The 72,089-nt window shown below is 35.0% G+C and overlaps 5 protein-coding genes across 5 annotated transcripts in view; all 5 read left to right on the top strand.

Annotated features, from left to right (window-relative positions):
• Positions 1-2,191, top strand: part of LOC145600554 (uncharacterized) — a 2,227-nt gene extending 36 nt beyond the window's left edge. The window contains exons 1-4 of the mRNA XM_081656438.1: positions 1-32; positions 605-929; positions 1,010-1,190; positions 1,281-2,191. The exon at positions 1-32 is cut by the window's left edge and continues 36 nt beyond it. Coding sequence (XP_081512564.1) covers positions 1-32; positions 605-929; positions 1,010-1,190; positions 1,281-2,191 — 1,449 coding nt within the window. The remainder of the gene's footprint in view (positions 33-604; positions 930-1,009; positions 1,191-1,280) is intronic.
• A 2,988-nt stretch (positions 2,192-5,179) lies between these two features.
• LOC145600553 (uncharacterized) lies at positions 5,180-5,629 on the top strand. The gene has a single exon (XM_081656437.1). It carries the CDS (start codon positions 5,180-5,182, stop codon positions 5,627-5,629), a length of 450 nt encoding a protein of 149 aa, XP_081512563.1.
• Positions 5,630-5,691: 62 nt separating this feature from the next.
• LOC145600552 (uncharacterized) lies at positions 5,692-6,156 on the top strand. The gene has a single exon (XM_081656436.1). The coding sequence runs from the start codon at positions 5,692-5,694 to the stop codon at positions 6,154-6,156; it is 465 nt and encodes a 154-aa protein (XP_081512562.1).
• Positions 6,157-44,234: 38,078 nt separating this feature from the next.
• LOC145601257 (putative membrane protein At3g27390) lies at positions 44,235-53,471 on the top strand. Its single transcript, XM_081657230.1, has 10 exons — positions 44,235-44,473; positions 48,093-48,201; positions 48,290-48,482; positions 48,636-48,772; positions 49,126-49,414; positions 51,473-51,579; positions 51,715-51,853; positions 51,941-52,139; positions 52,244-52,484; positions 53,088-53,471. The coding sequence occupies exons 1-10, from the start codon at positions 44,380-44,382 to the stop codon at positions 53,344-53,346; spliced, it is 1,767 nt and encodes a 588-aa protein (XP_081513356.1). The 5' UTR covers positions 44,235-44,379; the 3' UTR covers positions 53,347-53,471.
• Positions 53,472-61,843: 8,372 nt separating this feature from the next.
• On the top strand, positions 61,844-71,789 carry LOC145601159 (E3 ubiquitin-protein ligase RGLG2-like). Its single transcript, XM_081657110.1, has 12 exons — positions 61,844-61,978; positions 62,634-62,930; positions 66,507-66,591; positions 66,688-66,828; positions 66,932-67,045; positions 67,173-67,270; positions 69,957-70,036; positions 70,143-70,248; positions 70,355-70,482; positions 70,603-70,837; positions 71,275-71,331; positions 71,438-71,789. The coding sequence occupies exons 2-12, from the start codon at positions 62,655-62,657 to the stop codon at positions 71,516-71,518; spliced, it is 1,401 nt and encodes a 466-aa protein (XP_081513236.1). The 5' UTR covers positions 61,844-61,978; positions 62,634-62,654; the 3' UTR covers positions 71,519-71,789.
• The last annotated feature ends 300 nt before the right edge of the window (positions 71,790-72,089 follow it).

Genomic DNA, 72,089 nt, shown 5'->3' with positions numbered 1-72,089 from the left:
TTGGTGATAGTGGCATTCAAGGCAATCCTAATGTAATGCATAACAACAATGATCAAAGAAGAAATAGGGGAAGAGTCTATCATCGTTCTGCAATAAACTTTCATGAGCAAAGAGGAGTCCCGATCGTTCAACTATCACCTCCGAGAACGTGTGAGTTTTGTCAAGCTCGCCTTTTTCATAATGAAACATCCCAAATATGTTGTTTGTCTGGGAAGATTACCTTGCCAACCTTACCTGTTCCCGAAGATCTACGTTTTTTATACATTGATCAAACACCTATTGGAATACAATTTAAGAGTGACATTAGAAAAATTAATCACTTATTCGCTTTAACCTCCATGGGAGTGCACTTAGGTGAGAGCTTAGCTAATGCTCAACACGGAGTATACACATTTCGAGCTCAAGGGTCTATATATCACTAGATAGGCGGGCTGCTCCCAACTACATCAGAATCTCGACCACGATTCCTTCAGTTGTACATATATGACACTGAGCATGAGGTTGAAAATCGTCTTGCAGAGAATAACACAATACGACAAGATATTGTAGAAAAAATTAAAACCATCCTTGATCGGTGCAATCCTTTTGTTCATAATCTTTGAAGTTTGGCTCAACAAGGAAACATACAAGATTGTGCACTCCGTATTAATGAACAACCATCAGATCGACCACAATATTGTCTTCCTACTGCTTCTCAAGTTGCGGCTGTGATTGTCGGAGGAGAAGAGGTTGCGAACTTAAATCCAAGAGATATTTTAGTTCAATCAACCTATGGCCAATTAATGAATGTGTTGGATACTGCTGGATACTATGATCCCCTTCAATATCCATTACTTTTTCCATACGGTTCTTATGAATGGTCGATAAACAGTCTTGATAATAATGGAAGAACCATACCTTGTCGAGCATTCTACGCTTATATCATTCAAGTAAAGTACACTCCTCTCTCGGATTAACACGTAGATTTATATTATTTTCTCATATTTTAACAATAATTTATTGATTGTAGGTACGACAATATGTCTCCATCATCTTAATGGCAGGGCGCTTATTTCAACAATTCATTGTTGACATGTTTGTGAAAATTGAGGCAAATAAGCTAAGATGGATTCGAGATAATCAAGATACAATTAGAGCTGAATTTTATCAGGGACTTCAAGATTGTTTAGATGTCGGAGAACTCAATCCAGGTTCTTTTCTTAAATATGTTGTTTGCCTTTAATTTTAATTTTACTATTATTATGTACTATAATATAATTTACGGTACATTGTAATTATAGCAAATGCCGGGAAAACAACCGTTCTATCTTCTTCGTTTGTCGGGTGTCCAAGAGACATGAATCAAAGATTTCAAGATGCAATGGCATTAGTTACACATTATGGAAAACCAAACCTGTTTTTGACAATGACATGCAACCCATCGTGGGGAGAAATTGTAGATGAGTTATTGCCAGGTCAAACAGCACAAGATCGTCCCGACTTAATTACCAGAATATTCCATGCAAAATTTGAGGAATTCAAGATGGACGTTGTAGAAAAAGGAGCTCTAGGGAAGGTTATTGCCTATGTCTTTGTCATTGAGTTTCAAAAAAGAGGCTTACCACATGTTCACATGTTGCTCATTTTTGACGAAAAAGACAAACCAAAATCTCCGGAAGAGTATGACACATTTGTGAGAGTCGAGATACCTGATAGAGATGAAGAACCACGATTATACGATGCTGTTTTGAAGCATATGATCCATAATCCGTGTGGCGAAGGTCGTCGAAATTCTTCTTGCATGGAAAATGGGGTTTGTAAATGTAAATTTCCTAAACCCTTTGCAGAAAGCACATTCCAAGGCAAGAACTCATATCCTATTTATCGTCGTCGTGGTGATCGTTCGCCAGTGCCTTTACATGAGAATAGTGCAACCTTCGTTGATAATGGTTGGGTTGTTCCATATAATTCATGGTTGCTACTAAAATATGATTGTCATATCAATGTAGAGATCTGCAGTAGCATCAAGAGTGTCAAATATTTGTACAAGTATGTGCATAAGGGTGTAGATCGTGTTTCAATGGAAGTTCAAATAGGGGCTGAACACAATGAGATTCAACAATATGTGGATGCTAGGTGGGTATGTGCACCTGAAGCATTATGGAGGATATATCAGTTTCCCATTACTCGAATGTGTCCATCTGTTGATTGATTACAGCTACATTTGTAAGATAGGTAAATGGTTAGATTTAGTACAAATCAATCTATTGAAGACATCCTTCAAATGCCACAAAACTCTCGAACTAAGCTCACAGAGTTCTTCAAGATGAATTCCTTAGATCCAGAGGCAAGAACATACCTATATAGAGAATTTCCTCAACGTTATTGGTGGCTGACGGTTACAAAAACATGGAGAAAAAGGAAGAGTACTGTAGACACCCATTTGTGTCTCCCCAAAACCAAACCCAGTGATGAATACCTTTCACGCCGAACCATAATCGAATGAGGTGAAAGTGTGAAAAGTCAAGTGTTGCGGTTAGTTTTTATTGAAATCCTTCTTTCTGTTTTCGAAAACCAATTCTATTTTATAAAAATGTCCATTACAGTTTATTTTGGTCCATGATAAGGGTCCAATAATAGTGTAGTTGGATGGGGCTTTAAAAGACCTTTCCAACGATATATTATAAGCCCAATTCCGATGAATAATGAGGAAGTTATGGCCAAAATACTAAACTGGGCCCAAACCGGATTTTACCTACGACCCAATGATCATGAGGAGGGTCCAAAGGTTTAATCCTATTTCTAAACTAATTAGGATTTATTAGAATCTTCTATACGTATTTTAAAATATCTTAATTATCCTTTTTTGAAAAGATAAGATTATAGAATTTGATTTGAATATAAACTTTCCTTTTTTAAAACTTTCCTAACTATATTCGGATTTAAAGATGTTCAAAGACAGTCAGATATTATTTCGGTACCTAATATTTTTTATCCAAATTTTGTAAGGTTGGATAGATCTTGAAATTATCTTTCCAATGATATATTATAATATTAAATCCGAGCTATAACAAAAAAGATATGAAAGATATACGACACTCTATCCAAAACTGACACCGTCCTACTATTTCGGCCATATCTTTTTATCTACGAAAGATTTTAATCTGATTCTAATTTCATTGGAAAGTAGACTTCAAGAGCTTTCCAACGACATATTATATGACTTATTTGGACTTTTGGATCAAAAGATATGATAAAAACAAAATTCACAAAAACTGTTGTCTACGAGTTTTATTTCGATTTGAATTCGGATTTCTTTTCTTATTCTTCGACCTTCTCTTTTTTCTTATAAATAGAGGTCATATCTCTCCTTTTTCAATCATCAACTCTTATCAACGATCAATTCTCATCAACTTTCATCAATTACTATCAATTCTCTCTATCAATTTTCATCAATTACTATCAACTCTCATCAAGAATTACTTAATTCTTATTTTCTCTCTATCTTTCTAAACCAACCTTTTACAAAACACAATTCCGCATTCACAAGACTTAGAATCTCTTAGCCAAGTTCGAAGTTGCCTTCGCCCTAGACATGCAAGGTTTAATATTTTCTAAGGGTTTGGTCCCAAATCCAGTCTAAACTTTATAACTCTTTCTTTCAATTATTTAATTTAATCCTTTAATTATTCTTTATTATTTTCATTGAAGTATACTAACTTGTGTATTTTGTTATTAGAAAGAGGTACGAGGCTTCAAAATAAGTAGATTAGCTTACTCCTTATTTTATTAACAATGTAGAAAGCATGTTTATTATTGTTTTATAATTCCTAGTATCATGTTAGGATGTGTTTAATTCCTAGTATCATGTTAGGATGTTATTTTATTCTTTCTAGTATCATGTTTAGGGTGCCTTTAATCTTTTCTAATATCATGATATCATGTTAGTACCATGTTAGGTTTAAAGCTTCGATCTTTATTGTTTAGTGATCTGCTAGGAGTTGTTATTAATCTCATTAGTATCATGCCTAGGATCTTGCTATTATTATTAAGCTTTATTATGCCTTATCATGCTATTATCATCGTTATTATTATTTATTGTTTATTATTATGTTGCTTGATATTATTTTTATTGTTATTGCTTGATCACACCTTTTATGATTGTTAAAGGGAATTTGTACTTGAAATCACGCTTAATAAGATAATTATTAATTTTGTTTAGGCTAATGTGGTTTTAATACAAGTGATCGCCAATAATAGATTTACTTGTGCATTAATATTCAACCAACATAGATAAACAGGGTAGGTTTAATGTAATGTTTGTATGTTATTCGAAAAGCGCACATGAATACCAGCAGAACAAAGTAGAGGCCTATTTTATAGGGCGGGTCCTTTCTTTTGTAGATTGGATTCGTACCCTCATCCCCGGACCCTATTTGGTTCAAGACCTTATGGAGTTGATGGTCCTTTTGGATTGTCTTTTGGGTTTACAAGTTCCTAAAACTTGTTGGCAACTCTTTTGCTCTCTTTTCCTTCCCTTTGGAATGCTACCATGCTTAAGTGTATGATCACAGTGGGGTTCAAGTTTGGGATCATAATCCTTGAAATATTCCCTACAAGTACACAAAGAGTGATAGGTAGAATCTACACAGCCTCACCAATGGAAGGAGAAAGATTTTTCTTGCGTTTGTTGTTGGATCATGTTAAAGGCCTCGAATCATTTGAGCATCTACGTACTGTCTATGGGATTGTTTATTCTACTTTTAGAGAAGTAGCTGAAAAACTAGGTCTCATGGAGAATGATGCAAGCATTCGTGATTATTTGCGTGAAGCATCGAACTCTAAGATGCCATCATCATTGAGAAGATTGTTTGTCACGTTATTGGTTTATTGTTAACCAACTGGGGTTCGATATTTATGGGATGAATTTTATCATTACATGGCTGAAGACTACTTATATTCAACTTCAACAAATCTAGAGCTGGTACGTGATTCAGTTCTCTATGATATAGATCGCATGTTAAAACAATTAGGAAAGAGTGTCAATGACTTTGACTTACCTAAAATAAACATGCGATTGGATGGAAATGCACAAGTAGCTAGAGCCATACATGATGAATTATCATCATCAGTGCCCCCTGAAGACGTGCATTGTGCGGAGCATCTTAATGACGACTAACGGTCTTCATTTGATATCATAATGGAAGCTATTGATGCAGACAATGGTCGAATTTTCTTCATAGATGGTCCAGGTGGGACAGGTAAGACTTACCTATATCGAGCCATACTTGCAACAGTCAAGCTTAGAGGGAAATTTGGATTACCAGTAGCCAGCTCGGGTATTGCTGCCACACTATTGCATCGAGGAAAAACCGCTCATAAAACTCTTGGTATTCCGGTTACGCTGCATGCTTTGTCAACTTGGAAGTTTAGTAAACAAGATGTAGAGGCACAATTGGTCAAGTATGCAGCTGTCATTATATGGGATGAAGCAACAATGACTCATCAACATGCGTATGAAGCAATTGATCGTAGTTTAAGAGATCTAACAGGGGTTGATGTTCCATTTGGCGGCAAAGTCGTAGTGTTTGGTGGAGATTTTAGACAAATTTTACCCGTGTACCGAAAGGAACAAAGGCTCAAACTATAGATGCATGTTTGGTCAGGTCAACACTATGGAGACATGTTCAGCTACTCCATCTCACTCAAAATATGAGATCGATACAGGATCCTGAATTTGCAGCCTTTCTTTTAAGAGTTGGAGATGGATGTGAGCCTACAGTTGATGAAGACATGATAAAGTTACCATCTTCAATATGTGTAGGAAATGGTGATAATATTTCAGTTGATAATCTTATCCATCAAATATTCCCAAACCTCACTAAGCACGTAGGTGATGTGTCATACATGGTACAAAGAGCTATAATAACACCAACAAATGACAAAGTTGACATGCTTAATGAGAAGATACTTACAGAGTTTGTCGGAGAAGAAAAAACCTACTACTCATGTGACAGTGTTCCAGAAGATCGTCAAAATCTCTATCAACAGGAGTTCTTGAATTCATTATCCTTTGGTGGTTTGCCACCACATATTCTTAAGCTGAAAATTGGCTCTCCAATCATGCTTTTGAGAAATATTGATACAACAGTGGGTTGTGTAATGGGACAAGGTTAATATGTAGTCGGTTAAGGGATCATGTGATTGAGGCAGAAATTTTGACTGGAAGTCATAAAGGGACACGAGTGTCCATTCCACGTATTCCTTTACAAACGGCAGAAGATGTGAAGTTGCCATTTGAAATGATCCGGAAACAATTTCCTGTGAAATTGTGTTTTGCTTTGACCATAAACAAATCGCAGGGGCAAACCATTCCTCATGTTGGCATATATCTCCCCCAACATGTTTTCAGACATGGACAGTTAAATGTTGCACTATCGAGAGGGACCTCACAAGAAACAACCAGAGTTTTGGTTAGTAAAGGAGATGTTCGAGGTAGATGTGGTGTATTTACAAAAAATGTCCTCCTGCCTCATATGCCACAACCCTAATTATCAGGTACAATCGTAAATATTAAACATGCATACATAACTATTTAAGTAATATACATCTATGAAATGACTTCATTATCTTCTTATCAGGGAGCAAGCTAAGCATGATAAAAGTCAACAACTAAGCATCAAAAGTGTATGGAAGCTAAAACAACTCATGCTAAGGATATTTTTTATGTTTTTTATATTGTAATTTTATTACAGCATTATCTCCAAGTATATCTACAATATGTATGCGAAAATAATTTCAAGTCTTAATTTTCATAAAATATCATGTATGTATGTGGTATATTGTGCACGCATGGCGTGCATATTTTAGCTTGTTATATTTTAAAGAGTTTTACTTGGAGTAAAATAAGTGTTTTTATGAAAATGTGATTTTAATTGTAAAACGTAGAATTTACGACTTAATCACATTAAGGAGGGGATTCCCAGTGCAAAACGTATGGATTTTCTTAATCGGCGCGAGATGACAAATCTGTCGCCCGGCGTGCCTGTCGCCTGGTGACAGATGACAGTTTGATTCCGTGTTAGCTCGAAGTATTTCTATCGTTTTCGGACTATTTTTCTATAAATAGGGTCCTTGGACCTCCGTTTTCAATCATCAACAATCACTTAATTCTCTCTTTTCTCTCTCTTGAGCAATATAGCTTTCTTTCTCTCTTGCTTTCTAAACCAACCTTTTTACAAACACAATTCCGCAATCACAAGATCTAGACACACCTAGCCAAGTTCAAAGTTGCCTTTGCCCTAGACGTGAAAGGTCGATACCTTCTGAGGGTTTGGACTCAATTCCAGTCCAAACATTTTAACTCTTTCTTTCAATTATTTAATTTAATTCTTTGCTTTAATATTTTATTGAAGTTTACTAACATGTGTATTTTGTTATTAGAAAGAGACACGAGGCATCAAATTATGTAGTCTTATTGCTCTATTCTTGTAGAAAGCATGTTTATATTTATTTAATTCCTAGTATCATGTTAGGATGTTATTATTGTTTTCTAGTATCATGTTTAAGGTGCTTTTTACTCTTTCTAATAACATGTTAGTACCATGTTAGGTTCAAAGCTTTGATCTTTATTGTTTAGTGACATGCTAGGGTTTGTTATTAATCTTGTTAGTATCATGCCTAGGGTCTTGCTATTATTATTAAGCTTTATTAATATGATTATGATTATACATTATTATGATTATTATCATGATTATTATTATATTGCTTGATGTGTTATATTATTGTTATTGTTTGATCACGCCTTTTATGCAGGTTTAAAGGGAATTTGTACTTGAAATCACGCTTAATAAGATAATTGATGATTTGGTTTAGGCTAATATGATAATTAATAATTTGGTTTAGGCTAATATGATTTTAATTCAATTGATCGCCAATAATAGTTTTATTTGTGCATTAATATTCAACCAACATAGACTAAACAGGTTTAGGCTTAACTTAATGATTGCATGTTATTCAGAAAGCGAACATGAATACGAGAAGAATAAAATAGAGGCCTATTTTATAGGGCAAGTTATTTCTCTTTTAGATTGGATTCGTACCCTCATCCCCGAACATCCAGTCATGGTTCCAGACCTATTGGAGTTGACGATTTCATGGATTGTTAAGGGGTGTAACCTTCACCCTGTGAACAGTTTACAAGTTACTAAAACTTGTTGGCATCTCTTTTTCTCTTGTTTCCTTCCCTTTGGACACCACCATGCTTAAGTGTATGATCACAGTGGGGTTCAAGTTTGGGATGCTTGAAATTATTCCTTAAAAAACGGCATAAAATGAAAATGGCACAAAAGCTGTACAAACGGCATAAGATGAAAATGACACAAAAGCATTACAAACGGCATAAGATGAAATTGACACAAAAACAGTACAAGCGTCATAATGATTGCCAGATGCATATGAAACGAACGTCTGCAAAACATCATACTAAGACGGCAGGCGGACAAGAACGCCTCGTCTCTCAACCACTTGTGATTGGGTGTCCAGTTCTTGGGCACATATATCAGTTCCCTGGTTGAGAGGGGTTCAGTGGTTAGCTCAGAAAAGCCTGACTCTGTTATTTTTTAAAAATCCTCATTTGTAATCTAGGGGAGGACATATTTTTGGCTTAGTAGATCAGGCTTCCTATTGTACCGACTGTACTCATGGTTCTCTCTTTGCTTGGGGGCAGAAACCAAGTAGAACCTCTCTTTCCAAGTATCCCACTTAATTAGACGGTTTGTCTAAGGTCATTTCGTACTTGGGATATATGGTCATAGAATACCACGCTCTCCAACCGCCTGAGTTGAGACTGAGATAATGCATAAGAGCAAAAGCCTCCCAACCGGGGTGAATCCTAACCATTCACAGGTGGCGATGTAGCCCAGGATATTGACCCAGGAGTTTATTGTGTCACTGCCACACGCCTAGGCCATATTCTGAGGATAGCCTTTATTGCGTTATGGAGTGGGAAGAGGAGACCGACTAAGAATACCACCTCATAACAGCCGAAATAGCAGTCGACGTTTCTCTGCTCGTCCTCCCAGTCGATGGTGCACAACTCAAGCGGCACCCGGATCTTGTATCCTTCGCCAAAAGGACATTTGAGTTTGAAGTCCTCTAGCCCCTTCTCCATCACCTCTCTATCTTTGGTTGTAACATGGATCTCGGTTGGGTTATTTTTATCCTTCCACTTTTTGCACTCTTCCTCCTCGCTGTCCTCAAGCGGGGGGAAGATCGTAATCACTACTATCCTCAGAGCTAGACCTAGAGACGATGTTACCCCCGTCTCTCTCTTGAGAAACTTCATTTTCAGAACCAAAGGCAGAGGCGGCTTCTTCCCCGTCTGCATATTCAGGCTCCATCCCTTACAAACCTTCATTGGAGACAGTCTCTTCCCTGTCTCCCCCATCAGATTTAGTTAGGATCCCACTACTTAGGGTGCTAGGTATCCTAGAAGGGAAGTTATCTGCTTCATCAACCGGCATATCTACCCCCTCAACCGGCATATCTTCCCCCTCAACCAGCGATATTTCTTTAGACGGTACTTCTAATGTACCGTCTCTTCTTCGCCGTCTGGTGGCTGTTTGTTTGGTTATAACCATTGTGTCCTGCACAGACACAAAGGCGGTCAGTTTTGGGGATGTACAAAACTGCTCCATACACCTAGAGCCGGCACCTCCAGTCCTAGACTTAGTCGTACCAGGAGACCGGCTAACTACTAACCTAGGTTGTGCCGTGTGTGTTAATTGGTGGTGAATCCATTTATTGCAAGAAATATACACAAACGGGAAAAACAAGAAAGAGCTTCGAGGGGTAAAGACGGTACCTTAAGATTTGAATCCGAAATGCGTCAGGCGTTGACCGGCTGTATTAGCCGGGCACGAAATAAGCTGTTTGTGGTTAACATAAGCGGTTATCAAGCTTTCTCTTTAAAGAAATTTGACTTTCTCTCTCTAGATAATTTTTGGAAACGTCCAAAAAGAGGGGGGATAAAAGTCCTATTTATAGAGGGGTAAATTCAGGGGCAACTCTGTAATTTCCCAGAAGGTGAACAGTTAAAACTTATCACCCTATTGTTGAGTGACGTGTGTCACAGATGCCACGTGTCGTGCCACGTCACATCTGTCAGGGGAAAATGTTTTGGGTAAAAATTACCCATGCCGCGTGGCCGAACCAATGGGCGACACGTGTTAGCCTGGGATAAGTCCAAAGTGACCTATCCCCATTTGACACGTGGCGCTCCTAAAGATTGGGAGAAACGATGGCCTTCTGATGGATGACCTAAGCATGTCGTTAAGTGCTCAAATATCATCAACAAAATTTATAAACTCTACTACACCTAAACTTAGTATAGGGTAGGTCGAGGTCGATCCACGAGGCTAGAATGGTGTTCTAAATGCTAAAGTCTTACGCTAAGCTATTCCGAAAGGTTTGAAAAGGTTTGGTGTAGTCTAGGTTTAATCAGCTAAATAAGAATTAGAAATCAATATCAAAAGAACTAGGGATTTAGGATCCACATGCATTCATAATAGACACACTAATTGGATAGGAAGTTAATCAATCAAACATTGCAGAGGAAAATAGTAATTGCAAGAGAACTCAAAGAGCTATTTCCTAGAGGTCAAACTAGTGGTCTCTCTACGAATGACTAGCTAGGAACATTACAAATCAAGCTCAATTGATAAATGTAATCTCCAAATCAATGGTCCGTATCATTGAAGAATCATAATGCAATCTAGCATGAAAATCAAGGTTAGCTCGCTACTCCTCGACAAATCACACACATGCACAATTTCCATTGACCAATGTAATCACAATGTCAAAATCCTCTAATTAGATATGATTTATCATTCTTACATGCTTCACCACATCCCTAGCAATGAATCTACTCACAATACATTGTAGAATCTAAGATCAAAACTAAACTAATCACAAATTTCATCATCACATTGCAATAAAAGTTTCGACAATCAAATCAACAATTACACTAAAGATTCAACAATATATCAAAGATCAAACAATTGAAATTGCATTAAAGAGTAAGCTTACGAAACTTTGATCAATATCATAGGAAATGAAGATCAAATGTAGCAATCATCAAATTACCAACTTTCTCTCTCTAAAATTTAAGAACAAGAACTTCAAGCTTCAACTTTCTCTCTCTAAAAATCTATTCTAAAATTTGCCAAAAACATTGTATCACTAAAAATAGAAGAAAAATTTATAAGTAGTAAAACTAACAATAGAGATATTAGTTAGATGTCCAAAAGAACCCGTACAGCGCGCCCTCTCCTCAAAATGCGCGACCGCGAAGAAAAGGGTATGGAACAGAGGAGGCAAGCTGTGCGGCCGCGTAAGGGACGTGTGTGCCAGCACCTGGGAGCAGGGGACTTCCTCCTCGTGCGTTCTTCGATGCTTCCATGTGGTCCACTACTTGACGAACTTGATGAACACTGGAAGTGGCAGACTCCAAGGGCTCCCACGGTGGGTTCAACACCGTATTTTGGTGTCCACGCAACTCGAGTGCAAGGCCTTGGAAACTTGGAACTTGCACATCTTCATACTTGGGCTTCAAAGGGGAGACACCTTGCATCATGAGCATTGTAAACCCCGAGAAAAGGTCTTGGAGAACCTTGGACAATGTCTTTCTCCTAAAATCTAAAGAAAACAAACAAATAATGGAGAAAAAGGAGAAATAAACTAAGAAATGCAGGAAAATGAGAAAACAACTAAAGAAAACACAAACTAAAGAAATCTAATATATATAAATAAAGTAGGCATTTTACAAAAGCATTCGGAGCGCCACATGAGCAAAGGTAGATTTCGACCAATTAAAACTTAGATTTGTATTTTATTTTATAATTAAAAAATTCACTCACCATGTAAACAAAATTGGCAACTGAGATTAAAAAGTTTTGCCACGTAGATAAAAAATAAACCGTATGATTACATGGGAAAGATTTTTATCATGTAATTATCAATTTAAAGCATGACAATTTAAAGAAAAAAACTTATACGATAATTTATAATAAAAAATATAAACATATTATTATATGATTATGACATAAATAATATAAAATTTAATTGATAAAAATACAATTAAAGATAAATTTTGATAGAATTATGATAAGAAACAAAAATTATTCCTTAAACCTAATTAAATTAAAATTTGTAATACCTACCATTATAAATTAAAAAAAAATAATGATAATAATAATAATTATTATTATGATTTAAAAGAAAATACCATTATAAATTGAAAAAAATAAACATAATAATAATTATTATTATGATTTAAAAGAAAATCACAATTAAAACAAATATAATCCTTTTATATTATGTTTGATAATTGTCATCATTAATATGTAAAGTATGTAAACATAGTATGGTTTTTAGAATGTCACAATTAGAAAAACATAATCCTTATAGATAATATTTTTTTTTTTTAAAGAAAATGATATTAGATTAAAAAAGAATGATAAAGTTTACTATATTTTAAAAAAGATATGATTTAATATTATAAAGCTAGAGTTTTTAACTTAAATAAGCATTATGAATTTAATTCACATCACCACCAATTGACCACAAAAGATGTACTACCTCCGTTAAATGTTATGTGCAACTTTGGGGTATTATTTATGAGGAAATGTATAAGAAAAGGAAAAGCAAGATTAAAAAAATCAACAGAAATATACAAAAATATTAGATAAAAAACCGTGCATCGCACGTGCTTACATCTAGTAAAGGATAAAACTAAGAAAAAAGAGATAAAAGAGCTAGAAAAGCAAATGAAATTCATCCTAAAAGAGGCCAAATGAGTGTCATAAATGACTCTCATCACCTTCAGGGCCCAAAACCTGAGAAAGCCGCAATGCGGCGCTGCCCATCAAAATTAGGTCAAAGTGACCTAATAAAGGGCACATTTACCAATGACTCTATAAATAGGGATATTCCCCCATTTTGGAGGCACTTTCATTTATTACGACATACCTACATTCTCTCACATCAGAGAAAACGCCTAATCTCGGAATCCGAGAACATCTCACTTTTACTTTCCGCTCCTTTTCATACTCTCCAGACACGTTCTAACTTTATCGTCACAGGCAGAGCTCCGACCAACCGGAGTCTCCGTGTTTTGCAGGTATAGACTGCGCGGGACCAGACATGGAGTTGTAACCCTCCAGAGAGTCCAGAAAAACCCCAAAACAATAATATCTTTGCTTGTATGACGCACCGAATACTATTTTTTCTTATATTGTAATTTTTTATACCTCAACTAGAGGTGATCAACTTTTTTTTTTTTTTTTGAAGAAAACTAGGGGTGATCAACTACGGTGCAATCCACTAGCCCCATCCGAAAGTACGGCGGGTTTTGACAAGCTTTAAAACACATATTTTGTTGAATATCCAAACTCGGCCCAAAAAACCCAACAGCCCATTTAGACCCAATAAGCGCGCTACTTTTTGCTGGTTTGAACACGAGATATGGTGTTAAAACCCGACCCGTCCCAAACTTTTATCACCTCTAACCTCAACTACTCCACTTTAGACCTGACAAATGGGTCATTCGGGTCGGGTCACTTTCGGGTCAGGTCATTTCGGGTCAGCTAACATTCGGGTCTGGTATATGTCGGGTTGGGTCGATTGGGTCAATTTTGTAATACCCCGTATTTTCATACGTATTTTCCTAATTAATTAATAAGGAATAATTTTATTAAAAGGGTATTTTAGTAAATTTATTAATTGGAGCCTAAAAATTATATTTGAATTTTGGCGCCAAAAGTATTTTGAAATCTAATTATTATATTGGATAAGATTTATTATCCATTTATCTTATTTTAAAAACCGGATTATTTGTATATTTCGGATATTTTAATTAAAACAAAATTTTATTTTGTTAATTATATTAAATGGCCGAAAATTCCTATTTATTTAGCTAGGAAATTCGAATTTTCTATGTATAGAAAATTTGATTTTCTTAGTTATTTATTAGTGAATAATTGGTATTTATTTAATTAATCATTCTATATTATTTACATAATTATTTTTATTCCTTAAACCGAGCAAAAATCTTCTTAGATATTACTAAGGGAATCCGAAAATCAGAGCTATGGAAAGCTCAAGATTTTCGGCCCTCCTGTATTATTTTGGGGGAAATTATTTTGGTAAATTGTATTTTTATTTATCTTCCAAAAATCTATTATTTTCCTTAATTTAATTTTTCCATCTTCTTAATACTTGATCATCATATTCTCCTACCTTTTATTCCTCTTGATTATTCCCCAAGTAATTCCAATTGCCATATTATTTTTCATGACTATACACTTTCCATATTTTTATTATGCTCAATCACCTTAATATCAAAACCTTCCATATTTCTTTCATTCACTTCTCTAGGTAATTCCATAAACCCTACTTGCCATAATTCTTTCTACATTTTCCTACCATAATTCATGCTTATACTAGCCTATAAATACCCCTTCAATTCATGATCAAACACTCACACTAATTCTCATAATTCTCTCTTATTTCTCTCTCAAATTCTTTTCTTATTTCTTTTTCTTTGCTCCTCCTTGCGCACCAACTCCATCGTACACCACCACCTCTCCGGCGCCACCTGCCGCCGCCATCACCTTCAGCACCACCTACTGCAGCCAGCTGTAACACCCTAGAAGTTCCTTTCCTTTAAAAATACCTATTTTACTCTTTAAAATACGATTTAGGAATATCTAAGATATTACCGCCACCGTGAGAACGGCTAAGGCAATTATCAAAGACACACAGCGGAAGACTTAAATCAAAACCATTCAAAACGAGTCAACTTAAAAGTCAACCAAACGAAAGTAAAGTTAAAACCAAAGTCAAACGAAGTCAAATAAAATAAACCTACAACTTGGAACCATTGTAGGCCCTTATCAAAACCAATCAAAATACGAAAACCTTTGCGTTAGTCTCATAAGCATAACATAATATAATATTTGAAAGCACTAAACCACATCTCAACTAATAGAAACTAGCATGATTCTCTCTTCACTCATGCCCCGTCATGAATATGCTTCAACACCTGAAAATATTATCTCCACTTGTCCCCACTACTCTCCGTTAAAAATGGGTCATCATAGGGCCAAGATAAAGACATGACCAAACACACAAACACACACAATCAGCAAAGCTGAGTACATAAGCGTAAATAAACACACTAACATGCTTTTACCTATCAACACACACTTACCTCAATGCACCTATTTACAAGCACACACAACAATCAACAAGACACTTTAACTAGACACTAAATAATTCATTTAGCGTTGATTATGCATCGAACGGGTTTCCAACTATACCTCCTCCAAATAAATTGAGGTTAACTGACACGGGAGTTAACCATGCCAGCGACAAAACCACTCAAAGGTGGCGGAATTCCTGCGTATAATAATAAATAAAAAGGAATGTACAGCGTCCTGTACTCCATTAGAAGTTATGGTGATAAGTCACTATTTTATGTAATTCAACATTGCTTTAATTATTATTTGAGTATAATATTATACAATTTATATGGAATTTTTATGCATATTTATGAAAAGTATTAAAAGTAGTGAACTTAGTACTTAAGCCTAAATTTGTATTATTTTTGCAGGAAATGAAGTATCAAATTAATGAAGTAATGAAGCTAGTTATATGTCCATACTTCTTGTACTCTTCTCACATGCCACAAATATTAAGGAATAAGTGTTTAGTGGTTTTTAATCAACAAATTCCACAAACTTGTAAAAGCCCACAAGTCCAGGACAAGTAATGGGTTTATAATCCACTAATTCTTAAGTCTCAAGTGGAGACAAATGGAGGAAAAACAAAAAAACCCACTACTGTGAGAATGGTAGAAGCGGCGGCAATAGAACCAGGAGGAAACCCTCACAAAACTCACTGATATAAGAGGGCAGCCACGCAGCAGATTAAAGGAGGAGAGGGGAAGACGCAGCAACACACGCAGACGAGGAGACGCACACGGAGATCCAGCAACACGAGCTTTGAGCAACGTCCTGCTTTGTTCTACAACTTGAGTTTTCTCATCTCTCTTTAAGATTATGCAATTAACAATGTTATATATTATTGATTGTGTTTTCTTAATTTCCATGTCTAGCTAATTTCGTTTGTTCTAGGTTAGGGATGTAGTCTTTTACAATTTATCAATGAATTGAATTATATTCTTTGGGTTTGATTTATATGATGCAATTTGATAATCTTATTATTAATTCGTACTTTTAATCTGGCCAATTGATTGTATGTTTAAGGTATTAGATTATTAGCGGAAGTGAAATTTCAATACTAGTTCGTGGGATTATCAAACATCAAGTAGTATAATTTTAGGAATATTTATACACTTGGGGTGGTCTTTTTGAATTCCTATTCTTAATGAGTTTATTTCAATTGTTGTGATCACGGAAGTAGACATAATGTTGATTTAAATATGCGTTTTCTACCTTGGAAGAGGAGATTACATACTATTGGTAATTCGATCATTGTTATATTATATATGTTCAACCCTGCAATTAGTTTAATTACATTATAGAGAGTAATTGGCGAAACCCGAAACCTAGAACTACTTCTTATTATTGTCTATCGTTTTATTATTTTGCAAGCCTTAATCGTTTATAGTTTAGTAGTACTTTTCTCATATTTTCGTCGTCTAAATAATATTCTAGTTTCTTAATTTGGTACTTGAGTAGACCTCCTTGTGGATATGATACCTTGCTCACCCTATATTTACTGTAATTGACCCGTACACTTGCGGTAGATTTAGACCCGACCATATGGTTAAATATAAAACCCCATAACTCCCCCCATTGTTCATACTCAAGGTATATACGTTCCAAGTGTTTTGGTGCGTAATCTCTTTCACTTTACGTTATTTACAAGTTATTGGACTTGGTGATGACTCTCAAAGCATAATAAATCAATCAACAATAATTATTCAATCAACCAAACATACCAATTTAATTCTTGAATAATTAGTGACCACATATTATTTAATGTTGAACCCTTTTTAATTCTACCTCAGTGTCAAAGACACCTTAAACGCATAAAGCGCCAAAAATCCTATCCCGCGATGTTAAAAACACCTTAAGTGCACAAAGGCACCAACATACGATTTATTCCTCGTGTACATAGACACTTATATAGCTCCTTCCTCATGCTTAAAGCATCAATAAAAATTATATGAACCATAATAAAATTCCTTTTCAATATTCCAAACCAAATTAAACAATTAGTTTAATTAAACATGCTCTCTATCATGCCATAAATAAATATGTGGTTCATAAATAATATTCCAAGCTATTACTTTCCATTCAACAATCCATCACAAATAAATCATGCTTCATAATTCAATCACCAATAACATCCAAATTATAATTTTCATTCCAAACCTAGCATGATATTACTTATAATCAATCAAACACATTTAGCATGCTACTACATCAACATAATTATGCTAAGTACGCAAATGTACCTCAATAAAGCCCTTAAAGTGGCTGAAAACACTATAACAATTCCCGAATCAAGTCTCCTACATAAAGGGACAATAATACCAAATTAATTACCCTTGTATACACAATTTCCAGCAACTTAAACTCACTTTAAACCATTTAGAATAATTTGAAAATTATTTAAAAACCCCTAATTAAACTCCTTTTTAATAGGTAATCACACCCTTTTATTAAAATCACAATTATACTACTTTAAATAATATTCCAGCATTTTAAACTAATAAAAAACCCCTTTAAAACTTCATCAAAGTACATCTTTATACTTAAATTATCCATAGAAAAATTAAATTATCTCTTACCCTTTAAACTCAAGGATAAAATTTAAAGCAATAAAAAAAAACCTTCATTAAAAACCAAAAACTGCCCGAAAATCATATTTAGAGGCTGAATTTGGACACGAGAGGGTGGTGCTCACTACCAAGGTAGTAAGTCTTTCTTAAAACGTTGTTTCCACATGGAAAACACTACTTTTTTATCAAAATCGGATGAGTTTAGAACCTGATCGGGATTAATACGGGATTAATATTAACGAACGGAAATCTGAAAAATAAAACACGAATTTACATGTTCAAAATAATCTGGAATTAAGTTAAATTAATTAGTAGTTATAATCACCAAAATTTTAAAACATCATACTATAAAAGCCCTAAATCAATTGTTCATGAAAACCCTAAAATCATGATTTTCAATAATTAAAAACCCTAGGTTATAAAATTTACAAAACTGAAGATTATGACATTTATTAAATCTGAAATTATAAAGTTTAATCATCAACAATACAATTTGATACTAATTAAATTAATTTCAAACACTAAAATCAAAATCCATAAATCAATTATTATAATTACACAATTAATAAAACAAAAGAGAAGAAAATAAGACTAACCTTTTTGTGTGAGAAATTTTTGGGGAAAATAGAGTATTTATAGTGTAGAGTAGGTTAGGGTAGGTTTGGGCTTCATAAAAATAATGGACTTTAAATGATGAAATAGGTGGCCCAAAAGTAAAAATAGGATGATTGGGTTCATAAGAAAGATGGGCTACATTTGGATTAAATACTTGTTGACCCAAATATAAATATTTGCTTTATCTATAATCCAATAATTAAAATGGTTTGACCCAAAACATATTTTACTTTTATAAAACCTTATATTTAAAATATTTTAACCCTTCAAAATAATAAATGAAAATACTTGAGCCCTTAACAGTACATTTTATTAATACTTAAATACTTTATAAAAATACATAAAAATACGGGGTATTACACCAGCTGCCGCCAACGGCCACCCTTGCCGTCACCTCCTCTTTCTCTTTTCAACTCCTTGTTTCTTATCTTTTCTTCTTCTTCTTTTCTCTTATTTAATTAATTATTATTATTATGGGGGATTATTTATAAAAATTAATGAGTAGTTTTAATTATATAAATCAGAATTTTAATAATGTTTATGAGGAAATAATTTAAAAGGTTCATGTACATATAGTTGGGGTTTTTAATTTAATTATTGTGATTGTTTGTTACCCTTATATTAATTAAGGTTATATTTATTTGTAGGGTGTGTTCGATCAAGATTCTTGAGGTTCCTTTGGTGTGATTTTGCTAAGCAAGGATCAAGGTACGTTAGGTGGCTAGATGCCTTGAAAGTGATTGGTTTGAATAAGCATGTTTGAATGATTTTATGATGATTGAATTAAATTGAATTGAATTATGATTTATGAAATAAAGGCATGTTTAGATAAATTGGTTTTGATAAATAAATTGGAGTATTGATTTTGTATCATGTTTTGAATAATTGAAATTGTTATTCATGTTTAAAAGGTTTGATTTTGGAAGCATGTTGTATTTAATAAAAAGGAGTTTGAATTAATATTATAAAGGTTGGAACTATTGGATTTAAAAAGGATTTATTGAATCATTGAATTATTATTAATGCTTTATAAGCATGTTGGTAATCCCACTATGCGGATTTGGTTTATTGATCAAGCCTTGGACTTTGTATGACCGGGTCTTTCCTCAAGAATAGACTTGTAACATAAGGAGACTAGCTTGAGGGGTGTGCACACTTGGGTTAGGAATTGGTTTTAAAGGAATGAATTTTAGTGAGGAATTGGTTTTATTGAATTAACTATTGATTATTATTATATGTTCAGGTCATATTCTGGTCAGGTTAAAATTTGGTCGGGTCATGTTCGGGTTGTTTCATTTGGAATCAAGCTCAAATCAATAATTTTATACGGGGTTTATGTTTTGTTATTGTTATAATAAAAACTATAAAAACTATCTATTTAGTTTATGAGCTTAGCTACGGTTGAAGATGAACAGTTTGAGTTATTTGTGGCACAAGACAATTTTATTTCAATTATAAGGTAATTTTAGTTTGGGACATTTCTGGCATCGGGTCTGTTTGGGTCAATTTCGGGTATTGGGTCTGTTCGGGTCAAACACAAGACATTATTAATGCTTTATAAGCATGTTGGTAATCCCACTATGCGGATTTGGTTTATTGATCAGGCCTTGGACTTTGTATGACCGGCTCTTTCCTCAAGAATAGCCTTGTAACATAAGGAGACTAGCTTGAGGGGTGTGCCCACTTGGGTGAGGAATTGGTTTTAAAGGAATGAATTTTTATTGAGGAATTGGTTTTATTGAATTAACTATTGATTATTATTATTATTATTATTATTGAAATTGGTCTTGGAATTATGAGTTGAAATTATTGGTTTAATTATTAGAATGGATGAAATTGATTTTGAAAGCATGTTTGCTACTAAATTGAGTTTAATTACCTTGCACTTATTGTACTTAACCCGTATTTCTTATTTGTTTTGGTTCGCCCTGTTTATCGTAATGGTAAGTAGCGTTGACTAATTTCAGGTGGAGTCAATGATTGAGCATTTGGAGTCCCGGGAATGGTTTCACCTAGATTCGAAAATGTTGGTCTTTATGTTTATTTTTTAGTACTCATGACAATGATTACTATTTATAGTCTATTATTAATAAAAGAAGAGTATTGAAGTTTTCCGCTGCAAAGAATTGGCTTTGTTTAGTAAGTTGAGTAGCCTTGTGTTTTCACGCGGCGATAATACGCCCAACTCTATCTTTACGGTATAATTATATGTTTATACGGGTATTGTAGGGAATATTTCAAGCATTATGATCCCAAACTGGAACCCCACTGTGATCATACACTAAAGTATGGTGGCGTTCCAAAGGGAAGAAAGCTAGAGCAAAAGAGTCGGCAACAAGTTTTAGGAACTTGTAAACCCAAAACGATCCAGGAGATCGTCAACTCCATAAGGTCTTGAACCAAACAGGGTTCGGGGATGAGGGTACGAATCCAATCTACAAAAGAAAGGACCCGCCCTATAAAATAGGTCTCTACTTTGTTCTGCTCGTATTCATGTGCGCTTTTTGACTAACATGCAAACATTATATTAACCCTAACCCTGTTTAATCTATGTTGGTTGAATATCAATGCACAAATAATACTATTATTGGAGATCACTTGAGTTAAAATCATATTAGCCTAAACCAAATTATTAATTATCTTATTAAGCGTGATTTCAAGTACAAATTCCCTTTAACATGCATAAAAGGCGTGATCAAGCAATAACAATAATATATAAATCAAGCAACATAATAATCATCATCATAATAATAATAATAACAATCATGTTAATAATAAAGCTTAAATATAATAGCAAGATCCTGGGCATGATACCAACAAGATTAATAACAAATCCTGGCATGTCACTAAACAATAAAGATCAAAGCTTTAGACCTAACATGATACTAACATGCTAACATGATATTAGAAATAATAAAAGACACCCTAAACATGATTCTAGAAAGCATTAAATAACATCCTAACATGATACTAGGAAATAAACAATAATAAACATGCTTTCTACAAGAATAAAGCAATAAGATTACATACTTTGGTGCCTCGTACCTCTTTCTAATTACAAAATACACAAGTTAGTAAACTTCAATGAAAATATAAAATCAAAGAATTAAATTAAATAATTGAAAGAAAGAGAGTTAAAAAGTTTAGACTGGATTTGGGATCAAACCCTTAGAAAATATTAAACCTTACACGTCTAGGGCGAAGGTAACTTTGAACTTGGCTAGATGTTTCTAAATCTTGTGTATGCGGAATTGTGTTTAATAAAAGCTAGTTTAGAAAAATAAGAGGGAAAGAATAAGCTATATTGCTCAAGAGAGATCGAATAGAGAGAATTGGGTGATTGTGAATGAGAGTTGATGAATAAAAACAGAGGTCGAGGACCTTATTTATAAGAAAATAGTCCGGAAAATCATATAATTTGATAAGGAATAAAACTCCACTCTGTCGCCAGAAACTCGACCTGTCGCCAGGCGACAGGCTTGTCGTTTCGCGACAAGACAGTTTTTTGCGGATTTTGTTTTTATCATATCTTTTGATCTAAAAGTCCAAATAAGTCATATAATATGTTGTTGGAAAGCTCTTGAAGTCTACTTTCTAATGCAATAGTAGGACGGTGTCAGTTTTGGATAGAGTTTCGTATTCCTTTCATATATTTTTTGTTATAGCTCGGATTAAATATTATAATATATCATTGGAAAGATAATTTCAAGATCTATCCAACCATATAAAATTTGGATAAAAAATATAAGGCACGAAAATAATATCTGACTGTCTTTGAACATATTTAAATTCGAATAGAATTAGGACTTTAAAAAAGGAAAGTTTTTATAAAAAAGGAAAGTTTATATTTAAATCAAATTCCTTAATCTTATCTTTTCAAAAAAGGATAATTAAGATATTTTAGAAAATTATAGAAGATTCTAATCAATCCTAATTAGTTTAGGAATTGGATTAAACCTTTGGACCCTCCTCATGATCATTGGGTCGTAGGTAAAATCTGGTTTTGGGCCCAGTTTAGTATTTTGGCCATAACTTCCTTATTATTCATCGAAATTGGGCTTATAATATATCGTTGGAAAGGTCTTTTCAAGCCCCATCCAACTACATCATTATTGGAACCTTATCATGGACCAAACTAAATGGGATTGGACGTTTTCATAAAATAGAGTGGGTTTTCGAAAACAGAAAGAAAAGAATTTCAATAAAAACTAATAGCAACACAAGACTTTTCACACTTTCACCTTATTCGATTATCATTCGACGCAAAAGGTATTCATCACTGGGTTTGGTTTTGGGGAGACACAAATGGGTGTCTACAGAAGTTTCTACTTTGACTGAGTTTGGAGAAACGCATGTTTCGAAAACAAAAGTCAAAGTAGCGATAGGGACGGAGAATGATTCAGAACGTTCTGCGATCCCAAATCATTCTTATAACGCCGATATCTGCAAACTAATCATTAGTTAAAAAGATAAAAGAGTCAAGAAACGCGTATCTTGCACCGTCGAGCACACGTCTCTGGAAGTAACCATTTTTGTTGCATTTCCTCTTGACGGCCTTCTACAAGCTAGAGAACACCATCTTTGAAGGTAACATTACGTCGTCATCTCCAATGTTTCTTGGTGCCAATCCTCCGTAGTATTTCGGGAACATCGTTGAAAATAACTGTACGTCGTCATCTTCAGGGTTGTGACAGAACGTCACCACGGCAGTGCGTCGCCGCTATAGACAATCTCTTCTTTATCTTGAGGGACCGTCGAAGGTGACCATATCTTGTCATCTTCAGAATTTGTGACAACTCTCCACATCCTAGGGAACGTTGTCTATCATTGCTGCTACATCTTGAGTTTTTTTTGAATCATGGTGACAACCTTCCCAATCATAGCGAATGTCGTCGAAGACCGCCTCATCACGAACCGCTCTTCTCAAATATAGGTGACAACTTCCATAATCTTAGCAAATGTCGTCGAAGACCGCCCATCTCATACCATCTTCTCAAATCAAGTGATAACCTCCACAATCTTAGCGAAAGCTATCAAAGACCGCTTCATCTTGTTCTTTTCTCAAATTAAATAATAACCTCCCGAATCATAGTGAAAGCTATTGAAGGTCGCTTCATCTCAAACCGTCCTTCTCATATCCAAGTGAAACCCTTTAAATTTTAAAGCCCCCTTGTTGAAAGCTTCGTCTTTTTGAATCTTCAAGTCTTCTTGTCCTTATCCCTTAGGGATAATCGACCTTTCCATCTTTGGAAAATTCTTCTTTAAGAACCAAATCTAAGATTCTCAAAGTCTTCAAATTGATTTGAGAAAGTCTTCCATTTTAGGAATTCTTTGTGAACCGTTGTTTCGGTGCTTGCGATGAGCCAATGCTTAGGCGCTTTAAGCTAAATGAGACGATCTCTTGTCAGTTCGATCACTTATTGCGATTGTAATTGAGCCGATCACTAAATCATGTCAAATTGCTCACGGGGGCTAACTGGCGTACCAAGGAACCCAAACTTCTACACTAGGTCCATATGACCACATCATGAAGCCACGTGACCCGTCGCCACACCAACGCAAGCCAAAAGTGCTTGTCGCCGCAATATCGCTCTGTCGCCAGGCGACAACCTTGTTGTTTGGCGACAGATTTTCAATTCTGTTGCTGCTATTCATTGCCTGGTTTCGCTCCGAAAATTCAATTTGGTCATTTCCTTACAACCAAATTTGCTCAAATCTTTTACAAATTAAGGCTCTTCATAATTTTGCTCAAACTTCTCTCATCTTGGAAGAATCTCATATATTTTTATTCGCGATTTTTCGAAAAAATCCGGGAATATTGTTGCTCGCTGGAATGTACCTGCATCTATATTTCAGACTATAGGACTTTGCTAATCTTTTATTATCTTAGGGTTGACCTAAGGCTTAGTGTTGCTTGACTCACTGACTTGACATGACTCGACTCAAAGCGTTTGACACATGTGTTTTGACATGACTCAATGATGACTCACTACGTGTGACTCGTATGTGCACTCGACTCGATGTGTACATGACTCGAAAACGAAAACAAAAATTTTCCGTCATTTTTATGGAGGGTACTGACTTTCTCCCGAAAAAGAAAGACACGAAAAACAATTAAAGTGTTTGATGAGCATGTTGAATGAGCTTAATCAAGTATATGCATTTGATGCTATCTCTCAAGGTGCAAGGATTAATTTCTCCTAAGCTATCTTAGTTGACTCGATTATGAAAGTATTTAGGTAACTTAGGCGCGGAGGCTAAGTACTTCATACTTCCTGATGCAATGGTGATTATGAGTGATGAGTGATGCCGATATGACAAAGCATGCTTCAACGTTATGTAAAGACTTCATGACAAAGGGTTCCTAATGCGAAAGACTATTTTGTCATGTATTTGTGATGTGTGTGAAAATGACAATAAAGTTAGGCTGCAAAGGCTAAGTGTATGGAAAAATATTATTTGATAAGAGTCAAATAATGATGACTCTTAGGCTAGGTAGGCTAATAAAGTAAGGATCAAGCCCCCAAGTCTAGCTCTAAGTAAATAGGGACGAGCATCGGAGATCCCTTGATATGATCATGGTGTGGGTGTGTGAATGTGAATATGAATGCATTTTTATTATGGCCGCACCTCGCACAAGTGTGTGTATACCTCAAAAAGGTCTTTTTAAGGGTTGTAACGTGGTTAGGCTAAAGATTGAAGAAAGAAGGGGATAAAGGGTCAAGACCCTAGATAAGCCCCCAAGGTGTGCAACTTTGCTTTTCAATCTTTGTATTTTCATGCTTGAGGCTTTCTCACTTTTGAGCTCTCTTTCTTTTTTTTCATTTTTGCTATTTTTTGCTCTTCTCTTTTGCTTTTGCATTTTTATTTTGATAAGTGTGGGCAATCCCGATTATGCGGTCTATCACTCACTTGGCATTCATGTTTCTCAGGCACGGTACCGAGCACTCGATAAGAAACGCAATCTGAGACATGTTCTTATCAAAGATATTTTTATATCAAAGACATTGGAACACTTGCCCTTTTGCACACTTTTATTTATTTGCTTATTTTTAATTTTTTCTTTTGAGATCACTCAAGCTTTTACTCTTTGAACTTGCATAAGTTGCACCATCCCTATCCCAAGGTTAGGTAGATATGGGTTGAAAAATGAAAGGTCTATCGTTAGATGAGGCTCAAAGTGGTTTATCAAGAAAAGATTGCATATTTGAAGGGTAAAAGTTAAAAGTGATAAGATATGGCTACAAGAGGTGCCTCAAATCATTGGTATACCTTGTGCTTAGTTCGACCTTTTTTTTTTTTTTGACAATGCAATGTAATGATCATATGCAAGAAAATACAATGCTCATTTTATTAAAAGGAAAAAGTAAATGGAAGTCCTACAAAGTAAAAGCTAGGGGAAAATGAAAGGTGCCTACGCTAGACTTATTGGGGAAAAGAATAAAAAAGAAATATAAAAAAGAGGTCACGAAATCTTGTCGTTGAAGCTCACCTCTTGTCTTGTGCTTTATCATCACTCGGTCTTCTTGCCGACTGGAGGTATAGGAAGCTTGTTATTGTCGATCAAATATTGGATGTCCTCCTTTAGCTTCCAACAGCTCTCAGTAGTATGACCCCTACCTAGATGGTACTTGCAATGTGCATCTGGATTCCAACTAGGCAATCTCTTTTCAGGTGCGGGATCTTGAATAGGTCCAATGGGAGTAATGAGCCCCTTAGTATGGAGTCGATCGAAGGCAACATCATAGCTCATCCCAATAGGGGTAAATTCTTTCCTAAATTCTTTCTTAGATTCTTGGTTATTCATGGCTAAGACTTCATTGAGGTTAAAGGTACTAACATTGTTACTAGAGTGGGTGCTTTCGAAAGAAGAAGGATTGTTATGTTGTTCTTCTTTCCTTTCCAGCCACTGTGGTTACTATTGTTAGTAGCTTTTTGCTTTGCAAGCTCATCTTCAATCTCTATGCCTATGTCGTAGACTGCCTTGAAAGTGTTCAAGTTGTGTTGATATCATAAATGCTTCGTATAATTCCCTTGTAAATTCTTGATAAACAACCTCACAGACTCCTTCTTAGTAGGGACTTCAATCATATTAGCGGAAGTTTCCCTCCACTTGTTGAAGAAGGAAGTGAAACCTTCGTTTTCTTTTTGTCTTAGCATCTCAAGCTGTCTGTGGTCAGTTTCAACTTGAATGTTACATTTATATCTATCGATGAAAGCGTTTTTTATTTCTTCCCAATTGGAGGTCTTCTCTTTGTCAAGAGAAAAGTACCATTGTTGACACATAGTTTCTAAAGATAAAGAGAACACAGAATGAAATGCTTTCTTATCTATTCCCTTAATATTCATTATGGTTTCAAAAGCTCTTAAATGAAAATAAGGGTTGTCTATAGACTTAAATTTAGGGATGTCGTTGGCATTGAACTTCTGTGGGAGAAGGTCCTTATCCACCGAGACCCCTTGTGAGCTAATCCCTTGGAATCTAAAGTCATTGGACAGTTTGCCCAAGCTTTCCTGAATTAGGTCCATTTGCTGTTGTTTCACAGGGTCATTCATTTGCAGGGTTAAGTTTTTCAATATCTCAGCCAAGTTAGCTACCTCTCCCTTAACTTCGTTAAGTTCTTCTTGACTAGCCATTATCTTCTTATCTTTCCTTTTCCTACCAATTGGTTTGTCAAAAAGTGCTACTTGAATGAAAGTGTTGTCCTTGATTAATTGCCCTTCTCTCCTTGACCAAGTACTGTAGAAAGAGAAATTAGGGATAAGTTTTATACTAATTATTTTGACTCAAGCTCTATTCAACATGCAATATATGGGAAAAGATTATGGAAGATATGTGTGGAGAAAGTATGTGGATAGTGGGAAGATGATGTAGATAGAGAAATATGGAGGAAATTAGAAATAGAAAGAACCCCCCAACTCAAATGACGAAAAAAAACGACTCATGCATGAACCTAAAACATGGTCATGGTGACATGTACAAAGTGTGTGCTAAGACTAAGTAGTGTAGGTGACATGTTAAGACTTGTGTCATGACCATGTGGCTAGACTATGTGGCTAGACTCACGCAAAGACTAAATTAAGACTTCACGTACGTATATGCATTAAACAGGACAGGCTGTGGTATTTTAGTCATAACTTTTGATCTGTGACTCTGATTGGGACGAAACCAACTCCATATTGATAAAACCCGGGGCTACAGATCCATAGGTTATACGACTCGTGGTTCTTCCTAGAACTCCGGCTATGACCAAAACAAGTTGACGCATGTGCAGTATACGGGAATAAAAACCGGGTTGACTTAAAGGAACTATGACTCGATTTAAGGCATATTTATTAGTTTAAATTAATTAATTAATTAATTAATTAAACTAAGTCCTTTTTAGTCATTAGTTAGTTTATTAAGACTTATTTACAAGCACAAGTCAAACCAAACGGTTAGTTTAGTCACATATAAGCTATGCACAAGTAAGAGATGCACAAGTATTCAAGTAGTCACAATATGATGCAATGAGTTTGCAACCTAACCATGGCTCTAGTTCTCTAAAGTTCAAGGATATGGGTTAAGTCAAAGAGGGTCTATGGTTATGAGTCCGGATGTTGAGTCCGGATGCATCGCGCGGAAGCCTAACCTTGAAGGGTTGGCGCGTATGGATGGGACCCCGCAAGTTAAAAACTTGCTTCCATGGTTTGGTGGATTCACAAACTTGCATGTACCCGTCGTTGCCAGGAGCGTTCGATTGGGTAGATGAAGCATGAACCCCCAGAGGGTTATGTCCACGAACACATATGGGTTTCAGAAAAGTGAGAAAAGCTCAATCAGGAAGTAGAATTGAGCCAACAGTACTAGAAATGGTCAAAACAAGAAGGCAGAAATCTGGCTCGGTATTGGAAGAACTTGGTGCCAGACTACAGGGACTGTCGCCGCAAAAGAACCCCTGTCACCAAGCGACAGAACTGTCGCCAGGCGACAGTAGCTCTTTACAGGCGACGGTCTCTGTTTTTTAGACGCTAGTTCCTACATGCCTCAGCAGGTATCTGTGTCCTTAGAATTTTCCAGATTTTCAAATTTCTTAAATTTCCTACGTGTAAAATCCTATGTTTTTTACTCATTGGTCTATCCAATGAGGACCTTTTTTTATGCATATGACAATAATGTTAATCAAATTACGCACATGAAATACTTAGAATTTTTCGAGTCTCATCCGCTCATTCTAAATAATTGCCAAAATAAATTTCAGGAATATAAATAGAAATCTTCCCCAGTGGAGTCGCCAAAAAACTGTAGGGAATATTTCAAGCATTATGATCCCAAACTTGAACCCCACTGTGATCATACACTAAAGTATGGTGGCGTTCCAAAGGGAAGAAAGCTAGAGCAAAAGAGTCGCCAACAAGTTTTAGGAACTTGTAAACCCAAAACGATCCAGGAGATCGTCAACTCCATAAGGTCTTGAACCAAACAGGGTTCGGGGATGAGGGTACGAATCCAATCTACAAAAGAAAGGACCCGCCCTATAAAATAGGCCTCTACTTTGTTCTGCTCGTATTCATGTGCGCTTTTCGACTAACATGCAAACATTATATTAACCCTAACCCTGTTTAATCTATGTTGGTTGAATATTAATGCACAAATAATACTATTATTGGCGATCACTTGAGTTAAAATCATATTAGCCTAAACCAAATTTTTAATTATCTTATTAAGCGTGATTTCAAGTACAAATTCCCTTTAACATGCATAAAAGGCGTGATCAAGCAATAACAATAATATATAAATCAAGCAACATAATAATCATCATCATAATAATAATAATAATAATAATAACAATGATGTTAATAATAAAGCTTAAATATAATAGCAAGATCCTAGGCATGATACCAACAAGATTAATAACAAATCCTAGCATGTCACTAAACAATAAAGATCAAAGTTTTAGACCTAACATGATACTAACATGCTAACATGATATTAGAAATAATAAAAGGCACCCTAAACATGATTCTAGAAAGCATTAAATAACATCCTAACATGATACTAGGAAATAAACAATAATAAACATGCTTTCTACAAGAATAAAGCAATAAGATTACATACTTTGATGCCTCGTACCTCTTTCTAATTACAAAATACACAAGTTAGTAAAAATTCAATGAAAATATAAAATCAAAGAATTAAATTAAATAATTGAAAGAAAGAGAGTTAAAAAGTTTAGACTGGATTTGGGACCAAACCCTTAGAAAATATTAAACCTTGCACGTCTAGGGCGAAGGCAACTTTGAACTTGGCTAGATGTTTCTAAATCTTGTGTATGCGGAATTGTGTTTAATAAAAGCTAGTTTAGAAAAAATAGAGGGAAAGAATAAGCTATATTGCTCAAGAGAAAATAGAGAGAATTGTGTGATTGTGAATGAGAGTTGATGAATAAAAACAGAGGTCGAGGACCCTATTTATAAGAAAATAGTCCGGAAAATCATAGAATTTGATAAGGAATAAAAATCCACTCCATCGCCAGAAAACTAGACCTGTCGCCAGAAACTCGACCTGTCGCCAGGCGACAGGCTTATCGTTTTGCGACAAGACAGTTTTTTGCGAATTTTGTTTTTATCATATCTTTTGATCTAGAAGTCCAAATAAGTCATATAATATGTCATTGGAAAGCTCTTGAAGTCTACTTTCTAATGAAATTAGATTCAGATTAAAATATTTTGTATATAAAAAGATATGGCCGAAATAGTAGGTTGGTACCAGTTTTGGATAGAGTTTCGTATTCCTTTCATATCTTTTTCGTTATAGCTCAAATTAAGTATTATAATATATCATTGGAAAGATAATTTCAAGATCTATCCAACTATATAAATTTTGGATAAAAAATATAAGACACGAAAATATTATCTGACTGTCTTTGAACATATTTAAATTCGAATAGAATTAGGACTTTAAAAAAGGAAAGTTTTTATAAAAATGGAAAGTTTATATTTAAATCAAATTCCTTAATCTTATCTTTTCAAAAAGGATAATTAAGATATTTTAGAAAATTATAGAAGATTCTAATCAATCCTAATTAGTTTAGGAATTGGATTAAACCTTTGGACCCTCCTCATGATCATTGGGTCGTAGGTAAAATCCGGTTTTGGGCCCAGTTTAGTATTTTTGCCATAAATTCCTTATTATTCATCGAAATTGGGCTTATAATATATCGTTGGAAAGGTCTTTTCAAGCCCCATCCAACTACATCATTAATGGACCCTTATCATGGACCAAACTAAACGGGATTGGACGTTTTCATAAAATAGAGTGGGTTTTCGAAAACAGAAAGAAAAGAATTTTAATAAAAACTAATCGCAACACAAGACTTTTCACACTTTCACCTCATTCGGTTATCATTCGACGCGAAAGGTATTCATCACTGGGTTTGGTTTTGGGGAGACACAAATGGGTGTCTACAGAAGTTCCCACTTTGACTGAGTTTGGAGAAACGCATGTTTCGAAAACAAAAGTCAAAGTAGCGATAGGGACGGAGAATGATTTAGAACGTTCTGCGATCCCAAATCATTCTTATAACGCCGATATCTGCAAACTAATCATTATTTAAACAGATAAAAGAGTCAAGAAACACGTATCTTGCACCGTCGAGCACACGTCTCTGGAAGTAACCATTTTTGTTGCATTTCCTCTTGACGACCTTCTACAAGCTAGAGAACGCCATCTTTGAAGGTAACATTACGTCGTCATCTCCAATGTTTCTTGGTGCCAATCCTCCACAGTATTTCGGGAACATCGTTGAAAATAACTGTACGTCGTCATCTTCAGGGTTGTGACAGAACGTCACCACGGCAGTGCGTCGCCGCTATAGACAATCTCTTCTTTACCTTGAGGGACCGTCGAAGGTGACCATATCTTGTCATCTTCAGAATTTGTGACAACTCTCCACATCCTAGGGAACGCTGTCTATCATTGCTGCTACATCTTGAGTTTTTTTTGAATCATGGTGACAACCTTCCCAATCATAGCGAATGTCGTCGAAGACCACCTCATCACGAACCGCTCTTCTCAAATATAGGTGACAACTTCCATAATCTTAGCAAATGTTGTCGAAGACCGCCCATCTCATGCCATCTTCTCAAATCAAGTGATAACCTCCACAATCTTAGCGAAAGCTATCAAAGACCGCTTCATCTCGTTCTTTTCTCAAATTAAATAATAACCTCCCGAATCATAGTAAAAGCTATTGAAGGTCGCTTCATCTCAAACCGTCCTTCTCATATCCAAGTGAAACCCTTTAAATTTTAAAGCCCCCTTGTTGAAAGCTTCGTCTTCTTGAATCTTCAAGTCTTCTTGTCCTTATCCCTTAGGGATAATCGACCTTTCCATCTTTGGAAAATTCTTCTTTAAGAACCAAATCTAAGATTCTCAAAGTCTTCAAATTGATTTGAGAAAGTCTTCCATTTTAGGAATTCTTTGTGAACCGTTGTTTCGGTGCTTGCGATGAGCCAATGCTTAGGCGCTTTAAGCTAAATGAGACGATCTCTTGTCAGGTCGATCACTTATTGCGATTGTAATTGAGCCGATCACTAAATCATGTCAAATTGCTCACAGGGGCTAACTGGCGTACCAAGGAACCCAAACTTCTACACTAGGTCCATATGACCACATCATGAAGCCACGTGACCCGTCGCCACACCAACGCAAGCCAAAAGTGCTTGTCGCCGCAATATCGCTCTGTCGCCAGGCGACAACCTTGTTGTATGGTGACAGATTTTCAATTCTGCTGCTGCTATTCATTGCCTGGTTTCGCTCCGAACTTTCAATTTGGTCATTTCCTTACAACCAAATTTGCTCAAATCTTTTACAAATTAAGGCTCTTCATAATTTTGCTCAAACTTCTCTCATCTTGGAAGAATCTCATATATTTTTATTCGCGATTTTTCGAAAAAATCCGGGAATATTGTTGCTCGCTGGAATGTACCTGCATCTATATTTCAGACTATAGGACTTTGCTAATCTTTTATTATCTTAGGGTTGACCTAAGGCTTAGTGTTGCTTGACTCACTGACTTGACATGACTCGACTCAAAGCGTTTGACACATGTGTTTTGACATGACTCAATGATGACTCACTACGTGTGACTCGTATGTGCACTCGACTCGATGTGTACATGACTCGAAAACGAATACAAAAATTTTCCGTCATTTTTATGGAGGGTACCGACTTTCTCCCGAAAAAGAAAGACACGAAAAACAATTAAAGTGTTTGATGAGCATGTTGAATGAGCTTAATCAAGTATATGCATTTGATGCTATCTCTCAAGGTGCAAGGATTAATTTCTCCTAAGCTATCTTAGTTGACCCGATTATGAAAGTATTTAGGTAACTTAGGCGCGGAGGCTAAGTACTTCATACTTCCTGATGCAATGGTGATTATGAGTGATGAGTGATGCCGATATGACAAAGCATGCTTCAACGTTATGTAAACACTTCATGACAAAGGGTTCCTAATGGGAAAGACTATTTTGTCATGTATTTGTGATGTGTGTGAAAGTGACAATACACTACAACAAATCATCACTTGTGCCACGAATTATGCCACGGGAATTCCAAATTCGTGGCATAATTTCATCTAGCCACGGGAAAAATGAACTATGTTAGAAACACTAAATAAGAAGAATAATTATGCCACGGGTATTTATTTTCCCGTGGCAAATATCAGACTTGTGCCACGAGTAGCGCTTTTCCCGTGGCAAATATCACACTTGTGTCACGAATAGCACTTTTCCCATGGCAAACTTTACATTTGTGTCACGAGTAGCTTTTTTCTCGTAGCAAACGTTATATTTGTCATACAAGTAGTTTTTCCCCATGGTATACACCAGTGTCACAAGTAATATGTATTACTTGAAAATTATATTAGATACCATGAATTGCCATATTACTTCGATTTTTCTATACTTTTAAAATTGAAGATATTTGAAATACCATAAGCACTATTTGATATAGAGTAAAATATTAACACAATACAAATTAGAGGTCTTATATATTTGAATATACTCCCTTAAATTTTCTTTATACCTTGATTTTTTTCCCGCGCATTAACATTAACAAATTTACATCACTAATCACTATTAGAAAAACCTCAAAAGACACCAAAAGGACGCATTTATATTTGTTAAAACTTTGGTTTGTATGACTAAAATAGAATAAATTCAAACCCCTTGATATAAGAAAATTTTCAAATAATTTAAATAGATATAATATAAGAAGTTTTAATATTATTTTCGTATTATAATTGGTACAACCGTCAATCGTGTAGTAACACGGTGCATTCACAAGTGACTACTATGAGTCTAGAAGTAAATGTTTCAACAACATGCATTTTTTTATTTTTTTTGGACGGGAAAACATTCAAATTTTTTTTATTTAATCTACTACTCACATATCATCAAATGATTTAATAATTTTTTATTTGAGGGAAAATTATTTAATATTTATTAATATACTTTATCAAAAAAGAAGTTGTTAATACAGTACGGAGTAATAAAAAAAGATTTAAAAAATTCCCTCAAAAAAAATTTAAGAAATAAAAAAAAAAACCCTACTGAAGCGCACTGAGTGTTCTTTCATTAACAAAAAAAAACGTTGTCCTCTTTCTTTACTTTCTCCCTATTTCCCTCCCAGTTTCCATTGAAGCGCGCTCAACGTTTTCTATTGAAGCACAATCAACGTTCTCCATTAAGGTGAAATTCAGCCATTAAAGCAACTCCTGAGGTAAGATTAACTTCTTTTTCTCATCATCCAATTTCAATTTCCAATCTGGGGTTTTATGACTATTATCCTAATTTTTATTCAATTTAGGGTTCTCTTGAATTCCACGGCTTCCTCACCTCCACGGCTTCCTCCATTTCAGGGCTTTCGACACATCATCCTCCACCGTCGTCTGCAAGTCCCTGGTTCAATTTTTGCTTTTAATAGTATTCGAATGAAATTTCCTCTGACCGAAGATATCAAGCCTTAATTCGAGCAAAATCGAAGACCTAGTTTTGTGCCAGTTTTACGGGTTATCATGCAATAATTCAAGCAACAATGAATTCGGATCAATTTTAAACTAAAAATCAGATATTCGAGGTTAGGATTTCTGGGTTATTTAGCTTTGCGTTATTTTTTTCCTTTTCGGTCCAATTCTTCATGATAAATGCTTTGATTTCCGGGGTTTAATTATTTGATTTGATTTCAATGTAATTGCTTATTTGATTTCACTTTAGTTCCTCTGTTATCGATTGAACTTGCAATTCTTTTTTAGGGTTAAAATTCCTTTTTTTTCTTTTAATTGGGTTGATTTGTTTTTAGGTACATGCTCAATTCGTATCTTTTTGATTAATTTATACAATTCTAAGCGTTTTTATCAATTTTGTGTAATTTTTTTCTTTCAAATTATCTAAGTTTCTTGAATTTTGTTGATAGATGTTTGATATGTATCTGCATTTTGAATATAAATTCTGGTCATTTGTGATGTAGTTGTTGTTGATGAGCAATTGATGGTAGAGAACTAGAAATCAATTCCTTCACATTTTACACTTTGTGAGGTTGTGACCTTAGTTTAATTATAATGTGTTATGAAACAAAACAAATTGTGGGTGAAGGGTGAATATTGAGATTCACCATTATCCTTGCCATTGCAAGATAAGATAAGTCGCGAGAATGATGATTCAAGCTAACCAACTCATTTGAATGAAATTGTTTGATGAGGAACAAGTTTCTTTTTTTTTCTTTCTTTTTTTTTTAACAAGTTAATTGAGAGGGGATTTGAACTTATGAGTATTACTCGTAATAGGATAGGGAACTCAATGTTATTGCTATAAAAATATGAGCTTAATTTGATACATTTGAATCAAATTTAGTGGATACAACTTTGTAATTGGAGCTTTTTTCCCAAAAATTATGAGCCTGATTCAATAATTGAATCAAGTTTGGTGTTTAAGATGTTTCAAATCCCTTTAATGTCAAGATCTGAGTTCAAAGTGGGTGCCCCTCCTGCCCTTTTAAAAAGTTGTTTAACTTGCATTAGCCAAGATAATATTAGTGTCAGTATATTAGTCTTCTCAAAGTCATTACTTGGGTAATGAGGTGTCTAATTTTCAAATCTGAATTTGTGTTTGATTGGTACTTTAATTATTTATGCAGGAGGAAGTGGGGTGATTATTGGTTTATGATGTCAAATTGTACCTTGTTGGTACGACATCTAACTCACAGGACGGTGTCACAATTCTTTTTGGAAAGTGTTTGCTTGGGCTCTAAGACATGGTTGAGCAAAATAGTCCTCTCTTGGTAAGTTAATCCTTTTCAGTTAATCTAACGAAGTTTCTAACTTTCTTCCATTACTGGAAATCAACCTATTTATTAATCATACTCATATAATGTCCGTGTTATTTGATCCTAAGTATCATTTATTTATGTCTGCTTGTGCGCTATTATTGCCTATGAAACTGATATGCGTGCTTCTGGTTCCGGTTATGCTGCTTGTTTTTCTTCATAATTTGTTCATAAAGCATCACGATTTGTTGATGTGGATGTCGTATGTGTGTTTTATTAATATGTATAATATGTTTAATAGTTTTAAGCTTATATTAGTTCAGACCACTGTTATTACCTAAGTACAATACATATGCGATGATATGCGCATTGCTTCAAGTGTTAAATTTTTAGACTGTAAGCACCAGGAACTACCAAGTATCTGACCGCAGTTTTTGTAAACAAGTATATAGCCAGTTAGGCCTCTAATGTATCTTTTTGTTGTGTATTAAAAAAACAGGGACTATAATAGCCATTATGACTCCACTATACCTTGTTTTGAATAGGAACTCTCTCCTACAATGAGGCTTGCAGCCACTACTGTTTTCTAGTGCTCAAAAGGGAAATCCATAGTAGGTGCTTTCAAATCAGTAATAAATCAAAGTAAAAAAATCCTCTTTTTGTTAGTAGATATTTTAGATAGGGTGTATAGTATGCTGCAACTAATCAAGTGAAGAAGAGCCATGACATTTGCTCTTTTGTGTCTTTGACGTGAATTTCTGTCATTTTTTCTGTCTCTACAGGCTCTGATTGTACCTTTTGCTTGTACATGCAGGGCATGCACTTCTTTTAGTAGTAACTAATGGGAGTGAAAAATATTTTCTTGGGACTGATAGTGCTTCTCATGAGAGATGGAAGAAAGAATGTTCTTGTGGATGTGCTGGAATCTCAAATGCTCCTGTTGTTCTATCACTATATGCCAAACTTTTTGATGAGGAATACATTGCTCCAGGGTGCTCCAAGAAAGCGAGGTGTTTTAGATGCTCCGCGGTTTGCCATTGTTGTTGTAGTTGGGTGCTAGTACTGCAAGCTGCTCTCTGCTGATTGTTGCTACTACCTTTGCTGATTATTGCTGCTTCTATTGTAGTGTATACTGATTTTTATTTTTTTTATGGATGATATGTATATAATTTACAAGCTATTAATGAAAAAATCATAGTTTTATGTGTATACATGCACTTTGTATGTTTATCAATTGCAAAACCACTACCTTTAGCTATTTTGATTCGGTGCCTATCCTAGTGTTTTTAGTCACACACGGTAATATTTATATCATTAAGTTTATTAGCCAAGGTAATATTTGTTGCAAACAAGCTAATTAGCCACGGTAATATTTGTGGCAAATAATTTATTAGCCACATTAATATTCGTGGCAAGTGAATTTGTTTGCCACATGAGTACCCGCGGCATAAATTTTATAATTTGCCACGACATCCGTTTTCCCGTGGCAAAATCCTAGCCACGGCCTCTTGTGCCACAGGTTCAAATTTTAAAATTCCCGTGGCTAAATTACATAGCCACGGAAATTTGAAACTTGTGCCACGTTTTCACACGTGGCACAAAGGTCAATTTGTTGTAGTGATAAAGTTAGGCTGCAAAGGCTAAGTGTATGGAAAAATATTATTTGATAAGAGTCAAATAATGATGACTCTTAGGCTAGGTAGGCTAATGAAGTAAGGATCAAGCCCCCAAGTCTAGCTCTAAGTAAATAGGGATGAGCATCGGAGATCCCTTGATATGATCATGGTGTGGGTGTGTGAATGTGAATATGAATGCATTTTTATTATGGCCGTACCTCGCACAAGTGTGTGTATACCTCAAAAAGGTCTTTTTAAGGGTTGTAACGTGGTTAGGCTAAAGATTGAAGAAAGAAGGGGATAAAGGGTCAAGACCCTAGATAAGCCCCCAAGGTGTGCAACTTTGCTTTTCAATCTTTGTATTTTCATGCTTGAGGCTTTCTCACTTTTGAGCTCTCTTTCTTTTTTTTCATTTTTGCTATTTTTTGCTCTTCTCTTTTGCTTTTGCATTTTTATTTTGATAAGTGTGGGCAATCCCGATTATGCGGTCTATCACTCACTTGGCATTCATGTTTCTCAGGCACGGTACCGAGCACTCGATAAGAAACGCAATCTGAGACATGTTCTTATCAAAGATATTTTTATATCAAAGACATTGGAACACTTGCCCTTTTGCACACTTTTATTTATTTGCTTATTTTTAATTTTTTCTTTTGAGATCACTCAAGCTTTTACTCTTTGAACTTGCATAAGTTGCACCATCCCTATCCCAAGGTTAGGTAGATATGGGTTGAAAAATGAAAGGTCTATCGTTAGATGAGGCTCAAAGTGGTTTATCAAGAAAAGATTGCATATTTGAAGGGTAAAAGTTAAAAGTGATAAGATATGGCTACAAAAGGTGCCTCAAATCATTGGTATACCTTGTGCTTAGTTCGACCTTTTTTTTTTTTTTGACAATGCAATGTAATGATCATATGCAAGAAAATACAATGCTCATTTTATTAAAAGGAAAAAGTAAATGGAAGTCCTACAAAGTAAAAGCTAGGGGAAAATGAAAGGTGTCTATGCTAGACTTATTGGGGAAAAGAATAAAAAAGAAATATAAAAAAGAGGTCATGAAATCTTGTCGTTGAAGCTCACCTCTTGTCTTGTGCTTTATCATCACTCGGTCTTCTTGCCGACTGGAGGTATAAGAAGCTTGTTATTGTCGATCAAATATTGGATGGCCTCCTTTAGCTTCCAACAGCTCTCAGTAGTATAAACCCTACCTAGAAGGTACTTGCAATGTGCATCTGGATTCCAACTAGGCAATCTCTTTTCAGGTGCGGGATCTTGAATAGGTCCAATGGGAGTAATGAGCCCCTTAGTATGGAGTCGATCGAAGGCAACATCATAGCTCATCCCAATAGGGGTAAATTCTTTCCTAAATTCTTTCTTAGATTCTTGGTTATTCATGGCTAAGACATCATTGAGGTTAAAGGTACTAACATTGTTACTAGAGTGGGTGCTTTCGAAAGAAGAAGGATTGTTATGTTGTTCTTCTTTCCTTTCCAGCCACTGTGGTTACTATTGTTAGTAGCTTTTTGCTTTGCAAGCTCATCTTCAATCTCTATGCCTATGTCGTAGACTGCCTTGAAAGTGTTCAAGTTGTGTTGATATCTCAAATGCTTCGTATACTTCCCTTGTAAATTCTTGATAAACAACCTCACAGACTCCTTCTTAGTAGGGACTTCAATCATATTAGCGGAAGTTTCCCTCCACTTGTTGAAGAAGGAAGTGAAATCTTCGTTTTCTTTTTGTCTTAGCATCTCAAGCTGTCTATGGTCAGTTTCAACTTGAATGTTACATTTATATCTATCGATGAAAGCGTTTTTTATTTCTTCCCAATTGGAGGTCTTCTCTTTGTCAAGAGAAAAGTACCATTGTTGACACATAGTTTCTAAAGATAAAGAGAACACAGAATGAAATGCTTTCTTATCTATTCCCTTAATATTCATTATGGTTTCAAAAGCTCTTAAATGAAAATAAGGGTTGTCTATAGACTTGAATTTAGGGATGTCGTTGGCATTGAACTTCTGTGGGAGAAGGTCCTTATCCACCGAGACCCCTTGCGAGCTAATCCCTTGGAATCTAAAGTCATTGGACAGTTTGCCCAAGCTTTCCTGAATTAGGTCCATTTGTTGTTGTTTCACAGGGTCATTCATTTGCAGGGTTAAGTTTTTCAATATCTCAGCCAAGTTAGCTACCTCTCCCTTAACTTCGTTAAGTTCTTCTTGACTAGCCATTATCTTCTTATCTTTCCTTTTCCTACCAATTGGTTTGTCAAAAAGTGCTACTTGAATGAAAGTGTTGTCCTTGATTAATCGCCCTTCTCTCCTTGACCAAGTACTATAGAAAGGGAAATTAGGGATAAGTTTTATACTAATTATTTTGACTCAAGCTCTATTCAACATGCAATATATGGGAAAAGATTATGGAAGATATGTGTGGAGAAAGTATGTGGAGAGTGGGAAGATGATGTAGATAGAGAAATATGGAGGAAATTAGAAATGGAAAGAACCCCCCAACTCAAATGACGAAAAAAAACGACTCATGCATGAACCTAAAACATGGTCATGGTGACATGTACAAAGTGTGTGCTAAGACTAAGTAGTGTAGGTGACATGTTAAGACTTGTGTCATGACCATGTGGCTAGACTATGTGGCTAGACTCAAGCAAAGACTAAATTAAGACTTCACGTACGTATATGCATTAAACAGGACAGGCTGTGGTATTTTAGTCATAACTTTTGATCTGTGACTCTGATTGGGACGAAACCAACTCCATATTGATAAAACCCGGGGCTACAGATCCATAGGTTATACGACTTGTGGTTCTTCCTAGAACTCCGGCTATGACCAAAACAAGTTGACGCATGTGCAGTATACGGGAATAAAAACCGGGTTGACTTAAAGGAACTGTGACTCGATTTAAGGCATATTTATTAGTTCAAATTAATTAATTAAACAAAGTCCTTTTTAGTCATTAGTTAGTTTATTAAGACTTATTTACAAGCACAAGTCAAACCAAACGGTTAGTTTAGTCACATATAAGCTATGCACAAGTAAGAGATGCACAAGTATTCAAGTAGTCACAATATGATGCAATGAGTTTGCAACCTAACCATGGCTCTAGTTCTCTAAAGTTCAAGGATATGGGTTAAGTCAAAGAGGGTCTATGGTTATGAGTCCGGATGCTGAGTCCGGATGCATCGCGCGGAAGCCTAACCTTGAAGGGTTGGCGCGTATGGATGGGACCCCGCAAGTTAAAAACTTGCTTCCATGGTTTGGTGGATTCACAAACTTGCATGTACCCGTCGTTGCCAGGAGCGTTCGATTGGGTAGCTGAAGCATGAACCCCCAGAGGGTTATGTCCACGAACACATATGGATTTCAGAAAAGTGAGAAAAGCTCAATCAGGAAGTAGAATCGAGCCAACAGTACTAGAAATGGTCAAAACAAGAAGGCAGAAATCTGGCTCGGTATTGGAAGAACTTGGCGCCAGACTACAGGGACTGTCGCCGCAAAAGAACCCCTGTCGCCAAGCGACAGTAGCTCTTTACAGGCGACGGTCTCTGTTTTTTAGACGCTAGTTCCTACATGCCTCAGCAGGTATCTGTGTTCTTAGAATTTTCCAGATTTTCAAATTTCTCAAATTTCCTACGTGTAAAATCCTATGTTTTTTACTCATTGGTCTATCCAATGAGGACCTTTTTTTATGCATATGACAATAATGTTAATCAAATTACGCACATGAAATACTTAGAATTTTTCGAGTCTCATCCGCTCATTCTAAATAATTGCCAAAATAAATATCAGGAATATAAATAGAAATCCTCCCTAGTGGAGTCGCCAAAAAACTGTAGGGAATATTTCAAGCATTATGATCCCAAACTTGAACCCCACTGTGATCATACACTAAATTATGGTGGCGTTCCAAAGGGAAGAAAGCTAGAGCAAAAGAGTCGCCAACAAGTTTTAGGAACTTGTAAACCCAAAACGATCCAGGAGATCGTCAACTCCATAAGGTCTTGAACCAAACAGGGTTCGGGGATGAGGGTACGAATCCAATCTACAAAAGAAAGGACCCGCCCTATAAAATAGGCCTCTACTTTGTTCTGCTCGTATTCATGTGCGCTTTTCGACTAACATGCAAACATTATATTAACCCTAACCCTGTTTAATCTATGTTGGTTGAATATTAATGCACAAATAATACTATTATTGGCGATCACTTGAGTTAAAATCATATTAGCCTAAACCAAATTATTAATTATCTTATTAAGCGTGATTTCAAGTACAAATTCCCTTTAACATGCATAAAAGGCGTGATCAAGCAATAACAATAATATATAAATCAAGCAACATAATAATCATCATCATAATAATAATAATAATAATAATAATAATAATAACAATGATGTTAATAATAAAGCTTAAATATAATAGCAAGATCCTAGGCATGATACCAACAAGATTAATAACAAATCCTAGCATGTCACTAAACAATAAAGATCAAAGCTTTAGACCTAACATGCTAACATGATATTAGAAATAATAAAAGGCACCCTAAACATGATTCTAGAAAGCATTAAATAACATCCTAACATGATACTAGGAAATAAACAATAATAAACATGCTTTCTACGAGAATAAAGCAATAAGATTACATACTTTGATGCCTCGTACCTCTTTCTAATTACAAAATACACAAGTTAGTAAACTTCAATGAAAATATAAAATCAAAGAATTAAATTAAATAATTGAAAGAAAGAGAGTTAAAAAGTTTAGACTAGATTTGGGATCAAACCCTTAGAAAATATTAAACCTTGCACGTCTAGGGCGAAGACAACTTTGAACTTGGCTAGATGTTTCTAAATCTTGTGTATGCGGAATTGTGTTTAATAAAAGCTAGTTTAGAAAAACAAGAGGGAAAGAATAAGCTATATTGCTCAAGAGAGATCGAATAGAGAGAATTGGGTGATTGTGAATGAGAGTTGATGAATAAAAACAGAGGTCGAGGACCTTATTTATAAGAAAATAGTCCGGAAAATCATATAATTTGATAAGGAATAAAACTCCACTCTGTCGCCAAAAACTCGACCTGTCGCCAGGCGACAGGCTTGTCGTTTCGCGACAAGACAACTTTTTGCGGATTTTGTTTTTATCATATCTTTTGATGTAAAAGTCCAAATAAGTCATATAATATGTTGTTGGAAAGCTCTTGAAGTCTACTTTCTAATGCAATAGTAGGACGGTGTCAGTTTTGGATAGAGTTTCGTAATCCTTTCATATATTTTTCGTTATAGCTCGGATTAAATATTATAATATATCATTGGAAAGATAATTTCAAGATCTATCCAACCATATAAAATTTGGGTAAAAAATATAAGGCACGAAAATAATATCTGACTGTCTTTGAACGTATTTAAATTCGAATAGAATTAGGACTTTAAAAAAGGAAAGTTTTTATAAAAAAGGAAAGTTTATATTTAAATCAAATTCCTTAATCTTATCTTTTCAAAAAAGGATAATTAAGACATTTTAGAAAATTATAGAAGATTCTAATCAATCCTAATTAGTTTAGGAATTGGATTAAACCTTTGGACCCTCCTCATGATCATTGGGTCGTAGGTAAAATCCGGTTTTGGGCCCAATTTAGTATTTTGGCCATAACTTCCTTATTATTCATCGAAATTGGGCTTATAATATATCGTTGGAAAGGTCTTTTCAAGCCCCATCCAACTACATCATTATTGGACCCTTATCATGGACCAAACTAAACGGGATTGGACGTTTTCATAAAATAGAGTGGGTTTTCGAAAACAGAAAGAAAAGAATTTTAATAAAAACTAATCGCAACACAAGACTTTTCACACTTTCACCTCATTCGATTATCATTCGACGGAAAAGATATTCATCACTGGGTTTGGTTTTGGGGAGACACAAATGGGTGTCTACAGGTATTTTCGTAGAGGGTGAATTGGGGGTATTACAAATTTTGGGTCAAGTATGTTCAGGTCATATTCTGGTCAGGTTAAAATTTAGTCGGGTCATGTTCGGGTTGTTTCATTTGGAATTAAGCTCAAATCAATACTTTTATACGTAGTTTATGTTTTGTTATTGTTATAATAAAAACTATAAAAATTATCTATTTAGTTTATGAGCATAGCTACGGTTGAAGATGAACAGTTTAAGTTATTTGTGGCACAAGACATTTTTAGTTCAATTATAAGGTAATTTTATTTTGGGACATTTCTGGCATCGGGTCTGTTTGGGTCAATTTCGGGTAATGGGTCTGTTCGGGTCAAACACTTCGGGTAAATTTCGGGCCGGGTCTGTTCGTGTGTCAGGTCGGATTAGGTCAACTCCATATTCAGGTCAGGTCGGGATATTTCGGAAATCAGGTCTGTTTAGGTTAGTTTTGGGTATTGGGACTATTCGGGTCAAACACTTCGGGTAACAGGTGTCTGGTCAGGATCGGGTCAACTCCATTTTCGGTCGGGATGGGTGGGTCAACTTCGTATTTCGGGTCATTTTCAGCTTAATGTTTTTGGGTCAATTGCGAGTTTTGAGTCGACATCGAATTTGGGTCAGGTTTGCCAGGTCTACTCCACGTACACTACTCCGCATTAAATAATATACGGAAAAAAAAATAGAAAAGGGAGTTCTCATAATCCCTCAAGAGAGAGCGGTGGTATGGCAGTGGGCTAGTGGGTGGTGTGGTTGGAAAGGAGTAAACCAAGATCAATTATATTCGATTATTCGTTGCTTTTTACTACCAACTGCTTTATCCAACATTTTTCATTTTATAAAAACCGTTAACATCACCAATACAATTGCGCATCACTACTTTCCCTTGGTTAACCCCACTTGGCGTAGACACAAGTAAAGAACAACACTCACTCAAAGTTGGATTTTCTTGCTACACTCATCTTAAACCAATTTCACAGATGTTTTTTCTTCTACTAATCTTCTCAGATCGATTTTTCCCACAGAACTGTGTCATCCATGGAGCCTCCAACCGGGTTTTGGGCTTCTGTTTTGCAGTTTTTTCGCTTTCTCCCATTTTTTATTGGTCTTCTTCTTCTGGGTACAATCAAAGGTTTGTTACCATTTTATTTTATTTTATTTTTTTTTTTTGGAATTTTTGATGGACTTTCAATTGAGTTAATCTTGTTTGGTTTTGGGTTTGATTTCTTGTTAAACTTAGTGTGCTTACCTATATTTTTTGGGTTATATGTAGTATATTTTTTGGGTAGTGTGGTTGAATGTTGAAGATTGGTATAATGTCATTTTCTTGTGGTTTAAGGTTAGGTTGATGAAGTTTTTTTTGAACATTTGAGATAATTAGGTGCCCTGATGATTATTTGAAACATTCATTCATTTTTTTTAAAGAAGAAACAATTGTGATAAATTTAATTCTTATTGTATGGTAATGAGAATATGAGATGGTCACACTATGTTTATTGCATGTATTTTATGCCAAGGATCTCCAACATCTCTTAGATTGGTTATTAAATTTTGGCTTATTAAAAGTTTGATATGTTGTTGGAGATTGTTTTCAGTTGAAGTTGTTCCTTGTATGTACTTGAATTAACGGGTTCACAAGTACTTGTCTCAGTTTTTGCAGATTCGGATGAGATATTAGTAGTTGTGTGAGGGTATTGTATCTTTGCTGTTTTAATATTTACTTATGTATGTTGAGTTTACTAATTTACAGAAGTTGAAGCTATCCTAGTTTTTTTTTTTTTTTTTGGGATTTATAAGTTGATGTTTTAGAAACCCTGTCAGATTCATATTTGACAGGGAAGTTGTGATCTGTTTAGGAGGATATTACCGAAGAAAGACGGTCATCCTGATTTTTCAGAAGCTCTGCGATACTTAAAAATTTGATTGTAATTGCAAAGTGCCAAAGAAATCAATAATGTCTATGCATATTGTAATTGTCACCAATCCATTGGCAAGTTGATGTGTGTGAGGGTGTTCGGAAAAGAGTGTAATGCAGGAAAAATAGTACAGATAGATGAGGGTGAATGTACATTTTTCCAATATGCTGATAGGCTAATAGACTCATAGCCGATAGAGGCATTTGGTTTATAGTAGATTGGGATATCATTCACGGATACACCCCAAATACATGTGGTGGTGTATTTTTTATAGTGGAAATTGCTTAAATCATTTTTTATCCACTGCTACGAAGTATATGTTAATTAGTGCAGAATATTGAGAAGTAGAACTGATTTAAATATAAAAATATTGAAAAAATTATTAATATATTACCGGTACAACTATAAACAAAGTTACAAAACAAACTTTTGTCTTTGTGTCTATGGGTGCATTTTTATATTATTTTCTGTACGTTACAAATAAATTGCCAATAGAGAACTGATAGTTTACCAAACAATTTTGCAAACCAGTTATCTGCAATGTGTGTGATTCCTTGTCTACCGGACAACTTGCTGCCCACCATTCACCAAATAGGGCCAATAACAGGGTTTATATAATTGTAGATATGGTTTAAAACTGATATGTCTACTTATTCCTTCAAATATTAACTATTTTTTACTCTTCAGTGTTAAACAGATTGTACTTGTACTGTTGAATCTGTTAGTAAATCCAATTTTAAAAAGCAAAACTTCTAACATTTCTGCAATGATGATCTAAACTCCTGTTAAATTGCTAGATAGGGCCTTAAATTTGGCAAGCTCACGATAAGTGTTTGTTCTACTATGTTTTTCCTCTGGAAAAATGAAACATATCTTCTCACTTCAAAGTTGAAACACCTCACAGATTGAAAGAAGGCATTCCTTCAAAGCTACATCTTTTACTTATTCTTCTTATATATTTGATTTGATACTGGTCACATTTATGGTTTGTTGAAACTCATTGTAGCCCACTTGTGAGTATCCCACATTGAAGAAAAAGGAGAGGTGGTTCCACTTTATAAGGTAGAGGAGTAACTCCTACTATTGCCAATTGGTTTTAGTATGGAAGCTCCTAAGCCTTGTTTGTGGACCAAATTCTCCTCCTCCTTGTTTGGGTTGCCCATGCCCATTTCATATTGTCTCGAAATTTAACATGGTACTTGTATTTCTTGAGATGGCTGGTTCAAGTGGCTGAAGGCTTTAAACTAACTTTCTTTTATATATATAAATAATAATCTCTTATCCCTCATGCTATTGCAGTGTAAAAAACATAATTTCGTAGTCTCAAGCTCTACTTATTTTAAATGAATTTATCTTCTTAATTTAATGTCCTACCAGTAATTATTTCATATCATTTGGGTATTTGTAGTTTATTTCTCTTCAATGCTTTTTACCAGTCAGCGGTCTTTAGTCCTTACCTATGATCCAATGACCACTGAGTCACTGACCACGTGACCAGTAGCTTTGCCACTCTCCTTATTGGTGATGGCTTAGTTTTAAAGTGGACCTAGTTGCAAGGCGCAGTCAGGCACTAGAGCTAGAGCCTCAAATGCTGGCTGGTCGCGGCCGTGACATTGCCCATAACATCACCCATGGTATTTTGCTCATATTCTTGCTTTGCTCATTTTGTTCCTTCATTAGTGAATCTGAAATCCACTGCGTGTCCTTCAGACTACTAAATGTGTTGGACTTGCTATACTTGACATTTAGCACTAAATTTTAGCATCTTCCATATGATTTGTTAGCCTACTTGTAAAACTTGCTATTCCATCGGTTCTTACCTCTTAGCTCGCAAATAGACTTCATTAGATGATGGTTGCTTGGAAGCTTAAAATTAACTCTTGAAGTTGCTTGGTTTGTGAGCTAGGGATTTTTTGGCTAATACATGTATCAAATGAGCCATACCTAATTTTATGGATGCGTGTATTCAGTTGTAAGGTAGACTTTTTCTATCTTGAATTGAAGAAGTGTAAATTTCTTATCTTTGAATCTGTGGCTCTATTGTTCCAATTTTAAGAACCTTGTTACTTCTTGCTTGATCACCACTGATTTGGTATTCTCAGATGTCTAGTATCTAAGGAGTTAAACATACTTTCTCATGATTGCAGGTGTAGTCTGTTACAGCTTACTTGCCTAAACTTCTGTTTTTGAAGTGTCAATACCCCCGTCCCCTCCCCACCCCTATAAAAAATAAAAAAAAATAAAAAAAAAAAAAGGAAAGAAAAAACTTAGTGAGCCTTAGTTGTTGTTTCCTTGTAGTAGCCAACTAGCCCTACATCATACTGACTAAAATTATACTGACTGAAACATGCTTTCACATCCTATTACAAGTATTCCTACTATAATTTACTGTATACTTAATTCTGACTATTATAATTATAGTGCCTAGGAATTAGAAATGAAAAAAGGAAATTTTGCAAAAAACCACCTTTTAAATCTTGTTTTTTGCAAATAACCACCTTTTAAAAAAAATGTTGCAAAAGACCACCAATTTCAAAAATTTTGTTGCAAATTACCACTTTTTTAGCCAAATTTATCAATTTTTTTACATTGAATTGGTGGTAAGTTGCAACAAAATTTTTAAAATTGGTGGTTTTTTGCAAAAAAAATTTTAAAAGGTGGTTAAATGCAAAAAACAAGATTTAAAAGGTGGTTTTTTGCAAAATTTCCATGAAAAAATAAAATGGAAAAAAGAAACTATCACCAAAATTGATTCAAGTAGAGGTTTCACAAGTTGTCTTGAAAGTAATAGGTAATTCTAGCCTGTGAATACTAATAGTCTAATATTTCTTGCAGGTGTATTGTTTTGCCCTTTGATATGTTTGTTAATGACTGTGGGGCACAGCGCACTCATCCTGGGGCTTTGGCCAGCACACCTTTGTTGGACATATTATTGTGTTGTAAGGTGCTTTGAGATGTTGAATTCAGCTCTCATATAGTGTTTGCTTGTGTGGAAGTATACTTTCTGACCATTTTCCCTTCTTTAATGACAGAGCTAAGCAAGTTGGACCTGTGTTGAAGCTTGTGTTGTGCCCTTTGATCTTTGTTGTTTTAATTATCTGGCCTGTGGTTGGCATTGTTTCAAGTATTATAGGAGGTGCAGCATATGGCTTTCTTTCACCAGTATTTGCAACGTTTGATGCTGTCGGAGAAGGAAAGGAAAACGAGTTTTATCATTGTGTTTATGTATGTAGTCTAGTGATTTTCTCTGAATTCACCGCCGAAAATATGAAATAGAACAAATTTAGAAATCATCACAATGCTATGACATCCCTTTTTAATACTCTCTGGTATTATAACTAACTCTATAATATTTGTAATTTTCTGCTCTTCTTGCAGGACGGAACTTGGAGTACAATTCTCGGTTGTTTTACTGTTATTAGAGATTTCAAAGATGTTTGTTTTCATTCGTATTTTTCAATCATGGATGACCTACGAGATCGAGGTCCTCCAGATGCAAAGTATTATGAAATAAGGTTGGTTTTGGCTTTCATAATTGGAATATATTTAGCTATCTTATTTTCATACTCTTGTGGCTTTCATAAATTTTACAAGTCATGACACACAGTGGTCATTTTGTAAGCGGATATTGTGCACATATATCATCTGGTAGGTAATTCAGCATGTGTTTTCCTTTACAATTATGTATACGGCTACATTATTTGATTTGTGCTTGTAGGCTTTATGCCTTTATGGCCATTTCATGTGCTTTGGTTCTCTTACTATGTCTTGAGATACTATCATAAGAGGTGATGTTTAATATCTTGGATTGTTTTTGTTGTATTTCTTTTCTTTCAAGATTTTAAAACAATATTTGTAATAAATGCAGAATACTTTATCTTCCTGGAGCAATTTTAGCTGGTGTGCTTGGTCTTTTGGTTGATATCCCAGTTATCACAATCATTGCCTTGTTCAAAAGCCCTTACATGCTTTTTAAGGGGTGGAAACGTTTGCTACACGACCTTATTGGACGTGAAGGTCCTTTCCTCGAAACAATATGTGTCCCCTTTGCTGGTCTTGCTATTCTTCTTTGGCCACTAGCTGTTGTTGGAGCATTGATGGGTTCGATGGTTTCCAGTGTCTTTCTAGGTGCTTATGCAGGGGTGATTGCTTATCAGGTTTATCTTTTGAAACCTCTTTCTCTCAGTTTTAATCTAGTGACTGCTATTCAACCGCATTAAGTTAATTTTCAAGTTATCCTATCTTCTTGATTTTCCAATTTCTATGTTTAATAGTATTGTGTATTTGGAAGCTTTTCTGCAACCAGGCTTCATATTGTAGAATATATTGAAAATAGACATCGCACGCAATGAAATTAGAGATCTTGTTTTCTGTTAGTAGAGTTCAAATTGTGAAGTGTAGATCTTTTGGAAGGAACCTTGCTTTTTACACTCTCTATTGTATCCCTATGGGCCCTATTTCCACAAGCCTCCACATTAGTACCCCTGAACATTTACATTTTAATCAATGGTAGGCTTGCTTTAAAACTGTCTCAAATAAAATTTTTAAGGCTTTTTAATAATAATTTGTTAGTATTTGGTGGGAACCTTTTCCTTTAATAAAATTAAGTCTTCTCTCTTAGGCTCTGATTTTTTTTTTTTTTTTTTTTTTTTTTTTTTTTTTTTTTTAAGGTGGAAAACCTTCTCCGCGACTTATTCCCAGCAGACCAATAAAAAATAAAAACTGATCCTCATTTTTCTTAGACAGCGCTCTCAAGAAAGCATTGTTTCATGTTATCTTGCCAATGTTTGGAAAATCATTTATGTAACTCTTACCACAATCAATGCATATAATTATAATGTTTTATTGAGTCAATGAAGCGAATTGACTTTTGAATTGGTACAGATACTTTCTCCTGTTACGATTTACTTTCTTTTGTTAAGATATAACCAGACTGTTCCATTTATCTTCTTTTCCTATCATAATATACGATCTAGTCACAATTTTCTTGACAAATCTTACCTTCCACATCCAAGCCAACAATATTTTCCATAGATCAACACTGTGTAAGTAATTTGAAGCTGCTCTCAACTTGCCCTTATCTGAAAGAGCTTAATATTCTGGCCTCATAAGAGGAATAAAGTAACAACAATTAATTGTGTAATCAATATACACTCAATTCAGTCCCATTACCCACTGTTGTTGAAGGCTGCACAATTGCCAGTTGCAGCTCAAGATAAAATATTTATGATGCAAGATTAAATCCAAAATGTAACTGAATATTTGTTTTGTTCTTGAGATTTGGAACTAAATCTCAGAAAGGAAAGTTTACATGAATTGACAAACAAAACAAGCCTTTCTTTAGTTTCTTATTTTGCAGCTTTAATGACGTGCGAAGCTCAAGAACCTACTGGGCACAGATATCTTAAAGATAGAGAGATAAAGCTGAGTTCACTTAATTAAGAGTAAAAGATAGAAACAGAGAGGTTTTTGTCACCCTTATTGTTGACCTCAGCTTAGACTTTTCCTACCTTTTTCAAATATTCTAGTACTCAGTTTTTGATCAAAGAACTAGCATATATATTAGTTTATAATAAAGTTAAGAATAAAATCTAATCCGCCTTATGAAAACGAAGGCTTATTTCCAAATTTGTTCTGCTTTTGGAACTTTTTGTTTGGAAACTGGATTTATATTTTCTATTCGTCTGATAGAAGCTGAATTTATCACAGAATGAACTCCACCAAAATATATTTTTTGTCGTAAGACAGCATTGAAACACTTTTTCATTTCTTAATATTGTTCCAAGTGTGAATTGTCTAATTTTTTTCCTGCTTCTATTTAACTGTCTTTTTTATTCTTATTTTTGGTAAAACTGTAATTCGTTATATGAAAAAGTGTGGTATGGATGAACTCTTCCTAGCAACTTAAGTCATGTCAACATGTAAGAAAAGCTTTGGATTTCTTAGTCTTGGCGGACTTCAGAATAGCTCACAAAGCCATTGAGAATAGATCAACTTCTCACTTCTCAAGGTCATATTGTAATAAGCCAGGCTGTTTCCTTGAATTTCTGTACCAGTTGCCACCATGCCATAGTTTACCCTTTTTCATTTATTGAGGCAATTGATCTTGCAATTCTTAGTTTTGGAGTAGTTGATATGAAGTTTGGGATGAACTTGTGTCTTTTTTTGTCACTAACCCGCAAATTTTCTGAGGTGTTCTATCTTTTCATTTGCAGGAGTCTTCTCTCATGATGGGTCTTCGCTATATCGTGGCTTCCCTGGCAATTTATGACGAGTACAGCAATGATGTCCTTGACATGCCTGAGGGAACTTGCTTTCCAAGGTAATTAAATAAAGCTAACCATAAGGATCATTTATGTATGTGCAATATATTTACAACAACACCTAAGCCTTACTCATAGCGATGTAAGGTCACACAAAACATTTATATTATTTAACTCAATTTTTCCATAATCAGGCTCTCTTATCGGAAGAAAGATCCATCAATACAGACTCAATCACGTACACCATCTTTTTCAAGGCCCAATTCTTTCCAGAAGATGCCCTCTCAAAATGGTTCTTTTAAGCGTCCTATGGTCGACTTAAAGCCAATTGAGGTACATTATATTGATGAATCTTTGAAATGACTTTATAATGTAGCCGAAGTTTATAAAATCCTTATAATTTGCCTACAACACATGTAGTTACTAGATGGCTTGTTTAAAGAGTGCCATCGCCATGGTGAAGTGCTGGTTTCTGAAGGGATAATCTCCATGAAGGACATTGAGGATGCTAAGTCTGGGAAAGATAACCAGGGTGTTTTTATCATTGGTTTACCTGCATACTGCATCTTACAAATGCTTATACAGTCGGCAAAAGCTAATTCACCTGGTTTGCTGCTTAGTAAGTCATGCTTTTGCTTGTGTTCTCACTATCTCATTTATGTTCATCAGCAAACCTGAACTTAGGATCAAACTGTATTTATATGTTTGATTTTGGTTGTGCAGGTGATAACACTGAAATAACTAGCACTAATAGACCAAAAGATACGTTCTTTGATTGGTTCCTCAACCCACTTTTGATCATGAAAGAACAGATTAAAGCAGAAAATCTCTCACCAGCATTGGAAGATTATCTTGGTAAATTGGTTTTACTAAGCGGATACCCAGAGAGACTTCGAAGTTTTTGCACTGTAAACACCTCTGAAAATGAAGTCAAAATAGCAGAACTTGAGGCATTGGCTAGAAGGTAATGAGATATTCACTCTTTGATTATATGCTCTTGCCATTAACATAAGTATTTCTGTTCTATTGATATTTAAATCAACTCTGGACCTCTAATAATGATTATTCATGGGTTAAGTAAATAGAGATATTGTGGAGATACACTCCTTTTTCTTATTATGCATGTCATATACTCGTATATCATTTTTGAATTGCCTTGAGTTTTTTCTTAGCATCCTTAACTTTTTCACGTCAACAACGTGTCATGGTTATATATACACGGAGTACTTTCTAAAATTTTCTTAGTATTTACTTTTATTAGTTTATCCTATCCCGTTAGTGTTTTATGAACTGTATTGATTTCTTTGCCAAAGTTGTCTCAAATCTTTATGTTTACTCTAAACGTCTTAACCACCTCTTTAAAACTTCCTTGAATTTTATTTTTGTTCTCTTTTAAAACTCCTTTTGTTTTTCTGGGATGCTCTTTTTTCTCACTTTATTCACCTTTTTTCAAATTTTTTCCACTGGATATCTTGTTATGTCCCTTTTTATACCGTACGGTTCCTTATGACCATTGAAGGCTTTGTTGTTATTGTATCCCTAACCTTTTCTATTTACACTGTTGAAGGCTTCGAGGGATCACAAAATCAATATCAAGATATCCAACTTTCAGACGCCGTTTTGAAACTCTTACCAAATCTTTATTGGACAATATGGCAAAAAAGAGTGGAAGAAACCATGAAAGCAATGGGACTGGATCAGCTCCGAGGGCACGAAGTAGTATTGTTCGATACCTAAGTGAAAGATCATTTAAACGTAGTAAAAGTGATAGCAATTCGGATATTGATTTCCATAATCCCATTGAGAAGGATGTGGAGATACAATGATGATAAAATTGTGTGAGTTCTTTTGTACAGAATTGTTGTATTGTATATGCAATTTTAACTCAGATTTCAGAGGTCTTTGATCTTTATGCTAACGTGTTGATAATCTTAGCAAAGCTGTTGTATAATTTAACAATCAGTAATACTCTTTACTCACTTCTTACTTGCATATATAATTTAGTTTTAAAATTTTCATCTCCTACCAGTTTCAACAATAAAAAATAATAATAATAATAATTTAAATCCAATGAACAACCCAACGCACACTATTATCTAGATAAAGGTTATTATGAAATGAATTATTTTAATCAAATCTTGTATTTATCTGCTTAAATTTTGTGTTATATGGTTAATTTTGTTTTGAAGCTTGTGTATTTCTGCTTTGTAGGTTGTGTTAAACGGTTAATTTGTTTTATGATATAATGTGTTATTTTGTTAAATTTTGGTGAAAATTGTTTTGTATCTTTTGTTACTTCGTACTCCCTCCATTTCATTATGATAGTCCCATATGGAATCTATCACATAAAATAAGAAAAGAAGAATATTTGGAATCTATCATTAAAGTAAAAACAATTCATAAATAGTTTTGCCTTATTTAGATTTTTTTTTTTTTTATTTTTTAGGAAACCGTCAACCATAATTGCATAATTCAAGGGAATAATTTCTTTACTTTTTTTTTTTTTAAGGGGGGGAGATTAAATTCATTAATAAAAAGCCACACGGCACTTACATAAGAGATCGGAATCGAACAATACAAAGACGACCGAACCAATTACAAGTTCGAAATAAAAGAAACTACAATTGCACGCGCAGAATGACGTTCTTAAGTACCCTTGGCTCATATAACGCTGTCCTATGCAGCCTCTTGCAAGGGGGTCTGGCAATATGATGTAATTTCTGACGAGAACCTTCATTGGCTCAGAATCCCGTACTCCTCGACCTGAAATCAAAATTGGTGTCGTACACTTCACCATAGACAAGACCAACTCCGACTCAAACACGGATATCGGCATGGAAGCAAAACCCTTTAGCCCAAACCAACAGAAGATCAAACCGAAGCCCCATAGCCAAAAAACCCGGCTTAAATCCTGCACCAGAAGATCGGTACACCGATCTGCAAGCCCCATATCACACCAACACACCACACAAACAGAAAAAATAATAAAACTAAAAAACACACAACGACTTCTAAAAGGAAAAACAGAACGAAAACTAAACCCTAAAACAAAATACGAAACCCTAACATCCCACCCCGCGGCCAAACCGAGTCCCACCACCAACGCTCTGGGAAACACCAACCCAGCCCACGAACCACCGGAAAGAAACGCACGGACCACCGAGGCCCGCCTGAGAAGCCCGAACCCCACACGCCCCCAAGCCGCTGCAACGACAACCCTACACGAGGGACTTAGAACGGCCCTACACGAGGGACTTAGAGGGAGAAAACTCCCCCTCCCCGTTCTCGTAAACCACGTCGCGGCAACGGACAAGAGGGTGGGGCGAAGGCGCGGTGGGGAGGCGGTACAAAGAAACGACGGCAGGCCGGCCTCATGGTCGGAGAAGAACAACGGCGGCGGACGAAGGAGCGGTGCGGCGCAAGATGAAAGGCTGAAAACACGAAAAACCATAACGGAAAAAGAAATAAACAAGCTAAAAGGGTAGATCGGAGGCTCGCCGACGCTGTGGCGTGGGCGGTGAGCCACACGCCCGCCGGCGAGCCTCATGGCCGGAGAAGAAGAAGAGGGGCGGCGGTTATGGGAGAGATAGAGAGAGAGGCTTTTTAGAGAGAAATCGCTCCTTATGTCTGCTTAGTTAATCGTAAATAATGGTGGATATTTCTTTACTTAGAATAATGTAATCATTACATAATCAATTAATTTAACCAATCAGAATTTAATACAAATTAAAAAAGAAAATAAAAACTAAGTTATAAGTGGAATACATTCAATATGGGTAGATCTTTTTGAAACGCCCAAAATAGTATATGGGACTAACAAACTGAAACGGATGGTGTATTATATTTTAAAACCTGTGTTGTACATGTTTAACATTTTGTTATCTTATTTCAAACTTTGTGTTATTTATGTTTTGAAATTGATGTTATTTTTTACAATTTCTAGTGCTAGTTAATTTGTTATGAATGTCATTAAAATCAAATTGTATGTTATTTTGTTTAGCTATATATTATATTGAACTTTGACAGAAAGCTGAAATTCATTTAGAGTTTTTTTTTTTTTTTTTTTTTTTTTTTTTTTTTGGGAAGCCTTCCAGGCATATTTATACATTAATATAGTTTACCTTGTCAAACAAGACAAGGAACAAAACATTAGAGTGACAGTCCTCCATTCATATGAACTCCTCCTGCAAAGAGAGAGAGAGTTTTGCAATGGAGTCTACAACTTTATTAGAATGCCTAGGGGAAAAAGAAAAAGAGAAGAACTCAAACTTGCTGGCAGCATTACAAATATTTATCCATCACAAATAAAATTCCCTTTTAATATTCCAAACCAAATTAAACATTTAGTTTAATTAAACATGCTTTCTATTATGCCATAAATAAATATGTGCTTCATATACAACATGTCAAACAATACTTTTCCAATTATTTATCCATCACAAATAAATCATGCTTTATCATTAAATCACCAATATTAATAAATCCATAATTTCCAATCATAATCTAGCATGATACTACTTGAAATTAATTAATCAAATCTAGCATGCTACTACACCATCCAAAAATATGATAAGTATGCAAACATACCTTGAATACGATCTTAGAATCGCCCACGACTATGCGAAATCACTTAATTGGAATTCTCCTACAAATCAAAATTATAAGGAGGCATTAATATCTACTCCGCACAAATTTCCAGCAATATATACTCTTATTAAACATCTCATAATTTAATTAAAAGAAGCTGAAATTTTATTTAAAACCTCATACTTTAATCCCAATTAATGGGTAATTAAAATTCCTTAACGAAACTTTTTTTTTTAGCATACTACCAAAAATTTCATCATAAAAATATTATAAAACTTGCTGTAATTATTCTTTAAAACCCTTAAATTAAAGGTTTAACCCACCCTAAATCAAAATCCTTAAATAATCAATTATTTATGAATCTAGGGTTTCAAAATTGGGGCTTTTTAATTAGAATTAAAATCTGAAAATTAAATTACATACTACTTATAATCAAACATCATAATATTAATCACAAAACCCATATTTAACAATTAGATCTAAGGTTTAAACAAAATTAAAAATAAAGATTATTGTTTTTTTCCGGAAAATCGGGCAGCAGCCACGGCACCACAGCCGGCTGCTGCCGTGCTGCTACTGGCGGTGTTGGTGGTCGTCGGCGGCCCACCAGTGGTGTGGTGGTGGCCGACGGTGGTGCAAGCTGAAAAGGGGAAGGGGAAAAAGAAGGAAAAAGAAAAGAAAAATAAAGGAGAAGGGAGAGAAAGTTTACCTTGTTGTTTCTTCACTCTGGGCAAAGTTTAATTTGCCTAAGTGTTGATATTTATACCCCTTTTCTAGAAACCCTTCTTATCTAAAATTTCCCTCTTTACTCTTTCCTAATCCCTTTCCTAATAAAATTTTAGGAAAAATTGCAAATAATAATACAACCTTTGGCCGGTTCTTTTTTAATAATACAACCTTTTGATTATTCATTAATATTACAACCTTTGGGGGGTGTTGAATTTTAACATGAGAAAATCGGTTGGTAACTTGTTTTTACAGGTTATTATGCCACATGTCGTTATTTTATTGGTTTTGTCAATTTAATTTAATTTTTTAAAAATTTATTTAAAGTTTTTTATTTTAAAAATAGATTAAATAATAAAATAACTTTTATAAATATTATTATAAAAACAAAAAAAAATAAAAAAATAAAAAAATCCACCACCACTGCCATCACCTTCACCACCATTCCTTCTCCCCCCCCTCCACTCAGTTCCCCTCTCCCTCAGCCTAGAAACCGGACGGCCGGCGTCCAGCTCAACATAACCTCCACTTACTCGTCGCGCCACCGACCTACCCATGTTACCACGACATCCCCTTACCCGTCGCACCCCCAGCCAAACGTAACCCTAACCCGCGAAAACCGACCATCGCAGCCCCATTTCCACCGCACTTCACCAAGCTCCATCATCAATTCAATCATCATCATCATCGAATCACCACCATTCACCCTCAACAGCAATCATCGAGCATCAAATCAAGGCCGCAATGTATTGACGCACGCCTGCAAACAATTCCAATCAAATTGGGGCTTAATTAAGGTTCATTTATGTGGCTGCAATGGTGTTCGAGCAGCGATAGTTGAGAATTATTGTCGGCTAGTTGCAATTGATGGTGCGGCTAGGGAATTTAAGGTGGTCAGGTGGTTCGCTGCTCAGTGTTGTTACAACAGTGAGAGCCGCTGCTTTGCTTGTTGTTGGCGTGGTGAAGATGATGGGAGTTGTTGTGGTTATTGGCGAGCCGATTCAGGGGATGATGATTGATTGTGCTTGGAGGTGGTGCTGATTGTGGCGATGGTGGTGGCAGTGAGGGAGTAGGGACGTGGGGTTGTGAGGGAAATGCGGGGGTGGTTTGGTGTTGCTGTTGTTGGTTGGGTGGTGATGGCAGGGGAGTGAAGAAAACAGGGGAGAGGTGGTGGTGGCAGGGTGGTGGGTGGTTTTTTTTAATTAATTTTTTTTAAAAAAGATTTAATTAAAATTATTTTATTAAAAACTAAAAGTTAATTAAACAATTTATATTTTAATTTTAAACCAATTACATAACGACACGTGTCATGGGTAACATGTCCAACAGGTTACAAGTTTTTTTGCCTGTTAAAATTCAACACCCCCAAAGGTTATAATATAAATATATAATCGAAAGGTCGTATTATTGAAAAAAAGAAGCGGCTAAAGGTTGTAATATTATTTGAAATTTTTCCAAAATTTTACTAATATAAAACTTTCCTAAAATACAACCAACTTTAATAAAATAAATAATTAAATATACTTTCCTTTTATAAAATATATCCAAACTTATTTAAAATAAATAATTAAAAATCCATAAATAAAACATTTCAAATTGTTTTATTACTTCACAAAATACTTATTTAAAATAAAATACGTATAAAAATACGGGGTATTATAAGCAAGCAGTCGGACTCAGCTCTAAGAAGTATGATAAGAAAAACGGGAGTCGGCAAGAACATCCGGCTTAAAAAGCTGAAGAGAATAAGAAGAGAAAAGAAAATCTGGGTGGTTGACGATTTTGATCAGCCGGCCTAGAAGGAAAGCAAAGAGTTTAAACCATACGTCCCAAGGCACGAGTTTAACAAAGATTGGTACTCTGTCCTCATCGAGATCAAAGACCGGGTGACCATTGAGAAACTCGCTGCAATGAAGGGTTTCGCCAAAAATCGGAACAAAAACATATACTGCCACTTCCATGAGGATATTGGCCACGACACCAATGACTGCTATAGCCTCAAGCTGTTGTTAATCGCCTGGCTGATAAGGGGGTGCTAAAATCATACATCCTGAAGTCCAAGGTGACTCTCAAGACGGACCCCAGACAGCTGTCCAAAAGACTGCCCAGCCTACTTGTAGTTCGACACTAACAAAGAGCTGATCTACACCATAGCAGGCGGCTTCGCCGGAGGGGGCCCGACTATTAGGGGCACCAAGGACCATCTGAGAAAGATGGATGTTAACTACGTTAATGAGGGACAGGCGTATACCAGCACTTTCCTTGAGGTCATCGTCACTAAAAAGGACCGGGACAAAGTCCGCCGGCCACATGATGACCCGGTGGTTATTGAATTCAAGTTGGCCAACCAGCTTGTTGGCCGAATTCTTATTGATTCGGGTAGCTCGTTTGACATCATCAGCTACAAGTGCTTGCCCAAGCTAAAATACAAACCTAGCAGCATGCACAAGGTTACTCACCCCTTGGTTGGTTTTGGGGATGGAATCACACCCAGTCGGTCGGATTGATTTATCCATCCGGCTGGGTGAGAAAGGAAAGGGACGCCACAAGGTTGTTGATGGGTGACCAAAGCATGTCGTTAAGTGCTCAAATCTCATCAACAATATTTATAAACTCTACTACACCTAGACTTATTATTAGGTAGGTCAAGGTCGATCCACGAGGAATGGTGTGCTAAAGTCTTATGCTAAGCTATTCCGAAAGGTTTGAAAAGGTTTGGTGCAGTCTAATTTCAATCAACTAAACAAGAATTAGAAATCAATATCAAAAGCACTAGGTAATTAGGATCCACATGCATTCACAATAGACACATTAATTGGATAGGAAGTTGATCAATCAAACATTCCAAGGGAAAATAATACTTGCAATCAAGAGAACTCAAAGAGTTATTTCTTAGAGGTCAAACTAGTGGTCTCTACGAATGACTAGGTAGGAACATCACAAATCAAGCTCCACGATTTTTAGTGTTTTGCTCATATCTTATTTATTTGTTTTTAATCGAAATAGAGCTTATGATATATCATTGGAAAGCTTATCTCAAGGGCTTATCAAACAAATCAGTTTGGATCAAAATCGTGAGAATCAAAATTCAGTTTTTCTCGATGTTGGGTAGTGGTCACAAAAAGGGAAAATTGGGCTATGATTTGTGAACTTGGGATATGAAAAAAAGGTTTGAATGAATGTTTGGGCTAGGATTAAATTGGATTAGGTGGATTGAAATAAAAATGGGCTAGAGCAATTCTTAATTCCAATACGCAACTTGACCAACGAGCGGTAATAGGTCATTCATCACCAAGTTTGGATTAGGAAGACACAATTAGGTGCCTTCCTGTAAGTTTGAGTTTGGGTCATTTTCGAGTCGTGGGTCGAGTCATTCAGGTCGGGTCATTCGGGTCTTGTTAGTATTGCTAGGTCTAAGTATTTTTTTGCCCATTTGCTATTTATTGGGTTAAACTTTGAAAACTTTGACCACCAATAACAACTCTACCACATCGGCCACATGTAAAACTATCAAAACGGTTTAACAGTTCGATTTGAAACGGGTGAGTATGAAATCGGTTTAACTGGCCAACAAGTTGGTGTTAGTTTGACTAAAATTATTATTGGTTGAGTTCGGGTTCAGTTTATATTTGGTCGGTTTTAATTTGGTTCGGTGCAAATGGGTGGCCCTTTGTAAATGGTTTTTAACCGAGCTTAGACGGTTTGGGGTTAGAAATGGGTCGGGTTAACAGTGGTTCAATTCTATTTCAGTTCGGTTAGAACTGGTTTGGCTTGTTAATGGGTTCAATTTCTTCTATGGTTTAGCACTTTTTAGATTGGTTCGATTTCAGGTTTAATTACTAAAATACGGTTCGGGTCGGTTTTTGGTTAAAAAAAAATCGATTTTTAATCAGTTTGGTTCTCATTTGGGTCCGTTGTTTTCGGTCAGTCAAACGGTTTTGGTTTCGAAATTTTACCATTCATTAGTTAGCAAGTTTCATTTTATATCAAGCCCATTATATGCAAATCCTCATTGATTCTACATTTATACTTATCATGCTATGTTTCAAGTTTAGTCATATTTATCTTGCTAGTTTATTACGAAGTAGATTATAAAAATTAATAATTTTATTATGATTTTTGTATTGACTTTAATTTGTTTTTGAAAGATCAAAGCATGCAATCATCTCATTCTAAATTTTTTGAGAATCACAGTAATACATCATAAGAATTTCACTAGGCCAGCTTTGGTACAATATAACTTTGAAAAAAATATGAAGCACTTTGATGATGTTTAAAGAGAAGACGTAGATTATTTTTGCTTAATCCATAATTACATATAAAAGTCATGGAAAACAATAATATAGTCTGTAGTAAACTTGTGTGGATAATTAGATTTCATTTAAAATTCCTTTTAACCTGATTTTAATCTTCCCCTTTATAGTAAGCGGTTTGTAAATACTTCGGTTTGGAAGCGATTTAGTTCATAAACAGTTCAATTTGTAAGTGGTTTGGTTTATAAATGGTTCGGTGCAAATACGTTGCGATTTGTTAATGGTTCGGTGTAACGATTTTAAACCTGGTTCAAGCGGTTTCGGGTTATTAACGGTTTGGTTCGGTTTAGTTTTATTTCAATTCGGTTCATTACGGGTTTGATTCTTATATGGTTTAACATTACTCGCATCGGTTCGTTTCCGAGTTTCTTAAAATACGGTACAATTTGATTTTCGGTTTCAAAAAATCGATTTATAATCGCTTTGATTCTCATTTAAGTCGGTGATCATCGAATAGTTAAACAGTTTCGGTTTAAAATTTGTCATGCTAGCCACATGGCCAAAAATACCTCTTCCACCAACAAATTTAAAAGCCAAGTGGTAGAATCTAACTCAAAAGTCTTAAAAGTCTACTAGTAAACCACAAGCAAATAATTTTATTTTAAGAGCAAAAGCTTGGACACTTTCCCGCAAATTCTAATTTACTAATTCTTTTTCCCCTTTCTCATCTATAATAATTGTCACCCTTGAAATATTTTTTGTCACTTTTTTTTTTTTAATTAAGTATACCTTTTTTTTTTTTGTCTTCAACCTTACTCCTTTTGTCAAGTCAGACACAGGCTTCTCCGTCTCCTCCACCTCAACCGCCACCAAAAAGGTTCAATTGGACAAGGTTCGTCTTCTTCCCTTTCAAAAATTCTCCTAATCGTTAATTACAATTATTTTCATTCAATTTTTATATTTTTTTAGTAACCGTCAATTACTACCAAATTTACACTGATGAAATTTCCCAGATTTTTTTTTGAAGAAATTTCCCAGATCTTTTTAATGTAGCAATTTATATTTTTCACATTCTATTTCCGTTTTGTTGACCTATCTTTTTCTTGAATCCAATTTTTTTTTTTACTTTTATTTTTCAAAATTTAAATTTATTTCGTTTTTTTGACTTTTTTTTTTTTTCCCTTTTAAAAAATAATGGGCAAGATCCTGAAACGTAAATGAGAAGACTTCAATTGCTTGTAGAAGTCTTGTCTTTTTTTAGCCGCCTTTGAATTTTTTTTTTCTTTTTTGAAACATTTTAATTTAGTGTTTTGGTCATTGTTTTGGGTATTTCTTAGAATTTGCATCCTTATCTAATTTTGGTATTTATAAAATATTCTTGTTGAATAAGATATGCATCAAAATATCTTGGTTGTTAAGTAATTTTAGATATTAATATAAAAAGATAAGATATTATTTTTCAGTTTTATGTGAAAACGATATAATTCAAAATAACCCATCTTTTAAATTGTTGCTAATCAATTTTTTTTTTTTTTTGACATTATCAGTGGTAATTTTGAGTAAAAAATATGGGTGGAAGTAGTTCAAAGTCTGAATATAGGAGGTCAACATCTTCATCAACCCAATGGAATCAGTATGAGAATCAATCAGCAGGATATTCAACACCATATTATGCACCTCCTGAGAGTCAATTTCAACACTATAATACCCAACAGCCTTACCCACCAGCAGCTGCGGCGACTTCGACGTCGAGTTATGGTGGTGCTGGTCCGACCCATGAACATAAGAAGAGGTTTGAGAGGATGTACTCTAGGATTGCCGATGAGTACAAATCATTAGATGAGGTATTGCTGTAACTCCCTTTTCCCAATGATTCATTGCTTTTGTATATTAATACTTGTATAAAGTATGTATTGTACTATTAGTGTATATTTGTAAGGTTATTGGTGTACTTTATTTTGATTTTTTTTTTTTTTTATTGAAGTTGTATTCGGCCTGTTCTCTTCGCGATAAGTTTTAATCTGTAAAAATTAGTAACAATAAGTTTTAGTCGGTAAAAATAATTCAAGCTCAGCAGTAATAATTTAATTTTGGTAAAAATAGTGTTAACAGGTCCTTAGTCTGTTTGCTTGTTAGAGGTCCAATTACTTGGTCATGGAGTTATTAATTATTTTAGTCAATAGGGTGCAAGGAAATACCAGAGCAATTAGCTAGGGGTTTATGTTTATTGTTGTTTTATTTTAATAATTTTTATTTATCAAATCATTTGTAAAGGAAACCATTGGATTAGCCTAGGGATTTAACAAGTGAAGCCGAGACCGAGGGAGGCTTATCACTTGGCTTGAGCTCGATTGTACTAAACATGAGCTCAATTTGATTCAAGGCACGCTCATCAAATACTGTATCTAGCCTTAATGTTTTATCATCAAATTTCCCCCTTTTTTTTGGGTCTTTCATAGTTTATATTAGCATGATTTACAACTTAAAATTTGCTGAAAATAAAGTAACAAAAAATAAATACTTGCTATGTCCACAACACCTGGAAGGGCAATTTTAAGAACAAAATCGGTTGTACCTTAGTTGTCACATTTTCTTTAATTGAGCATAAAATAGTTTGCTCATTTGCATAAAGTTGTTGAAAACGAGCGAATTTGCTCTCTTACCTTTTTCTTTTATTATAATAACTGAATAAGACCCAATTTTTCTCTCCTCATCCACTCTATAAATTCAGTAAACTCATTATACTTATCTCTTTTTTTACTCTTTAAATTCACAAGACTCATTTTCTGTCCTCTTTTAGTTTCAAACTTCATTTATTATTTTTGCATGCCAGTAATCTTCAATTTTAAATTCAAATTATTGTTAATTGTCTTCTTTTTTTCTCTTAGAAGTTTTCTCTTCTTTTTTCGTTGATAATTGTCTTCATTATTGTTCTTTTCATCTTCTTCATTGATTGATATAGTCAATGCAAGTAAGCATTTTTTTTAGCTCAATTGCATTTGAAAAAAAAAAAAAAAACAAATTTTGGTGAAAAGAAGCTTCATTCACCCCAACAACAACAATGATATTTCCATCCAATCAATTCATATATGTATCAAATAATTGTTCACTTTTTTTCCTTAAAAAATTTATTGCTCACCATAAAAGTGCGTTGCGAAAGCAAGAGCAATGATCTGACTTCAAAATCTTTAACAATGGCCAGGAGGGTGTGATAATTGTTTGGGCCGTTGTGGATTGATTATTTGGGAAGTATAGTTTCTTTTAAAAGTTACCCCCTCAAAATGCCAAATATTAACAAATGCTTTAAGGGGTTTTTGTCTTTGGCTTTTGTGTTTTGTTGTAAATGTTGGCAGCTTGATCTTGAAATCTTGTAAATATCGTCTGTTTGAGGAAGTGTGAAGTAAAGAATTTTTTGATAGTGGAAACGACTAAAAGAATTGACTATTACAAATGATGAGGCCGATACTTGACGATATGAATTGTTTTTAAATTTCCAGTTTATTTTAGTCCCCAAGGCCCAAATATGAGTAGAATATCTTATGCTATAAAATTATTAATAAAAGTTATTACTAATATAAAAATTGATCCTATATATGAGCTTTCGAGCCAAGCCTAGGATAGCTGTTGTCTTGTGAAAATATCGAACCACACCTAAACTCAAGTTGAACCCTTGTGCCATGCTTTAACCAAGTTTTAAGTAGTTCACGAGTAGTTTCGACCCGTTAACATCCCTAATTATTAATCTAGCCCATGTCCATTTCAACTTATTTTATTTTAACTTATTGCAATCAAATATATTAAGATAAGTTAATACAAACTAGATGTTTTTTTTTTTGTTAAATATCTCAAACAAAATAACTTTTATTTTTTTATTTTTTTATAGACAAATAAGTTCAAATAAATAATTTACATGTAAGATAATTTCTGACAAAATAAGTTGAATCATTTGGAGTCTTAAGTAGGATTACTTATTTTATGGTTAACACTTGAGTGATGGTTATCCGACACATTGTCCTTGTCAAAATTAGTAAGGGAAATGTACTTTAAGGGGTTGATAGTTCCAAGGAAAAACATATTTCAAATTTGTAAAGACAAAGCATTATGACTTATAAAATACTCCCTTCGCCCCCTAATATAAAGCCTCATTTACTTTTTGGGTAAACCAAAATACAATGTCTCTTTCTATTTAAAGGCTGTATTTTTTGACATTATTACCCTCTTTTTGATGAGTTGTCATCTTATTTCCTTTTCTTTTTTGTACTTTTAACATCAATTTACAACACTTTCTCTCTTTATCTCTTCAATTATTCTCAACTACTTTTTCTTTCTTTCTATCTCTTTCTAAAATTCTAACCTACATGCACATATGTACTTCTAATCATTAGTTTTAAAGAATTTACAATTTTCTTAATTCCCACGCAAAAACCAAAAGAGGCTTTGTATTAAGAAACGGAGGGAGTAAAAAAGACAAAAACCAAAAGAGGCTCAAGGCGCGCTGAGGTGATGAGGGATATGCAGCGCCTCATTGAAGTGAGGCGCACTATATAAATAATTGAAAAAAATTGGTAGAATTATGCTTAGGTGTGCCTTATGTGCGCCTCGGGCGCCTCAAGTGTGCCTTATCAAAATTGCCTCGCCAGGCCAAAAAAGCGCTTACCCCCCTATCTCCTTGCGCCTAGGTGCACTTTTTCTAACACTGGTTTTGCTTGAATCATTAGCATGTACTACAAAATACCTAATTTTGCAAACTACATCCTTGTACTTTTTATGATTGATTATTTGGCAGTCGAGTGGGATGTAAAATGAGGAATGGGAAGTGGGGAGAGCAAGAGAAAAGGCCTTATGCCTTTTTCTTAAGGACGAACCTACTAATGGTCATAATTCTTAGTTTGTGGGCATTTTTGTAATTATTATTATGGTCTCTAAAATTCAATAGATACCATTACTAAAAATTTGAGTCCAAAGAAGTTGCTTCTTATATATATGAACTATGTATATCGCATTAGCTGTTATAACAGTAGATCAGTCTGAGTGAATAATGTAAGTTGCCATTAAAATAGTTGATTTCTTGTAGTTAGCATGTTTTATTGATACTTTTTTTTTGGAAATGTATTTGATGTTTAATTTTGGTCTTCCAAGAATATTAACTTAAGCTTGTTGCATAGGTTCTTCCTTTAAATACTGTGCTAGTGTGATGTTGAAGTTGAAACCAAATAGTCAATATTTATCTCCTACTTCAATTAACTTGTATATCTCACAAAAAACAAGTATACATTATTTTCCACAAGTTTTCTTCACTTTTTCTCCAAAGTTTCGCACCATACTCACCTACCCATTTTTTGAGTTGTGTTTTTGTTTTCATGTAATCATTTGCAATCATTTTGGGACTAAGGCTTTGTTGTTGTTATAATGAATTGCAGGTGACTCAAGCATTGGCTCGTGCTGGCCTTGAGTCCTCTAATCTCATTGTGGGTATTGATTTTACTAAAAGCAATGAGTGGACAGGTATATCTTGATTCAACAGTGTTGCTTGCTTCCTGAGAAATCGTCATAGGTTTCTTTTCTCTTTTTCTTACATTTTAAACTGTGACTCACTATCAGGTAAAAGGTCATTCAACAACCAAAGTTTGCATCATACTGGCGGTGGACTAAATCCTTACGAACAAGCAATATCTATAATAGGAAAGACATTGGCTGCTTTCGATGATGATAATTTAATTCCATGTTATGGTTTTGGAGATGGTATTTGCAATTCTTTAATATTGTTGTTTTCTTTCTTGTGCCATCTTGAGTTATGGTTTTAAGTTCCTTGTTTTAATCAACAAAGTGCATCATGATTTGACAGCATCAACACACGATCAAGATGTCTTTAGTTTCTACTCGGATGAAAGAGCTTGTAATGGATTTGAGGAAGTCTTATCTCGGTACAGAGAAATTGTTCCCCATTTACGACTTGCAGGTTTATTATTTAATTTGATGTTGTTCCTGTCTCGCTTTCATTGTATTTCTGTTATATGGGCTCCTTTTCTTTTTGTTGTTAGATTTTTATGATAAATTTAATGGTTCCCTATTTCTTGATGTGGCAGGACCTACGTCGTTTGCTCCTGTAATTGAGATGGCCATGACAATTGTTGAGCAAAGTGGAGGACAATACCATGTTTTACTGATAATTGCAGATGGGCAGGTATTTGCTCCCTTTTTAATTTGAAGTGTGGGTTGATGATTTCTTTTGAGCTTCTGTTTTTTTGCACTATTAGATTTGTTGTCGCTATTTGATTATTGATGGGCTGAAATGTTATGTTGACAAATGAACTTGCATTGCTCTTGGTATATGGTACCCAATTCATTCTCCCCTGGTGCTGTAATGCAATATGACCTAAAATGATCAAGATAGATTTGGAAGGTTTGACACTGTAGGCTTCTACCTTCTCCAGTTTCCATTACTCACAACCACACAAGTTTCTTTATTTGGTTCAGATCTAGCCTATAGGTTTAGAAACTCCCATCTCTAAAGCTTGAAGAAGTAATTGACAAGGAGGAGCCATGTGTGTTAGGCTTTAGGTGCACTTAAGTATGGTAATGTCCCATGTTACTTGATAATTCTCTTCCTTTTTTTTTTTTTTTTTTTTTTTTTTTTTTGTAGTTTTTCATATTCTGAATTACCAAAGTCAAACTAAAATCTAATAATCTGTTTTGAGTGTAATATATTTATATTTGTCCAAAAACCTGAATAAACTTACTTATTCCAATGGTAGAACACAATACTTTTCTTCCCTTGGGGCTATTTATATAGTTTCTGTAGAAAACTAAGTTGGTGAATCAGATTTGGCTTACAACTATGTCTAAAAAGTGAGATTAATTTGACAGAAGAGCAGTATGTTCTTTTATAAACTGATTCTGAAGCTGCCGTGGCCTGTGAGGTTAAATATGTTGCTAATGAAATGTTTTACTACTACCTTTTGAGTCCTAACATATAAAACTAAGTGGCACTGTTACCATAAAAAAGCTTAAAATGTCATTATGTGTTCAAGCTAAGAGGTACACGCTACGCGTGTACAATCTAAAATTTTTATACGCATGTGCCTCTTAGCTTGTATAATTAAAATGAACATGTGTACAAGCTAAGAGGTACACGCGTAGACGCTACGCGTGTACAATATAAAATTTTTATACGCATGTGCCTTTTATAATTAAAATGAACATATGGTATTATAGATTTTGAGGATTGAAGCTGATAATTTTTAATAAATTTGTTTAGAGGAAAAAAAAAATCGTCATAACTGGTTGTTTAACGTGGAAGAGTAGTTATGATAGAGATTTTTTTTATTATTATTTTTTTTTCCTTGTGGAAAGAATAGAGCAGTTTTTTTTTTTTGAAACCAATGATAGAGTAGTTTTTTTTTATTAAAATAAAATTTAAATTATAATTTTTAAATTGGGAATAAGAATGGTAATTTTGTAAATTGAGAAGGGCAATTTGGGGATAGTGAAATTTATCACCCAAGATGCCCTTTCTCTTTATATATTACTATAGATCATCTCAATTTGTTAAACATCATGTAAAGTCCTCATGAAAGAGATGTGTTGATACATACATGGCGTGGCTAATTTGATCTGTAAGCAGAAACCTTTGATGCTCTTATTCTCTATGGGCAACGTATGTTGCCTGCAAAATAATATTGTGTTTGTAATAAAATTAGAAAAATTTGAATTTTGGTACCTCGAATATGGGGTAATTGAATTTTCGTACCCGTTTAAAATTTATTTTTAAATTGGTACCTCCAAAAACGCATAACTGTAGCTTTTAGTATCTCTATCTTCATTCTGTTAAGTTTTCCGTTAGTGGGCCCATTATCTAATTAATTAATAATTTATTTATTTTTTTTTTTTTAAAAAAAAAACCAGCCAATGACATCCCTCCCCGTCAGCCACCTTTCCCTCTCCCCGTGCCGGCTGCCGGTGTCTAAACATTCCCCGGTGCCAGGGACTTTACCCCCTACCTTTCCCGGTTTTCCCCCGCTGATTTCCCTCCTCTTTCCCACTCTTGCTGTCCCGGCATCACCCCTTCCCCTTTTCCCCAGATCAATTTTTAGGATTTTAGGGTTCAATTTCTTATCTCTCTCCTCAAATCATAAAACTTTGTTTGGTGGTCGTGGCGGCTTTAGCGTTCGCGGTGGTGGTGGTCGGCTCATCTGTAGTTGGTGGTTTGTTTGCGGTTACGGCTCATATGGTGAAAGGTGGTTCATTTTGTGGTGAAAGGTGGTTCGTTTGGGGGTTTCGAGGTTCGTGGGTGGTGGGTTGCTGGGTTTCAAGGTTCGTGGTTCGTGGGTGGTGGGTTTCGGGGTTCGTGGGTGGTGGGTTTCGGGGTTCGTGGGTGGTGGAGTGTTGTGGGTTTCGGGGTTCGTGGGTGGTGGGTTTCTGGGTTTGTGGCTGGTGGGTTTATGGGCACCCCTGCCCGGCCGCGGCGGCAGCTGCTGTGGCTTGGTGGTCGCCGTTGGCCGGTATAAGGAGGGAAGTGTGGCTGGTGGTTTTTTTAATTTTTTAAGGTTTTATTTTTATTTTTTTTTTATAAAAAAAATTTTAAAAAGTTTTTTTTTTTTTTTTAATTGAAATTATTAAATAATTAGATAATGGACCCCACTAACGGAAAACTTAACAGAATGAAGACGGAGGTACTGAAAGCTACAGTTATGCTTTTTGGAGGTACCAATTTAAAAATAAATTTTAAACGGGTACGAAAATTCATTTACCCCCATATTCGAGGTACCAAAATTCAAATTTTCTATAAAATTATGGAATTATGAATTAAATACTGGAAGATCAGTTTGATTTTTAATTTGAAGCTATTGCTAAGAGGTTTGTTTCTGTAGGTTACTAGGAGTATTGATACGGAGCGTGGTAGACTAAGTCCGCAGGAGCAGAAGACAGTTGATGCGATTGTGAAAGCAAGGTTAAATTTTAAACTATCTCTTCATCTCTAGCTTCAATTTTCTTCTGTTTCTTTGTCAAATTTTTAAGATGTGTTTTTCTAATGATTGTTATGGTGATTATGACAGCAAATATCCTCTTTCAATTGTTGTTGTTGGGGTGGGGGATGGACCGTGGGACATGATGAAAGAATTTGATGATAACATACCTGCAAGGGACTTTGATAACTTTCAGGTGACTGCCTTAGTATCCTCAGTTGTCTTTCCTATTCATGAAAGATTTTGGAATTCTTGAGAAGTTTTCGGTACCATGTTTTAAATATTTTTCTGTAATCTCTCAGTTTGTGAACTTCACTGAAATAATGGCAAAGAATACCCATCAAACTCGAAAGGAAACAGAATTTGCTCTATCAGCACTGATGGAGATTCCTTCTCAGTATAAAGCAACAATGGAGCTTAATCTATTGGGGTAACTACTCTCCTTAATTTCTAATTATGAGCACTACTGAAAGTTTTTTTTTTTTTTTTGAGGAAACACTACTAAAAGTATGACACTGTGATTGATTGATATTTTTTAATATTAATGCAGTAGGCGTAGAGGAGCATCTCCAGAAAGAGTCCCTCTACCTCCACCTTTGCAGAATGCACGATCATTTGGCAATGCATCATCTTTCAACTATCAAATACCTTCTCCTTCGACAAGCTTTGAATCAAGTGCACCTGCCTATTATGACAACCCTAGCCATGTTGGTACAGCTCCAACTGTGCCTAGTTCTACCTACGATACAAGCTCACCTGCTGCGAGCTCTGCATATGACAATCTGGTATTTACTGTTTGAATGTTGCCTGCTTATACTTATTCAGTACTTATTATTACATATGCATGATTCCGTAATTCATGACAAATTTAACATAAATCTTAATGATACTACGCCATCATCTACCTCTTTCCCTGTCTAAACTGTATTAACTGTCTTCTTAGCATCTCATCTCTTTTAATATATGTATGCTGTTCTAGTTTTCTTTTTGTTAAACTCATTTCCTTGCCTTTCTTTTCTATTGCACAACTATCATTATTGCTGACAAATCTTGCTTAGGTCGATAGACTGCCTTTGTTTTTGAATACTAACTAATCTGAGGTATCAGCATTGGCTGGCTAATTGATTACTTAATTAGGCTCTTCAGTTCTGCTGTCTTAAGAATTACTTTCGTGTTTGATTAATCAATGTGCTAACCATTGTTTTCTGATGCTCTTGAACAGTTGTGCCCTATTTGCTTTACTAATAACAAGGACATGGCTTTTGGCTGTGGACACCAGGTAGATTCTAAACATGAACTTTTATACTTCATGATTGATTTCCCTTCCCAGGTGTGATTGTGAATGTGAATTTGAATGTGATTGATTTTTTGCATGTTATTGGCAGACATGCGCTGAATGTGGGCAAGATCTTTTGAATTGTCCGATCTGTCGCAGCTCAATACAAACGAGGATCAAGCTCTACTGATGTCTTCATTGTGTGTGAATATTGTGGTCTATTGTTCATTATTGGTTAAAATTCTTTTATTTTTTTGATTTACTTGATTCAAATTTATGATGATCTTGTATGGTTTCTGATTTGGGTGAATTCAGCTTGGGAGATGTAAATTTCTTGTCACTGTAAATAAAGTACCTAGTATTAAAGTTTTTCTTTAAAACTGGTCTTTGACGGGTCAATGTGCCCTAGTTTTATAGTCTTAAAGTACATTGTAATGTGAGCATAGAACTGTTAGAAGGATTTTTTTATTTTTCTTAATCTACTTTATTTTTATTTTTTTGGGAAAATACATGGGTGTAAAGGTCCCCTATTTCAAGGATAGAACACTGAAAAAAAATCTAAGAGTTCTCATTTCTCATGGAAAGAAAAAGAAAAAGAGAGAAAATTACAGAAATTAAACATTGCCTTTGTTTTTTTAAGTTGATACTTTTTTATTGGCCAATTGATCAAATTGAAATAAAAAAAACCCCAAGCGACAATTTGATAAATAAACTTATTCCGGTGACAATTTGGTAAAAACAATTAACTCCGGCTACATTTA

Source organism: Chenopodium album, chromosome 21, assembly GCF_948465745.1.
Source record: "Chenopodium album chromosome 21, dcCheAlbu1.1, whole genome shotgun sequence".
Taxonomy (NCBI): domain Eukaryota; kingdom Viridiplantae; phylum Streptophyta; class Magnoliopsida; order Caryophyllales; family Amaranthaceae; genus Chenopodium; species Chenopodium album.
The sequence above is the reverse complement of the archived record's forward strand: the minus strand, read 5'-3'. Positions and strand labels throughout refer to the sequence as shown.

What these genes read in the sequence shown, in the direction of transcription:
- LOC145600553 (XM_081656437.1), top strand. Translation starts at nt 5,180, where the DNA reads ATGGAAGCTATTGATGCAGACAATGGTCGAATTTTCTTCATAGATGGT.
- LOC145600552 (XM_081656436.1), top strand. Translation starts at nt 5,692, where the DNA reads ATGAGATCGATACAGGATCCTGAATTTGCAGCCTTTCTTTTAAGAGTT.
- LOC145601257 (XM_081657230.1), top strand. Translation starts at nt 44,380, where the DNA reads ATGGAGCCTCCAACCGGGTTTTGGGCTTCTGTTTTGCAGTTTTTTCGC. An exon ending in ACATATTATTGTGTTGTAAG is followed by an intron (nt 48,202 to 48,289) that starts GTGCTTTGAGAT and finishes CTTTAATGACAG; the next exon opens with AGCTAAGCAAGTTGGACCTG. An exon ending in TTCACCTGGTTTGCTGCTTA is followed by an intron (nt 52,140 to 52,243) that starts GTAAGTCATGCT and finishes TTGGTTGTGCAG; the next exon opens with GTGATAACACTGAAATAACT.
- LOC145601159 (XM_081657110.1), top strand. Translation starts at nt 62,655, where the DNA reads ATGGGTGGAAGTAGTTCAAAGTCTGAATATAGGAGGTCAACATCTTCA. An exon ending in TCCCCATTTACGACTTGCAG is followed by an intron (nt 67,046 to 67,172) that starts GTTTATTATTTA and finishes TTGATGTGGCAG; the next exon opens with GACCTACGTCGTTTGCTCCT. An exon ending in GATGCGATTGTGAAAGCAAG is followed by an intron (nt 70,037 to 70,142) that starts GTTAAATTTTAA and finishes TGATTATGACAG; the next exon opens with CAAATATCCTCTTTCAATTG.